We start from the raw sequence: 72089 nt of genomic DNA on the forward strand, positions 1-72089 counted from the left end.
GGCTTCCATCTTGCTTCACCTTGTGGGCGGTGGGAGTCCTGTCGCGACAGTCTTTTCCTAAATAAAGACCGGGCCTACTGGCTGCTGTTTTGCTCTGACTTGCTCTGGCTGGTGTCTTTGCTTTTGTCCAAGGGAGCCCTCAGATTTTCCGTTAACAGTTGGCGACCACGAAGGGACACTTGGTTCTCCTGCAAAGGTGAGAGGGGAGATAGAGGGGATCAGGCGCCACTGGGCAACCTTAGCCCAGGGATCTTTTTTCCTCTCCCTGCCTCCTCTTTGCGGGCGGTAATCAACCGTCACCAAAAGCCCAACCAGAGAGAGCAAAGGCGAGGTGAAAGCCGGCTAAAGAAAAGGATCCCGGGATCCGCGGGGGACATCACCGAACGTGAGTATGGTTTGAAGTAAATACATTGGGAGGGGGTTGGAAACGGAATATCTCCACGACAGCCGGGCTTTTCTCTCCTCTATCTCTAACGTTACCCCTCGGAGTCGGCCGGGTGCGTTCTAAACTCTCTCCTTTTCTTCCCCGATTCTCCCCCTCGGAGGGTGGCCAGGGAGATCGCGGGGCCCTACTATTTTCCGACGTTGTCTCTCGGAGTCGTCCAGAAACGTCTGAAAGCATCTCTCCCTCTCCTTTTTCTCCCCCGCTTTCCGTCTTGGAGTTGAGTCCGGAAAAGCGTGGCTCTTTACTATCTTTCTCTGACGTCTCTCTCGGAAGTCGCCCGGAGGCGTTTTTTTTTTTTCTAATACCCTCTTGCTCTCTCCCCTTACCCCGACTATGCAAACGAAGCCGCCCCTCCTGCCTGGCGACCTTTGTTAGGGATGACCCGGGTATGTGAGAACGCAAGGTCGTTTGCTTCCTTTCTAACTTTGAATTTTCTCGGACCCCGATCTGGCATTGCACTGCGCAAGCGTTCAGTAGGGAATTCCGAACTTAGTCTCAGGCTAGGCAGGAGGCTGTCGTGGAAAAGAAAGCGGGTGGTTCACAACTTGGGGCCCCACACTAGGGTTTAGTTCTGTGAAGCAACACGAAAGGGAAATTTTCTCGAGGTAAAGGTTTTCGGGCCAGGCGTCCCGAGGTAAAGGTTTTCGGGCCAGGCGTCCCGAGGAAAAGGTTTTCGGGCCAGGCGTCCCGAGGTAAAGGTTTTCGGGCCAGGCGTCCCGAGGTAAAGGTTTTCGGGCCAGGCGTCCCGAGGTAAAGGTTTTCGGGCCAGGCGTCCCGAGGAAAAGGTTTTCGGGCCAGGCGTCCCGAGGTAAAGGTTTTCGGGCCAGACGTCCCGAGGAAAAGGTTTTCGGGCCAGGCGTCCCGTCAGTGTAGTTTGTGCTCATGTATAGAGTTTCTTAAAATGAAATTGCAACTTGAAGATAGGTGAAAGTTGCGATAGTCTAAGATATTCCAAACACTGAGGATATTTTCTACCCCCTCCTTTTTCTTTCCCCCGTCACTTTTCCCTTGTGTGTGTCCCTATCCCCCTACCCCTACATAGGAAGAATGGGAGCCCAGGCTTCCAAACACTCCGACTGGACTCCTCCAGGCGATAAGGCTTTCGCGAAGCCTTCCCGCCGGATGGAGGACTCTGACACTCCCCTCCAATTTGTCCTCTTAAACTGGAAGGAATTGAGAGGGAGGAAAGGACTTTCGAAGTCAAAGTTGAGGGACCTTTGCAACACCTCGTGGGTTGCCTTCACCCACCATCTAGAACCAGCTTCCAGGTGGCCGCCCCATGGTTCCTTTAACCTCCTGAAGATGCAAGCACTTAAAACTTACCTGGCTGACGAAAAGCCCCGGCAATTGTACTACCTAAATGCCTTCGCTGAAGCCCGCGAGCTATTTCAACGGCAGCAAGCACAAATTGTCCGACAAATGGCTGTTTTGAAAACAACCGGACCCCCCCCATATGATGAGATTAGAGCCCAGGAGGAACAACTGGATAGGACCCTCGTCCCCTTTTACTACCCCGAACCTCAAGCACCTCGACCACCAGGATCCGGGGCGGCAGACAGAACAGGAACCGGTGGGGGGGGCACAGGACCAAGGGAGAATACACCTCGCCCTGCAGCTGCTGCACCTTCCCAAAGTACTCCAAATACACAACCACTTCCCGACCCCTCCTCAAGCTCATCCAGCTTAACAAGAGACCAATTAGATCTAAATCTCGGACCCCTGCTCAATGGGCAACTTTTGACCGAAGGAGGAGAGGGACCCGTCTCCAGTAGAACTAGGAATCGGGATAATCTGCAAAACGGAGAGGTAGAGGGTGCCTTTCCACTGCGGGCCTTACCAATACCCCCCGCCAGGGCAGGAGATCCTCCCCGCATGGTTTTTACTCACCAGCCCTTTCTTACCTCGGACTTAATGAACTGGTCCGATAAGATGCCCTCCCTACGAGACGACCCCGACAAATGCCACCGCCAGGTAGCTACCATCTTCTCCACTCATAACCCCACCTGGGCAGATGTGCATATGCTGCTTGGGGCCCTCTTTAACGAGGCAGAGAAAAGAGAGATATTAGCGAAGGCGGGAGAAGCTCTCGCCCGGGAAGGGTACCAACCAAATCGCCCCGCCTCGATGACCCCACTGACCGCCCAGTCTCTACTTAACGACCCAGACTGGGACTATAACACCGAACATGGAATATGGGGTTTAAAAATTTTTAAGAAGGCCATCCTAGACGGCATTAAAGCTGCGGGACAGCGAACAGTAAACTGGACCAAGGTCCAAGCTATCCTTCAAGGACCGGATGAGCACCCCTCTGATTACTACTCTAGGCTAGTCTCCGCTATTAAGACCTGGGGTGGAATAGATCCGGAGAGCCCACAACATGAGGTAATAGTCAAAGGATTTTTTAAAGACCAAGCTACAGCCGACATTCGAAAAGCTCTAAATTCCCACTTAGGATATGATGGAAAAACCGTAAATGAAATCCTCTCCATCGCAAAGTCCGTTTTCAACTCGAGGGATGAACGGAAAAGAAAAGACCAAAAACCTGACTCCCCACGGGTGTTGGCCTACGCAGCCGCAATGTCTACCTCGAAAGAAAGGTTTAAACCAGGGGGGTCCGAACTCTTTGAAGACCGCATTTGCTACCACTGTGAAGAAGTAGGGCACATAAAGAGAAATTGCCCCCTTCGGACAGGAGCCAGAAAGGTCGAATATAAGAACCCCAAACCATACTACCCAGAAAATGCCCACCCTAGGTACAAAGAGCCTACTCTTCCATACGGACCTATCCAATCCTCAAATCTAACGCAATCCCGCGCTGAACCCTCGCTACCTCAGCCGCGACCACGAAACCAACTTCATGACACTGCCAACCCATTTAAGCAGGGAGGGCGCCCCGCAAACCCAACTCACGAAATGATGGTTGAAGAGTATCAGACACATTGACAATTAGAAGCAGATCCCGCCTCTTTCCCTTTCCTCTGCCCGGTTTTGCAATTATCCTCCTCTGACCCCATGTGCACCATGCAAATTGATGGGCAGTCTTACGATTGCCTCCTGGACACTGGGGCCACCTACTCAACTCTAACGAATAGTCATTTGCCCACGGGTGAAGAAACTAGAACCGTCATGGGGCTTGATGGAATTCCCCGGAATTGCCCCCTTTCCAAACCTGTGAACGTCTCCGTTGGGCCTTTATCAGTTAAACACACCTTTCTACTCACCTCCAGTCCGGTTAACCTTTTGGGGAGGGATCTGCTCTGCAAACTAAATGCCACCATACAGTGCGGCCAAGAAGGGATTTTCCTGCACATGCCGGATGACTCCCTTTTCAATTTCCAAGGCATCCTTCAAGAAGCTAACCACAATACCATTGACCTACCTCCAGAGCTCCTTAACAATGTCCCTTCCTGGCTGTGGGGAACTGAGTCAACATCAGTCGGACTTCTAAAATCTGCAACCCCAGTCAAAGTTAACTACAGAAAAGATCTACCATTCCCCTGCACCAAGCAATACCCCCTCCCCCCCGAAGCAATCGAAGGACTTACGCCAATGATAGACGAATTTCTAAAAATGGGTGTCTTAGTTCCTTGCGCCTCCCCATGTAATACCCCCCTTCTCCCCGTCAAAAAACCCAATACAAATCCCGTCAAATGGCGCCTAGTACAGGACCTTCGACTGATCAATTCCTTTGTTATTCCGAGACATGCTGTTGTCGCCAACCCCCACCACCTTCTGAGCACAATCCCGGAGGGAACTGTAGTTTACTCCGTTATAGACTTATGCTCCGCGTTTTTCAGCATCCCCGTAGATCCGGAGAGCCAATTTCTTTTTGCCTTTACATGGCAGACCGGTCAACTAACGTGGACCCGGCTGCCCCAAGGATATGTGGAATCTCCGGCAATTTTTTCTTCCATATTACACCAAGACTTGTTAGACGTCAATCTCCCCGGAGGTTCCGTTCTCCGGCTTTATGTAGATGACATTTTACTCTGTGGAAGGGATTTAGAATCCTGCAAATCCGACACTATAGCCCTGCTTACGATACTTGCGCACAAGGGACACAAGGTATCTCCAAAAAAGATACAATACTGCAAAAAGGAAGTTAAATATCTTGGACATATCCTCGGAGAGGGCACCCGTGCCCTCACGACCGATAGGATCGATGCTATAGCAAAACTACCCCTCCCAAAGACCAAGAGGCAGCTCAGAGGTTTCATTGGAATGAGCGGATTTTGCCGAGCATGGATTCCCCGTTATGGAGAGTTCACCCGACCCCTCACTGCAATGACGCATGATAGTGCCCCAGATCAATTGCAATGGACTGCAGAGGCACTCGAAGCCTTCGAATCTATCAAACGCGAATTAAGGTCCTCGCCCGCCCTTGGACTCCCAGATTATAGACTACCCTTCTCTTTATTCGTCCACGAAAACAAAGGAGTAGCTTCAGGCGTCCTTACACAACCCTTTCAGGGAAGGAATAGACCTGTAGCATACTACAGCCTTCAACTAGACACCACCATAATGGGAACCGTTGGATGCCTTAGAGCAGTGGCAGCTGCAGCACTACTCCTAGAAAAAGCCCAAGAAACTGTCCTTGGACATGAACTAACCGTAAACGTCCCCCACGCTGTCGCTACCCTTCTCAGCCTGCAAGGGTGCCAACGTTTTACGATACAAAGGCTCAACAGATATGAAGCCATCCTCCTCAGTCCGTCTAATGTTACCATAAAGAGAGTGAATTCCCTCAATCCCGCAACCCTCCTACCTCTCCCTGACGACGGCACCCCACACCACGACTGTAGCCAAGTAGTACGACATGCCGAGAAACCACGGGAGGACCTTGACTATCTCCCTTTAGATAACCCCCACCTAGTACTGTACACTGACGGGAGTTCGAAAATAGTAGGGGGAGAGCGGAAAAGCGGATATGCAGTTGTTAGTGACACAGATATCCTGGAAGCGCGCCCTGTCCATGCCAAGTATAGCGCACAGGCGGCCGAACTCATCGCTTTAATCCGAGCATGTGAGTTAGCAGCAGGGAAAAGGGTCACAATTTATACAGACTCCAAATATTGCTTCGGTCTAGTTCACGCTACCGGACAAATCTGGCTGCAGAGAGGCTTCCTAACTTCTGCGGGCACTAAGATCGCCCACGCACCCCTAGTACAGCGCCTTATGGACTCCATACACCTTCCCGAGGAAATAGCAGTAGTCCACTGTAAAGCTCACACAAAGGGGAAAGACCCCGTATCTATAGGGAACAGCTGCGCAGATCACATGGCACAAGAAGCAGCCCTCCAACCACTTTCTTCAGATAATGAATTCCAGGGACCCCAAGTTCCATCAGACGTAGACTTTGACTTAATGTATAAAACCGCCACCCTTGAGGAAAAAAAGGGGTGGGCAGAACACGGAGCCATCCTTGAGAATGGCATCTGGTATCTTCCAGACAAGAGACTTATAATGCCCAGACTATGGGTACCCAAGCATGTGAGAATTCTGCATCAGTGTACCCACTGGGGAAGGGACAAGCTTATAGACTCAGTCCAACGCTGCTGGTATGCCCCCGGACTAGCCCTTGCCGCGAAGACAGCAGTAAAGAACTGTCACACTTGTCAAACCTTTAATCCAAAGCATACCGCCAGAAGCCCACCTGGAGCCAGACCATGGGCCTTTGTTCCTTTTGAAAGTCTTCAAGTTGACTTTATAGATTTGCCCCCCTGTCAAGGCTATAAGCATGCCCTCGTCATCATTGATCAGTTGAGCGGATGGGTGGAATGCCTCCCAGCTCGCCGAGCCAATGCCCAAATGGTTGCAAAAACTCTACTACATGAGATAATACCACGCTTCGGGGTCCCGAGACATATAGACAGCGACAGGGGCTCCCACTTCACCTCAGAGATAGTTCAGCAAGTCGCCAAAGCTCTAGGGATCAAATGGAAACTACACACCCCATACCATCCCCCATCCTCAGGCCAGGTTGAAAGAATGAATCAACAGCTGAAGTCACAACTAGGAAAGCTCTGTAAAGACTCTGGAATTAAGTGGATCAACGCTCTCCCCTTGGTTTTACATAATCTCAGAGCTTGTCCCCGAGGGAACCTAAACCTATCTCCCTATGAATTACTCTTTGGGAGACCCTCCCCGGTATATAATACCCAGTTTCCAACATCCGAGTTAGAGGTTGGAGAGTCTGAATTAACTCAATATGTGATACAGCTCCAGAGACAACTAATCCACCTCCACAGATATGCTGCCTCAAGTCAAAACATCCCCCTAGACGAAAACATCCACTCATACCGCCCAGGGGACTGGATACTAGCAAAAACACACCACAAGGTACCCCTACAACCCACCTGGGAGGGCCCCTACCAAGTACTTTTAACCACTCCAACTTCTGTTAAGGTAGCAGAAAAGACAGCCTGGCTGCATCATACCCGCTGTAAGCCGGCTCCACCACCCGAGCCCACATCGGACGAGTCGCCCTACCACATCCCACGCCGACCAGCAGAAGACGACATCAACACCGAACACGACCTACAGACCGGACCAGATCGGGGCACGCATCGAGCCCAACAGACCGGACCAGATCGGGGCACGCATCGAGCCCAACAGACCGGACCAGATCGGGGCACGCATCGAGCCCAACAGACCGGACCAGATCGGGGCACGCATCGAGCCCAACAGACCGGACCAGATCGGGGCACGAACCGGGCCCAACAGACCGGACCTGACCCAGCTCACACGTCAACACTTTGGTCTTCCGAACTCATCACCACAGCTAGCCAAAACGACCAACCCCCCATCCGCCTAAAACTCCGCAAAGCTCCACCTCTCCCCATCTGACAGCTCTGCAGTTTGACAGCTCCACCGCTCCACCGCTCCCCATCTGACAGCTCTGCAGTTTGACAGCTCCACCGCTCCACCGCTCCCCATCTGACAGCTCTGCAGTTTGACAGCTCCACCGCTCCACCGCTCCCCATCTGACAGCTCTGCAGTTTGACAGCTCCACCGCTCCACCGCTCCCCATCTGACAGCTCTGCAGTTTGACAGCTCCACCGCTCCACCGCTCCCCATCTGACAGCTCTGCAGTTTGACAGCTCCACCGCTCCACCGCTCCCCATCTGACAGCTCTGCAGTTTGACAGCTCCACCGCTCCACCGCTCCCCATCTGACAGCTCTGCAGTTTGACAGCTCCACCGCTCCACCGCTCCCCATCTGACAGCTCTGCAGTTTGACAGCTCCACCGCTCCACCGCTCCCCATCTGACAGCTCTGCAGTTTGACAGCTCCACCGCTCCACCGCTCCCCATCTGACAGCTCTGCCGTTTGACAGCTTTACTCCCTCCGCTATGATGACCACCACCATACCCACCCTTCTCCTCCTTCATCTGACCACCACCTTCTCTCAAAACACCATGATCACACATGCCTCTTGCCCTGGATTACAAACTGAATACAAATTCCTAGACTTTGGAATTGTTGATATGGTGAAACGAGGAACATTAGACCGCCTTGGAGATTTCGAATTCTGCTTGCCAGAGACCCGCGTCCTCCTTCGACACTCCATTTCACCGATCCTAGCTACACACCAAGCCTGGGAACTTTTTATTCGCTCACCATCTTTCAAGCCACTCGGCAAACTCATCCTCACCAGAGACGGCCCTTGCTTCACCTTGTGGGCGGTGGGAGTCCTGTCGCGACAGTCTTTTCCTAAATAAAGACCGGGCCTACTGGCTGCTGTTTTGCTCTGACTTGCTCTGGCTGGTGTCTTTGCTTTTGTCCAAGGGAGCCCTCAGATTTTCCGTTAACAATACACAAACATTTACAGTGGCACCTCAGGTTACGTACACTTCAGGTTACAGACTCCACTAACCCAGAAATAGTACCTCGGGTTAAGAACTTTGCTTCAGGATGAGAACAGAAATCGCGTGCTGGCAGTGGGAGGCCCCATTAGCTAAAGTGGTGCTTCAGGTTAAGAACAGTTTCAGGTTAAGAACGGACCTCCGGAACGAATTAAGTACGTAACCCGAGGTACCACTGTACTGCGGCTCCACCACACCAAACTCAGTGTATGCATGAAGGTAGCCCCATCCACACAAATTGTGTACATCCTTGAGAAATACTGCTATTTGATGAGTTTTCCCTCAAAGCAGCTTCCATCCTGCGGTGAAGCTGCACTGGGGACATTTGAGGAGGGAACAGCACATGTGCAAATGACACCTTTACAGAATAAGCATTGTGAGGGGGAGGTTTCAGGCACAGAATGAGGAATCAGGGAGTGCACATTAAGCAAATGCATCCCTGCCCGCTCTCTGGCGTGTACAGCAGTGTAAAAATGCAAGGTCCAACCACCTATGGGACCACTGGGTTCACCTCTGCAGAAAGCCATTTTGCTCCCTAAGTTGCACCCCTGGGCCTCCCTTTGCTGCGATTCAGAAGCTGTGACTTGGCTTTGGTGAGCCCCTCAGTTCTAGCCTTTGCCCCTCTCTTGTATTTTCATCAGGCCCACCAAAAGCAGTTTGTTCAAAAACGCAGGGTCGCATTTTGTAGCTGCTGCCTCCTCCAGACCCAGCTCCCTCCTCCAGCCACAAAAGGCCTCTGCTTGTCCTGGGGCGCTAACAAAACATTGCTGTGTGTTTGGGTTAGGCAGCAGGGGGTTAATGAAAAAAGCCCCACCAAGAAGGAGGAGGGCTGCAGGGTAGGGCCGTCCAACTCCCTGCAGCCTTGCACTTATTGAAGAATGTGGTAATGTGCTGGATTTTATTCAGTGGGGGGGCAGGGGCTAGAGCTCCTCTCTGTCCCCAGAAAATTCTCACAATGCGGTTAAACAAAGAGCTCTTCACAAAGAGCAAATTTACACAGCAAAGTTTTCTTGCAGGCTAGAAGAATCCCAGCATTATAATGGGAAAGGTGGGGGTGGGGTGGGGGTGCATTTTGCAGAGGATAAAAGGGCATGGAGAGCAGCTGCCCCCCCCCCAACCTCAGAGCAGAAGATTCTGTGTCAGTTAACCTCAGCCTATTAAATCCCCACAGGCTCCTCACCAAAGCACAGCCTCTCTGGGAATACGGGACTTTTTGTTCAGAAGGTAGGATTCCGTGGCAGGGGTCGTGCACTGGGAAACCGGGGTTGTTTGCAAAAAGGCAGGCAGTGAAATTATCATCCCATCAGCAAACAGGAGGCACAATTACACCAGGGCCCTTAACGGACCCTCAGGAGACCCACATTAGATACACACCAATATGTACCTGACTGTGCATAAACAACATGGAGGCACCAGCCGCCCAATAGACCAATGGTGGTGTGAAGGCCAGCTGCCTGCCCCGACCCCCGCTCTGCAGAAGGAAGGCAGTCCCACTCAAAGAAGAGATAGTTGGTAGGGAGGAGGCGTGGGTGTAGCAGGGGGGTGGGGCAGCTGCCCCCCTAAATAAATAAAAACACTTAACTATCCAATTGCATTGTAGATAACTCAGTTCTGCCCCCTCCACACAAAGCCTGCCCCCTAAAATAAATCCTGGTGGCGCTGTGGGTTAAGCCACAGAGCCTAGGACTTGCCGATCAGAAGGTCAGCGGTTCAAATCCCCACAACGGGGTGAGCTCCTGTTGCTCAGTCCCTGCTCCTGCCAACCTAGCAGTTCGAAAGCACGTCAAAGTGCAAGTAGATAAATAGGTACCGCTCCGGCAGGAAGGTAAACGGCGTTTCCGTGCGCTGCTCTGGTTTGCCATGCTTAGTCATGCTGGCCACATGACCTGGAAGCTGTACGCCAGCTCCCTCAGCCAATAAAGCAAGATGAGCGCCGCAACCCCAGAGTTGGCCACAACTGAACCTAATGGTCAGGGGTCCCTTTACCTATGCCCCTGGGAGGAAGGAGACTAGATGCCCATCCTGAGTTAGCAGCACGTGAAACAGGGGACCAAACAGGCACAGAGCAAACCTGCTCTTCACAACTATTAGGGGGAGATTTCCATGGGGCATTTCTTTTTAAAATGTTTCAATCCAGGCCCCCTCACACCAGCTGGCTCACTCGCTGGCAGGTGTTCACACAGAGACAGAGGGCCTTCTCCTCCGCTGATCCGTGCAGATCATGACCTGCATGCCTATCAAGCCACTGGACCCCATCCATCCCACTGACATGCCTGCCTGGATTGCCTCCAAAACTGGTTGGGACTTGGAGGGATGTGAGGAAAATTGTAGACAGACTCAGGGCTCAGCCACACTTCTGCTTGTCCCATTGCTAGAAAGCACCTGTCTGAGCAGTTTCCCCTTTGCCGTGCCACTGTCCATGGAAAACCTGCTCTCTAGTGCTAAATTGGCACAAACGTCAATCCGCGGAAATCCCACAGGTTTTTCAGGAGGAAAACAAAAGGATTAGCCCTTAGCCCCCAAATTTACACAATGTCTGCATTTTGCTAGTTACTGCATATTAAAAGGAGTTCCACCCTTTATCAAACACACTGTACTAAAGAGGTTCTAGGTCTTCTAATAAAGGCTAAAGAGGCCAAATAGCCCAGACAAAAGGGCCTCTTTTGTCCTCCTCTCCTCCAGAGAGGAGCCTGTCCAACTGAATCAGGCATTTTGGAGATCGTCCTGGTCCAAGACAGCAGCAAACGCAACAACCTTTTTTAGTTTTTTGTTTCTTTCCTCAAAGGCAACGAAGGGGGCACAAGATAGAGGTCCATAAAGCAATGCATAGTGTGGAGAAGGTGGATGGAGACATTTTGGGTTTCTCCATCCCAATACTAGAAGCTGAGGTCATCCCATGAAAGTATGTGGAGGGATATTCAAGACTGAGAGGAAGTATGATGGAACCTGCTTGCTTTGTAATGGTGGCTACCAACTTAAGTTGGCTTTTCAAAGGGCAATTAGACAACTTCATGGGCAATAAGCCTCTCCAAGGCTACAGTTGTGACTGCTGTGCGCTACTTCCAGAACGGAAGAAAGGCCTGCTGGATCAGGCCCAAGGGGGCGATAGTGCTCATGTCTTGTCTGTAGGTTTGCTGGCAGCATGTGCTTGACCACTGTAGGGAAGGGGAGGCTGGACACGCCTTTAGTCTGATCTAGGAGGGATGCGGGTGCTGCTGCAAGAGAAACCATCAGAGACACGTCTTATCTCTACTTTCCTGCTCCCACTCTGCCTCACCACTTTGATCTCAATGGATCCCAGTATCTGCAAACACCTGCCCTGCAGATTTTACTTTATTTGGCCCGCCTGCTATGCTAACAGCAATGGCATCGCTATAACTCTTGGAGATCTGCGGAAAGAAAAGGTTAAAATCATCAAAATGGCATTCCTTGATTGGCACAGATGTGGGTGGCAGTGAAAAAGAGAGGGGATGCCCCCTTTAGAGAGGAGAAGCTGGAAACATTTGGTCTCAAACAAGCACATTATGAAAGGGTGTTGACATGTTACAGCTGGGAGGGAGGAGGGCCCCACCCCCCTTGTGGGCCACAAGAGGCAGAGATGAGCTTTGGCCAGACCACCGCAGCCCTTCTGGATAAGCGAGCGCATGTTGCCCTTGCCCCTCTCTTTTGGCAAAGCTAGCCAACAAGCAGAGAATAGGACAAAGAAACACGCTCCCTGCAGCACTCCAAAACATCGGAGGAGGAGGAGAGAAGATATACACAATTTAAGGCAAAAATATCCAATAGTCACCATTAACATCATATTTATTGTTATTTAGTTGCTCAGTAAAACATATACAGATATATACAATATGCATGAATACAGAAGACTGCACTTTACATATTTAAAAAAAGAAAAAATAACACTCACTTTTCATGAGCTTTTGTCACAGTCTTCCAACCAAGCATTGAGAAATGAATTTAAACAAAAATTCCAGAAAGGGGAGGGGGGCGAGAGGAGGGAGGGGAAAGGGTAGATTACAGATTGCCCTCCACATTCATATCTTACATGTGCAATAATGTTTGTCAGGCTGAATTTGCTATGCAGTAAGGATTTGTCAGGGATTGGGGAAGGGATTTCTTTTTAAGGAAGTCGATTCAATACAAAGTAATAGCATCATTTTGTCTTTAAAAACCGTTTTTAAAGCTGCAGTTGTTTTAGGGGTGGTGAACACAGACAAAGCAGCAAAGTGGGAGTCCCCTGAAATTTCATCTTAGAATCTCTCTGCAGAAATGAGTTGTCCAATGTTTCTGGTTTATTGTAGGTCAGTTTTCATCGTAAGAGAAATAATTCTGCTGAACAGTTCCGGACTTCCTACTGAAGTGAGGTGAAATCTAAGAATTCAAGGAAAGAGGGTTCTGCGTGTGCAGAGACTCAGACCAATGTCAGAGCAAATTAACCTGATTACGGTTCTGACAGAAGCCCTGCTTTTCAGAAGGAATAGCCAGGCTGGTCGGTGGAGCATCCAGCTTTGGAGAGGATTTTCTGGCTGCCATGAAAGCAGACTATCCTCCCTGCCCAAGTGCCAATTAGGGCAAGCAACCTATCAGCCATCTCTCCCCAATACGAGGGTCTACAGCCAGTTTCTTGTGATTTCCAACTTGCATGGGGTGGGTACCAAACAGGAAGCTGTCAGCAGGGGTTTGCTGAGATCCATTTACTTAGCTGCAAAAGTACTTTCTGGCAATGAAAAAGATTTCAATTTGGAAACTTTCTCCCCCCCACCAAATTGCCTGAATGAGAGTTTAATCTACTGGATGGTTTTTAAAGTTCCTGTTTTGTTATCATTATTAATTTCTTATTCTTTAATAATTTTCGTATTCTTTAAACACTTAAAATTTCAGTTGTGTTGATTGTTCAAGAAAGCATAATTTTAAAAAGAAAACAAATTAATGTTGTTTAAAATAATCTTTTGTGGTTTGATGGGAATGTCCCCAGGCCAACAGTGCTCCTAGACTGGGACTCCAGGCAGCAGCTCATCTGCATGGTCTCGGGGGGGGGGGGCTCCTCCAGCTCTGCTCCCCAGGCCCATCGCCCAGAGGTGGCAGGCACCAAAGGGTGGAAACCCAAGCCCTTCTGAGTAGCAGATCTCCTGCCCAGCAGGCCTTGCTTCCTTCTCTTCAATGTGCCTGCAGCAAGGAGGGACAAGGTCATTCCTGTAGGCAGTGTTTTGATCTGCCTCCTGCAACAGAGGGGGAGGGGGATTCAGTCACAAACAAATTCCCACAAATTCCCTTAAAACCAGACTTTTCAGGAGAAGGAGCATAATGGCCAAGACACAGGAGAGCATGGGATGATTGCTGGATGACACCATGTCCATTACCCATCCTGGACACAAGTCAGAACGAATGCTCAGTGAACAGGTCATGTGGAAGGGACCAAAGACTCTCTGGCTGGCCTGGAGTTGCAAATCTCGCAGGGAGAAAAGAAGAAAATGTAAAATCTAGCTTTAGCTACATGAAAATAATTTCACACAAATCTGAGTAGACATTTAAAATGCCTTCATTTGAATTTCTTGGGTTTAAGAAAGAGGAGGCGGCCTCCTCCAGTTAAAGGAAACTAACCAGAAGAAGAACAGAAAGTTAGGAAAATGCAGTCAGTGAGGCCAAGGTTGAAAGAACTGCCTTGCCCAGAGCCCAAAACGGCCTTTCCTTCATCCCAGGAAAGGCCAACAGCAAAGAACATAGACTTGCTGGGGACTGCTGCTTCCTAGATGCAATACACCCTGCCCAAAAGCAGGCAGAGGAGGTGCCTTCCCACTCCACAACTTTCCATCCCCATTACCTCACCATTTACACGGCTTTACAGTATTATGGTTGGGGGCCCCCCAAGGGCTTGGGAGGAGATCAAGCTGCAGCAACAGCCTGTGCCTGAAAAGCAATGGCCGAGACAGGTGGAAGCTAACAGGCTCTTTCTGGGGACGGCTGATCTGAAGACCAACAAGTCCTTGACACCTTAGGGTTTCCCTTTGCTGTGATCCTCCCTTCAGAGAATCAAGGCAATGCCAGCCAGTGACCACTTGCCCATACAGCTTCAAGTAGCTAAAACAACAGGCACCCTGCTTTAAAGCTGGCTATGGAATTAACCCTTCTGAATCCAAAATGTGTTCAGCCTGCGAATCATGCTCAGCCTGCCTCTTCTGGCCCATGGAGTATTAGTGCCATGGGAGGGGAGAAGGGGTCTCATGTGGGCATGAGAGAGAGAGAGGAGGGTGGGAGGCACAGACAGACAGGAGAGCCCTTGAAGTGCACAGATGGAAGCAGCAGGAACTGGATCACAAAAGGAACTGCAGACTGTGGCAGACACCCACATCACTCAAGCAGCTTTCTAAATCTCATGTGGCCTTACCAACACATTTTTGGCATTTTCTAAGGGCCTTTCCAAATTCTCTCTCACACACACTTGCCCAAATAAGGCCAGTCCATTTGTTAACCACCCAGCAACTGTTGCCTCAGGCAGTGGACTGGGAGGGGTGGCAAATGTGCACACCCTATGGCAGTCTGCTCTGCACATGCCCACCACCTAGTGCCCCAGGAGCAAATGGACCAGCAGTGCTCCCACAGGACTTGCTGGTGGCACTGGACCACCCAGGACTTGCTCTGAGCAAGGTCCTTCTGCAGTGACATATTCTAGTGAGGTGGCCCCAGAGAGCGCTTGTGCTACTCTTAAAATTTAAGAGCTATTTTTGGACACTGGAAAATGGCAGAGGCACAGAAAATATTTGGATCCCCTGGTCCCAAATGCCCCAGTCTGCCAAATTACCTAGGTTCCCCAGGATTCTTCACCAGACCAAGGCATGGTCAGCCGGGAGGTTCTGCAGAACCTCAGACTACCTTCTTCTTTCAAAAGCCCCTTTGCCTCAGGGGGCAGAATGTCTTGCGCTGGCGTTGCTCAAACCCTAGAGGCAGAGGGACTGGAAAAAGCCACTCAGTAGTGCCAATGCTACTTAAAAGTGATGGGAGGGAAACGACTTGCGTGACATCTCTTTTTAGGGTTCCCTGGGTTAATGGCACAGGATGCGCTGCTCTGAAACACTCCTTGAAAAACCGGGGGCTCCATTAGACTCCAGCCAATGGTTGGTTGGCCTGTGCTAAATCTGCCCCAAATGATGATGGCCAGTGGATTCCAGCAAATGCTAGTTTCATTGGACAGAGACGTGGGGGGGGGGACCACCAATGAAACTAGCACTTTCCAGCAGCACGGTAGAGAGTGGGGCCTGCCCAGCTTTTCGGCTCTGCCACAGGGTCACAGCTTAGCCCTGCCCTAAAAGAGCCCGAAGGATTCAGCAGCCACTCCTGCCCTCAGCTGCCTCAGCCCAGTTCCACAGGATGACAATAGGTTTTTAAAATGAATTTTAATAAATCCCTGTTTCAATTGCTTTAGCAATGCAAGCCTGTAAGGAAGCATACACTTGTCACACAACCAGGAACAACACTGAGCCCAGCCGAGACAAACTCTGTCCCTCCCCAAGGTGGCCGGCAGCATCAGGAGCGAGGAAGAAGGAAAAGCACCCTCTGCTTGCTCACAGGCCTTGGGTGAGAATCGGTGCCCTTGGAGGGAAGCTGCCACGGAGAGACACAGCTCTGTCCCCTGCTTGGGCAAGTGGCTCTGCCTGGCCCTCTGGCTGCTCCAAGAAGAATGGGGATGAGACTCTGTGACAAAAAAGCAGACAGGCAGCAGGAATGGGGGGGGGGGGAGCAGCTTGCATCCCCCCTTCCCCCTCTCCTCCTAGTTTCGCTCTCCGGAAAGAAACAGCACAGGCCGAATCCTGGACTGAGCATTACAGATTTGGCTTGCAGGAGATACACAAAAGCTCATCATCCATTCGGTGGCTTTAGGGTGGCAATTTCACTTTGAGGAGCATTTTAATCAGGACAGAACAAAGCATGGCGGGGGAATGTGTACAAAGTAAAACCGTCTTGCCTCATCACAACATACCGAGAGACAAGGAAGGCCTCAGCTAGCCAGGCAGCCAAGATCAGTCCTCCTGTGGGTGGGCACCCATCTTTCAGGCAGACGCATCTTACAGATGGGTTAAGCAGTAGGAACATACCATGGTGAGAGATGTTTTTTAAAAAATCAAGGTGAGCTTTATTTTAAATTAACCCTTTCCAGTCTCTATGCCGCTAAGCAGGTACCAACCTAGAAAAAGAGTCCGACTCGCAGGAGTGGCCCTTTAAACAAAAAAAGAAAGAAAAGAAAAGATAAGATCCTCCCCCCCCCCCCACTTCTTCTTCAAGTCAGGGCAGCCACAAAAGTCCCAAATCTGTTAGAGATGTCCGAGTGCAGGGATCTCCACGTTGGCACCGCAGTCCGGCCCTTCGCTTCGCCCATGTCGTCCGTGCAGTGGACAGAAAGGCACTGCAAATGGCTGCCACTCTGTGCCGCGGCCGAGGACTTGCTTGAGGGGAGGTCGTGGGCTGCAGAGGGTAGACAGAGAGGTTATGGTCAGCTCAGTGTAGCAGCAGCAGCAGCAGCAACAACAGAAATAACTCAATGCACAATGTTCTCAGGCTTCTGATGGCAGCCTCAAGCAGTTGGGATGTTCTCGGAAGAAGAAGGGAAAGGAATGTGGGAGGAGGAGGAGGGGAGTCAATGACATCTGTCAGGAAGGAAGGGTGGAAGGGGAATGTGGCAGGAGTGGGAGGGAGGGAGCCAAAGGGTCCACAGGAGTTGTTCTGTCGCCCCAAGCTGTGCATCATTTGGTACAGTGCTATAGAAATTTATAGAAATCAAATAAATCAGAAGCTGCATTTATGCAGCAAGGTTCTGCTTAGCCTTTTGTCCCTAAAACTAAAGAAATCTGAATCACTTGCACTGTATCTTTAATCTCTTTATTAAAGGAAGTTTAATAAAGAGATTAAAGATACAGTGCAAGTGATTCAGATTTCTTTAGTTTTAGGGACAAAAGGCTAAGCAGAACCTTGCTGCATAAATGCAGGAAGTTACACACTTGACAATAATACCCATATCTCAAGGCAGCAAACCCTGAAGGTATCAAAGTAAAAAGCAAACATTTCACAACCTGGCATTATTATGCAAAAGGCTATGCTAGCAGTGATGAATTACGGCACTTTCTGGGTGAGAGAGAAGCAGAAACACGGGTGCCCATCCGCTCCCCACCCAGCCTAATCCACCACCACCCCTGCCCTGAAGACCAAACTCAGACGGTACTGGAAATGAGGGATGGGCAAATCTGCCAATTTCACTTTCTAATTTGTCCATTTCTCCATATTTTCTCATTAGTTTGCTTTTTAAAAAAAAGTCCTCATGAAAATTCATCAGTGGATTTCTGCTAATGTTTGTATGGAATTTTACCATATGTACATTTCTGCAAAGCCATTTTCACTAATACATGCATTCCTACGCAGGCTAGCATTACTCATTTTTGTTCACATTACTTGACCAGAGAACTGCATTGCAAAATTTGGAGAAGTGTGGATGTAAAAGGATGGCTGTTTCATGTGAATTTGGTAGGTAGGTTCACCTTTATTTTAACAACATAATTTATATGCCGCTTGATTGTGCAGGGGAAGCCCCTTTAAGCAGTTTATTATAATATAAATAAAATATTAAAATTCTCAGTAAAAAGAGAAGAAGTTTTAAACAAGCATGTATGAAAGCGTTTAAAATCTGCAATAGGTAAAGAAAGACAAAATGCATTTAACTACATGTCTGGATAGGCTTGACTAAACAAAAAGGTTTTAAGCAGGGTCTGAAAGAATGCAGCAAAGACACATGCCTATAAGCAGGCAGGGAGTTCTAAAGTGTAGGTGCTGCCACAGTAAAAGACTGATTTATTGCAAGTGGAGAATGAGCATTATGTTGCATCTGTAACAGTCGCAGTTCCACAGATCAAACTTTAAATGCAAACCAATCAGATTTCTCCCTTATCCCTACCTGGAGCACATGGTCACGAGAAAGAAGCTGCCTGCATCCCAGGTTGCCTTTGAAAGCAACTGCAGGTCCTGCCCTGCCTCTATTCTCCCCTCAAGATGGGAAATCCAAAGTCTCTTGGGGTTCCAAATAATGAATGTCACCCTAAGCCACAGGCTGCACACTCACCACACAAACAATGGCAACTGCCACACCCAGAAAAACCAAACTCTGTGCCAAGGAAAGAGTAAATTTCTCTTACTCTGCATAACTTATTTTGTTTTCTCTCTACATAATTTATTCTTGCTTTATTGTCTTGCGGCGGGGTGTGTGTGTGTGTGTGTGTGTGTGTGTCTTTGCCTCTATCCCCAAACTACTGGAAATCTTATGCAGCTGCCATCTTGGGCCGAATGGGACTTTCCCTGGTGCAGATGGCCAGTCTGCATTGGCCCCTACCTCTCCTGGGAACTTCCAACAGCTGAATCAGACTCATGACATGATGTCGTAGAGTTCAGCATTCAGCATCCCCCCCCCCAATCCAAATACATAGGCAGCAGTAGCCAATTAAGTGGTGCAAGGGCAGGGAAAAGCTGAACACAATGGCATCACGCTGCATGTCAGCTTCAACTAGACATTCCCAGGGGAGATGGCGAACGGATGTGAATGGTGACAGTTGCACAATATAGGTAACATCAGGTTTGGGCTTCTGGCTTCTAGAATTCCCCCAAGGACTGTGCACACAATTTCAAGCATACATTTTTAGCCATAAGGGATAGAAACTTGGAAAGGAAAAGCTGAGATTCCCAAGAAGCTATTTTTTCTATTGCTGTTTTCCCCCCATAATCCAGCCTCTAAAATAACAAACCTGGTTCCTGTGGAGCTTAGGAACTGCCTCCCTTTATCAAAACTAAGGGCGCATCCACACACCTTCTTTGTCCACTTTTTTTTTTGCCCCACTGGTTTCCCCAGGAAAACCCAATATTTATTGCTGAATCAATCAATTCAGGTTTTCCGTGGAATTGTTTTCACCACTAAAGAGTGGGCTTTTGCAGGGAAAGCACTAGGGCAAAAATAAAAGTTCCTGGACCCAGACCTGGAAAGCCTGGACTCAGGCCTAGAAATGCAGACTCTTTTGCGCGCGCGCGCACACACACGCGCGCACACACACACACACACACACACAGCAGTTCACACTGTCATCAGATTTAAAAAGCAGGAAAGCACCCCCTTGAAGGCCGCTTTGCAGTTCCAGAGCTCCCTACAGCCTTGAAGAGATTAGCCTGAGCACAATGCAAGAGTTTTCTAAGCAGACACTTCTGTCTTGGTGACAAAGTTAAATAAATACAGGTCATTTTTCATTATTATATATTGTACCTTTTAAAATACCATACCACCCTGCCCGAGTCTCATGAGTGAGAGATGAGTTCAAATCAGCACAAGTTGTACAGCCAAGGAACACACGTGGGCCCCAACTGATCTAGTCCATTCTTCCTTTCCTTCATGGTCCTAATTGGAGCTCAGGAGATCACAAGAACATCAGACTGTGCCAAATTTGACGGCACAATCCTGTCTTGGGTTTTAAGTGAATTGGCTTGGTGGATATTTGTATGAGGGTTTCCCAGAGAATGGGAGATAGGGAGGTTAAGCCTTGGAGTCTGCTCAACACTGGCAGCTATTATTTACTATTTTCTTTTAATATTTCCATCCCACCACTCCACCAAATCTAGGCCTCTCCCCTCCTTGATAGAGAAATCCACAAACTAGGGGTGCCTATTCAGACTCACTAACCAGATGGCTGAAAACAGCGGCAGCAGCAAGTTTTGCTATTAAAAAACCTTATGCCCTGATCTCACTGGGGATTGTGCAAACCTCCCATCTGATCCTCCCATGGAGCTTTTGGTCCCACATAAACACAAAACTGCCTCCATCAGTGCTGGCAGACTATAGCGACAGGATCCATACTGATTGTGCCGCTCAAGCCAAAGATCCCACCAAAAATGTGGCCTCATGAAAGTCTGGCCACATCAATGGCAAAGGGGAAGGAGGTCCATCTGTCGGCCTTCTCAGTATCCTCTCTGCCTTCTTCTCCACCACAGCAAGCAGCTCTGTGGCATTTCTAAACAGCACCTGCACTCTCCTTTCCCTGCCACCTCGTTTAGTGCACTGAAGGGTTCTGTGGCAGGAATGCCTGTAGTAGCAAGGAGCTGAGCAGCTGCGATGTCACACAAGGTATATCAGAGGCAAAGACGACCGGTCACGATTACCTTCCCACAGGCCCTGAATATTAGCTGCTGGGGACTGAACCTGGGAGATGCCTAGTGCACTCATATCCTGCTTGTGGGAGGGGCAGGGCCCCCCCCCAAGAGACATCAGGGGGGCTGAGTGGGAAGCAGGACATTGGAATACATGGGCCCCCTTTGGCCTGATCCAAACAGGATTCTTCCTGCGTTCTTAGGGATATTTTGACATGCTCAGTGAAGATTTCTAAAAACATGAGACTGCCAACAGCCAGCTTCTGTAAGAGAATGAAAGGTCAGCTGGGCTGGAGAAAACTCTCACAGAGGCTTAGGCAGGTGAAGACAAGCAGCATCAGCAGAGGAGGCTGAAAGGGAGGTGAGAAGACGTTCCAGGAAGCCAGAAGGCAGCCACAGAGGGGGAGCAAGGGGGAGCTCCAGGGAGGGGCCAGAACGCTGGCTGAGGATCAGGGAGTCCAAAGGAAGCGGGACAATGAGGCAGGGGGCGGGAAAGCAAGGAGCCAAGGAAATGCTGGGGCCACGGGGCTGCAAAGAAGAACGTGGGGCCAAAGACAAGCCCACAAACCCTTTCTTCTCAGGGTGGGGTCTGCCAAGGCAGAGCGGCACAGAGAAGGACGTGGGGACAAAGAGTCCAGGCACACCCTGGGCCAGGATGCTCAGTGGGGAGGGGGACGGGGGCTCTGCTTTAGCACTCTTTGTGGCAGCAGTCAAGAGGCAGTGCTGCCGCTACCAGGAGGGAAACTGGACAGGGTGCAGGAGAGAGCCAGGCCTTGCCTCTCTCTTCAGAGCACCTGCCCTCAGAAGGAGCCTCAGGCACAGCACACAAGGCCACGAGTCCTCAGAAATATCACCTGCCAGCAAAGAAGGCATCTCACACATCACCACCTGCAAGGAATGTTGAATTATGAGCCTACCAGCAGCTTAATGAAGGCAACAGGAGACATGGCAGGAAGGCCAGAAGCCGTCTCTTTCTTCCGAAGTGATGGGGGGGGGGGAGGCGGCAGAAGCACAGGCGCATGCACACACACACAACCAAGGAGCAACTGTGAGCCTGGTCAAGGTCTGGCCATCCAGCGCTGTCAATTTGCTCTCGCAGGAGGAAGAGACCTGCCTCAAGGCTCATCCCTTGCACCTCTCAGAAGGCTCTGACAAAGCCCTGCAGCTACACGCAGTCGTCGGCTGAGCCAGAGTTGCATCCTCCCAGCCCAGCGTGGGGCTGGCCGATGGCACTCGGCCCTCTGTGGCCAGCCAACCGTGAAGCTCCTTGATTAAGGTTAAGGCTGAAGGCTCAAGCCCCATCTTCTGGGAGACTCCCTCCTCCTCCTCCTCCCCCCCCCCGTCATGCGCTTTGGTGCACAAGGCCAAGCGCTCCCCAGTGGGAGTGGCTTCCAGGGCTGCTGCTGCTGTTGCTGCTGCTGCTGCATCTCGCTATTAAAATTACTGCCTTAGGACAAGATCTTTTTCACTAAGTCTCCCCCGTGACAGTTTGACATATTGGTTTGGACACCTAACTGTGCATCTGTGCACACCACAGAATACTCAGAGGACAGAACACCGACACAAGCTACACGCTGCCTTTCACACCAATGGAGCAATCTGCTCTTGCAACTGAACAGAAAGGCTCATCCGCAAAGGGGTCACGGTCAATGCCAGGCAAAGGAGATGCGCCATGCTCACCCACCACTGTCCCACACAGCACTTTCTGAAATGACCACACCATTTTTAAAACTGGAAGCAGAAGCTTACACTCCTCTCCATTTACAACAGCAGCAGAAACTACATTCCTTCCCACAAGCTCCTTCCAAGAGGCTCTCCTCCCTCCCTCCCTGAAGGAATGGACTCAAGGCCCGAGGAGCCCAACCTTCTGCTCCTACAGCAGCCACCCAGAGGCCTCTGAGAAGCCCACAAGCAGGACAGCAGTGCAACAGCCCAGCCCCCCGCATGTTCCTCAGCGACTGGTCTTCAGAGGCAGACCATGACTCTTGGAGGTGGCATACAGTCAGCGTGACTTGTAGCCATTCAAAACCATTTTGCATGGGTCATTTCCCCCCTCCAGTTGTTCAGCCTCCCGCTGCTGGATGGAGATGCTTTTGCTGCACCTCTGGCCAGTGCTCAAGGAGGCACACACAGCTCCTAAGTAAGTGCATGCTTCAAAATCTGGGTTTCTGATCCTCCCGTATGCTCAGCATGTCTTAAGCCCACAACGAGAGACACATCTGAAACAGTAGCATCATGGCATGAGACACTTGGCTTGCCTAGGAACTGGCTGCACTCCAAAGGCCAGGAAGAAGCATTTTTATAGCCATGCCACTCACTCTGCAAAAACCACTTTTTCTAGAGAAAGCAAAAGGCTCTTTAGCAGATGCTGTGGTGATGCATAGTGGGACATTCTCCCCTGCTCCAGTCATTGAAGTATTAGCAGTCATCATCACTCACTATGGAGACGGGAGAGGGAGGGAAACCTGGGTGGGATCCCCCCCCCACATGAATGCACACACTTGCATTGGGAAGGAGCCCATTTATCCTTAATGCCGCCTCCTCTGTGCCTGGCCCTTCCTGCAGCAGCTCTTGTCAGCCCTGGCAAGTGTCCTCTAATCTTCAAAGGCTCTTCCTTCACCGACAGGATGATTAATGGAGGTGCTGCCTGAGATTCTAAAGAGAGCATGTATCAGGCCATGTTGCAAGGATGTTTGTTTTGCTTCTCAGGCTCCAAAAGCTGGAAAGGAGCTGCTGACCCTTGGCTTTTGCCGAGAAAACCAGATACCAGCAGATAGCAGGGACCTGCTGGAAACTAAGACACCTTGGGAGTATGTTCCTACTAAGTCGTTTTGGTTTGTATTTCCACCCAGAGTGGAAGGCTGGCCTAACAGCGGTGGAAGGGCGAACAGCGAATTTCTCCTGCTGGAGACACTGCATGGAGGAGGCAAAGGAAGGAGCAAAGGTGGGAGGCAACCTCACTGACTCCACCGAGGAGGACTGACAAGGTCTGGAAAGGAAGAGCCTGTGACGCTGAAGAAAGGGAGGGTGCCATGAAGACAGGCTACATTTGCACCCAAACCAGCAGTGGCTGACCTCATCCCCATCACACATACAGGCACCCAGGGCCAAAAAGGCACAGCTGCTGCTCTTCCATTTACCAGCCAAAAGGAAAAAGAAGAAAACCCGATACTTCCCACAGGCTTACAATGCAGAGAAGGGCACAGAGGAAGGAGCTCTTTACTGGCTCTCGCACGTCCACCTTCAGGCATCAGTGGAAAAGCAGAGGCTGTCCCTCCAGGCAGAGGCCAACATCTGCACACACAAAAGGAGGCCACAGTTCTTTCGTGCTCAACAGGCAAAGCTAAAGGAGAAGCTGTGTGTGATGATTTGTCACATTGTATGTATAGGCTTTTGGTGGCTGTATTGGGGCCATGGCCATGGAGGAAGGGAGTTTTAGTCCTTTGCTCCCATCAGAAATGTCCCCCCAGAGAAGCTTTCTACCCAGTGCAAACAGAAGGTGCGGCGAAAGCAGTTCTGAATAGGATGACCAAGAGGGCAAAAGATGAACACAACCACCCAGCCTCCCTCGCAATCTGGATCAGGACCTCCCCCCCCCCAATGGTTTCTTGGTCAGAGCACACACACCAGCAACCCAAGGCTCATGAATCAACGCCATGGAAAGATGCCTGGAGCCTCTATTGTGATGGGGCAACATTTGTCTTTCAGGCTCTGTGGCCACGTTCAGCATTTCAGAAGCAGCCACCACCCAGAGTGCACTGGGTGCCCCCAGCAGACCACACCCATTTCCTCACATTCTGGCCAATCAGCTACTCTCACACCCCATAGCAGAAACTGAAAGGAGGCACTCCAGTGGCCTGCAAGTATTTTGTCTAAACCAAAAACTATTCAGCACTGGTTACCTAAACGACCTCCAATTCTCAACTTTGTATCTACTGGTTTGGGACAGCATTTGCGTCTGTTTAAATATCCAGCCCACCTGAAATAAACTGCCATCTTCTTGACATTGAAGTCTTGTCCACATTTCTGCTTCTTCCGCCACTTTCCCTCAGGGGAACCTGCTGTTTACTGCTGAATCGGAACAAACGCCCATTGATTTTTCTGCAGATTGAGGTTTGTTCAGATTTAGCAGTAAACAGCGGGTTTTCCCAGGGAAAGTGGCAGGCCAAACAAAAAGCACACATGGCCCTGTACTTTCTAGGCAGGGGAGAGGCAGAAGTGTGGGTGAGCCATAAGAAGGGAAGCCCATCAAAGAGGATGGACAGCAGCAACCTCCATTCTCATGCTTGACTTTTTGCTGCCCCAACATCCCCCCATCCCAGCCACTGGAGAGCTAGTCATTGAAAACCTTCAGCAACTTTTAAGAACATCATCTTGCAGGTGGGACATTGCCCTAGCCACAGATTCGTGTACTGCAAAAGAAGAGGCTGGATGTTGCTTGAAAAGCAGGGTGTGGCTAACATCTGGTCACCACAACAGCCCAAAGACGTTTTCCCATAGAAAGCTCTCCCATGGTGCCTTTTAGGTGAAAGAGACAATTCCCTGCAGAGTAACGTGGAGTTCAAAGGCAGCTTTCAATTCAAACATGAAAAAGGCCCCTCACATGGGACTCCCTTCATAAACAGAGAGTGGAGCTTGCCAACCGGGCTTGCCTAAAGCAAAGAGACAGCCACATGCTCAAGAAGAGCAGAATGGACACAGACTCCTCCAGGGGCTCCCAGTGTACTTAGCCAGTGAGATTAGCACATGCCAACTTAACAAGAGGCTACGCGGTGCAACCTGAGAAGTGTGAGGATGTTGGAGCCACCCTACTCCTTTGCTATCAGTATCTCCTCCTAATTAAAGATGGTTTCATATCTCACCAACTTATATCAGTTTGAAATTGTATTCCACCAATTTAAAAAATATTTAACCATAACCACCGCATTCCAAAACAAAGCCGGAGCCTCTGAACTGCACTGCCATAGGGCAACATTTTCCCTGTCATGTTTCTGTCCTATTTACTCTTTCCAATGCTTCCCCTTACCTAAATAGTGAATAGGGTACACTACTCAAGTATATCACCGACTGCTCCCGACAGCCTCTCACACTGAGAAGCAGAATATTATGGACCTTGGAGGGAAAATGAAAGTCCAGAAAACTGAATACATGAGGAGAAAGCCAGGTAATGGCAGCCATTAGGAAGCACTCTGAACAAGTGACTTCCGTTGCTTATGCCTTGGCAACCTTTAGGATGGATTACAACAATGCGTTGTATGAGGGGCTGCCTCTGAAGATTATTCAGGGACTACAGCTGGTGCAGAATTCAGTGAGAAGATTCCTAACAGGCCACATGATTTGAGTACATAACATCCGATTCTAGTTCAATTGCATCAGCTGCCAATTCATTTGTGGGTCCAACTCAAACTTCTGATTTGTACAGCTAAGGACCAAGATCTTGTGGAACATCTGAGGTCATCCTCTGTGTAAAGTGACTAAGTTGACTAAATTGTCATTTTCAGAAGCCCTTCATTTTGGTAGCAATTCAGAAACTGGCTACAAGAGGACAGGCCTTGTCCTCCACCTATGAAATGCCTTCTGTAGGAATCCTGATGAAGTGGTGCCAACACAGACATCTTTTTGGCATCAAGCAAAAGACCTTTCTCCCAGACCTAGAAGTGTTCATTTTCATCATCACCACCATCATCTTTTAATTTGTATACTGCCTTTCTATCTTACAATACTCAAGGCGGTTTACAAGCTGAAGAAACAAAAAATGTACAACTTATGACAATCTAATGCAATACAAAAATGTGATAATAAAACTTTAAAATAGGCAACCTACATCAAAAAAGTAACATTCAACAATCATTAGAAAAGTATTAAATAATAATAACATATAAAAGCTAAACAGAAATCCACTCCACAGTTACAATAAATAATTTCTAAAATATAATCAATAAAACAACGGCAAGCCACAGTGCATAAAATGATACAATACAAATTGAGAAGCAGAGACTAGAGGGTAAGGCAAGGCAGGCGGAAGGAGGCCTTGCCTGATGGAGACTCTCCCCTCACCCTTCTGAAGCAGTTGAAGGTATTGGGGGGCATTTGTTTGGTGACTGAGTCTATGGGGGTTTAGAGAGATTTGTTTTATGATTTTGAAAACCTTCTCATCTGTCTGTATGATATCACGGCTCATCCACACTGTCTGTCTCGTCATTTTCCCCTGGAAAAACCTGCAGTTTAGCCCTGAATCTGAGCAAATAGCAATGAGGTTTTCTGCAGATTGCTGTTTGTTCCAGTTTATCACTGAAGAGCGGGTTTTCCTGGGGAAAGTGGCAGGGCAAAGGCAAAACTGCTCAGACCTGTGCCTAGAAAGCATGAGACAAGTGGAAAACCTCTCGGACTCATGCGTTCGAGGCTCAGGACTCGCATTGGCGAGACAGGATGGACAGATCTTCCGTATTCGAAGCTGGCTCTTTGTTAGCCAGCGATCCACATTTTATAGCACATACCTCATTAATATTCCCACAGCCACAGATAGAACCAACAATCCTCGAATCAACCCAGGAGGGAGAGGGGGGTTGACAGTTAACGAAACACCATGAGACTGTCCTCCCCGCTTGGGGTGCGGTTGGTTGGGTTTTATCTTCTAGGGATACTTACCCTATCAAACCTCCACCTCTTCCCCATACCATTTTGACCCAGGAGTCCTGGCCCAAGGGTGATTTGTTATTGAGGGGATGTTACCCCGCTATTGGGGAGGCTAGTATGGGGTCTGGGATTTCCACTATTGAAGGGCTAGGGAGGAATGGCAGTGGGGCTAGAAATCTCTATCGGCGAAGGGTTTCGAGATGCAGTGATCCTCGAACCCCTTCCAATCTACGCCCCATCCAAAGGGATGAGGGTAGGGAGAGCAAGGATTACCCACCTCCGTCATTAGTGCTGTGCAATGCCAGGTCCATAGGCAACAAAACCGCCACCATGCGTGACTCTTTTGTCTCGCAGGGAATTGACCTGGCTTGCATGACGGAGACCTGGGTACGGGAAGGCGAAGTAGTCTCCCTACATGAGATAACACCCCCAGGTTTCTCTGTCCTCCATCAATCACGGTCTGTGGGTCGGGGGGGAGGAGTAGCGTTGTTAATCCGGGAGGATTGCTCTTTCAGAGCTCTGCCATCACCGGCGATCTCCGGCATTGAATGTGTTGGTCTCGTGTGGGGCACCAAGGAGAGCTTGGCTGTCTGGCTGGTGTACTGACCACCCAGCACACCGGCAGCCACCCTGTCAGACCTGCTGGAGGTGGTGGCCGGCTGGGCCTTGGAGTTCCCAGGCCTACTGGTTTTGGGAGACTTCAACGTCCATGCCGATGCTGCTCCCTCCTCACAGGCTCTGGACCTAGTGACTTCCATGGCAACACTAGGGCTCTCCAAGTTTGTTTTAGGCCCCACTCATCAAGCAGGCCACACGCTGGATCTGATCTTTGGGGCTGGCATAGATGTGATCATGCTCCCTGCTGTGGAAGTGCCATGGTCTGATCACTACGCTCTGAAAGCCAAGATTGACTTCCCCCTCCTCCCCGGCTCGGGTGGCGAACCTATTTGGGCTCGTCCGCGAAAACTGATGGATCCTGATAGATTCCGACAAGCCTTGCGGAACCCTGCTCCTCCTGGCGACTCATTAGATGACCTTGTTGAGGACTGGAATAACCGGCTCTTGGCAGCCATTGATGAGATCGTGCCTAAGCGCCCTCTGCGACCCCGTCGAAACTGGGCCCCTTGGTTTACTGAGGAGCTCCGGAAAATGAAGCGGGATCTCAGACGGCTAGAGCGAGTATGGCGACGGACTCATGACAGAGCCTCAAGAACATCTTATAGGACGCTTATGAAAGCTTATGAGATGGCTATGAAAGCTGCTAAGAAATCTTACTTTGCAGCTTCCATTGTATCTGCTAGCTCTCACCCGACACAACTTTTTAGAATAATTAGGTCGATAACGTCCTTAGGAGGACAACCAAATTTAAGCACAAATTCGACCCACAGCTGTGAGGCATTCGTGAGCTTTTTTGCCGAGAAAGTCCTGTTGCTCCGCCGTGACCTCCCTGCCAATTTAGATACAGTGACTGAACTGGAGGCCCCTCAACTGACTTCAGGTCCAGTGTTGGACCATTTCGATCGAATACTCCCTGCTGATGTGGATAGATTCCTCCAAGTTAGTAGGCCCACCACCTGCCTCCTTGATCCGTGCCCGTCTTGGCTGATTAGGGAGTGTCCAGATGTTGCGCGGACCCCCCTGGTTGAAATTATCAATTTGTCCCTTGACACGGGGACATTCCCAGGGGAACTGAAGGAAGCACTCTTAAAGAAAACTTCATAAGATCCCTTAGACCTATCCAATTACCGCCCAGTTTCAAATCTTCCATATCTGGGTAAGGTAATTGAGAGAGCGGTTGCTGAACAGCTTGGTAGGTTTCTGGAGGAAACATCGGCTTTAGATCCATTTCAGTCCGGTTTCCGTCCTGGTTTTGGGACCGAGACGGCTCTGGTTGCCCTAACAGACGATCTCCGTAGACAGCTGGATCGAGGCGGGTCTGGACTGGTGATCCTTTTAGATTTGTCAGCAGCCTTTGACATGGTTGATCATGATCTTCTGGACCACCGCCTCGCAGACGTGGGGATACAGGGCATAGCCCGTAACTGGCTGTGCTCTTTTATCTCTGGTCGGGGACAGAGGGTGGCACTAGGGAGGGAAATGTCATCGCGCCACTCCTTGGTGTGTGGAGTGCCGCAGGGCACAATCCTCTCCCCAATGCTTTTTAACATCTTTATGCACCCCCTTGCCCAGATTATCCGGAGCTTTGGGCTGGGCTGTCACCAATATGCTGATGACACTCAGCTCTATCTGCTGATGGATGGCCACACCGACTCGGCCCCGAACACACTGACCAGATGCTTGGAAGCTGTGGCTAGATGGTTTCGTGGGAGCCGATTGAAACTAAATCCTTCAAAGACAGAGGTCCTATGGCTGGGTCGGGATGGCATGGGGATGAGGGACCAACTCCATTCTCTTGCAGGGGCCCAATTAGTGCCATTGCCTTCCGTTAAGAGTTTGGGTGTAATCCTTGACGCTTCCCTTTCCATGGAGGTGCAGGTTACAGCAACAGCCAAGGCGACATTTTTCCACCTTCGCCGCATCAAGCAGTTGGTCCCTTACCTTTCCCGCCCCGACCTGGCCACAGTGATCCATGCAACGGTCATCTCCAGGCTTGACTACTGTAATTCGCTCTACGCGGGGCTGCCCTTGAAGCTGTCCCAGAAGCTCCAGCGGGTGCAGAATACTGCAGCGAGGCTCCTCATGGGGTCTCTGCCATGGGAGCATATTCACCCAGTGCTTTTCCAGCTGCACTGGCTCCCGGTGGAGTACAGGGTCAGATTTAAGGTGCTGCTTTTGACCTTTAAAGCCCTTCACGGCCTGGGACCCTCGTACCTACAGGACCGCCTCTCCCGGTCTGCCCCACGGAGAGCCTCAAGGTCCATAAATAGCAACACCCTAGTGGTCCCGGGCCCTAAGGAAGTCAGATTGGCTTCAACCAGAGCCAGGGCCTTTTCAACCCTGGCTCCGGCCTGGTGGAACGCTCTGCCTCATGAGACCAGGGCCCTGCAGGATCTGATTTCTTTCCACAGGGCCTGTAAGACAGAGTTGTTCCGCCTGGCCTTTGGCTTGGAGCCAATTTGATTCCCTCCCTCTCTTTCTATTTTCTTTTCCTTCTCCCTCTGCGATGAGGCTACATTTTAATATTTTAATGTTTCAATATTTTAATGTTGTATTTTTTAATTTTGTTTTTAAGTTGTAATCATTTAACTTGTTTTTATTATTGCTTGTAAGCCGCTCTGAGCCCGGCCTTGGCTGGGGAGGGCGGGGTATAAATAAAAAAATTATTATTATTATTATTATTATTATTCATTGCGGATGAGCCCTCGGAAGTGAAGCCCATCAGAGGACAAACAGCATGTCAGATTTTAACGCTGTATTTTGTACTCTACTTCCAATTTTTTGTTAAGTCACTTTGAGACGTTTATGGGAAGAGATGCCTAGATTGAAACAAATGAACAAGAAGAACTACAACTATGTAGGAAACGTCAATTTCCTGAAGCAACACGTAAGAATCAGCCCTCCACTCTGGCTGGCGCCATCCAGGCAGGGAATCTTTGCTAAGAAGAGGTTTAGAGTTGCAAGGTATCAGCCTGTGAAACTACCCTCCATGCCCCAATCCTACCCTAAGAACCTGGAACAGGGATCAAGGGGGGTGGGATGGAGAGGGCGAAGGAAAAGGAACACTCCCCACTTCCAGTGGTGCAGCTTCTAAATACAGTCAATTTATAAAAGGTTTCATTTTATTACAAAATGAATTATTTACCAGCATTTTCTGGGTAAGTGGACAGAGGTATCAGGGGTACTATCCAGTAGATGCCCATGACACTCATGCACCTTTCAAATGCAACTGTAGCTGCAGCATCAGACATCGCCCCCACAAGGGACTGCTGCTGCATGAGGGCTTTAAAAAGAAACAGGCAATACGGATTCAGCCAAAGTATTATTATTTTTTGAGTAAGGTATTTGTGTTTCCAGTTACACAAGACCATTGTGCATTTCCTACAGAAAGCATCTTTAAAATCCCCAAGTCAGTCAGGATGGTTCAAGTGAGGCTTTGCCCATCTTGTGAAAGCCATATGGTCTCATAGCATGCTTTAAGATCCCCCAAACAGCAAGGTAAAAACCATATGAAGAGAGAGAGCTGTCCCCACTTTTCTCCTCTCCTCCAAAAGTGCATTCAACGTGAGGACCAAAGGACTCCTATAGATTATTTGCCATTAGCATTTGCAACATGCTTTAGAATCTTTATTGCAACTGCTGTGACAACTCTTAGAAAAACTGGAAGGAGGCAACTTCGCAAGGACATAGCAAAGGCAGGACTTGCATCCAGGCCTCCGAATAAATTCCTCTAAATGGGCTGTACAAAGAGGGTCAATGGAGATTTATCCCAGCATCTGCTAACACCCCTGGGACAAAGGTGCAACATCAGCTCCTGTGTCTCGGGATCCACTAAGGGCTTGTCCACACTTACGCTTTTGCTCTGCTCTTTCCAGGCACAGGTCCGTGCTTTAAAGCTCCATGTCCAAGTGGTGGGCTTTTTTCACTCTGGAGCTTTCCCCATGAAAACCTGCTCTTAGCGCTCAGTTAGAGCAAACGTCAATTTCGGTTTTCCACAGAATGCTGTTTGCTCCGACTGAGCTTTAAAGTGCATAGGAAAGGTGCATAAGCCCAAAGCTACAAGGCTCCCTAGATGGTCACACCCTGGGGTCTTTCAAGTCCAATGTGGAGATGCAGCAAAACTTTGATCCCAGTTACTGTGCAAACCAAGAGAGTGCAGCGCAAGGCGAAGCCTGTCCTTCACTCACACTCAAGCAGCTTGCCATTCTTTAGTAAGCAGCAGTGCTGGAAAGAGTTAATCTTCCCCAGAGAGAACTCCCTGTTTCTGCACTATGCAAGGCTGTGGCTGAAGCTGACCTGCCTGTCTGCAGCTTGACCCCTGACATTTCCACTCGTCTCTCATTGGCACACACAAGCTGCCCAAGGCCACGCGAACAGGCTGGGCAGACAGGAGGAGGCGGGCACAGTCAGGGCTCCATTTGCTAACAGCTCAGATGCAAAAGCCGGGTCTGGCTGCTGCAGCTGGGTGAGGTCTATCTGTTAACCGCAAAACCTGTAACTGGAGGCCCAAATTTCCATACTCTTGGAAGGCCAACCACATCTTCCTCTGCACAATTATCAGTGCGAAAAGATCTGCTCGGAAATGTCTCTATAGGCGACAGACAAATTTACAAAGAGATACCAAACGCTCAAATTATTTTCTGATTTAATGACATAAATCTACACAGCAACATTAAGACGCAGCCCCCTCAGAAAAATATGCGGAACTGACATTATCCTTCCTCAGTCACATTTTGCTATTTTAAAACAGAAATGCCCCAAACACGGCTCCAAGGTTCCTGTTCCAGCCTGGCTGAAGCCCTGGACTGGACCCATGGTCTGAAGGGCTAGGGATTGTTGTTTAGTCGTGTCCGACTCTTCGTGACCCCATGGACCAGAGCACGCCAGGCACTCCTGTCTTCCACTGCCTCCCGCAGTTTGGTCAGGGCTAGGGATAGACTAGGGATAGGCTAGGGATAGTATTTACTTTTACTATCTTGCATACGTTACCCAGCAGTCTCTCCATCCACGGTGCTCCTGCCGCTTTCCCGAGGACCCATTCTCTGTGGCTCTAAAGCAAAGCTCGGGCCTGTCTTCCTTCCCACGGCCAGAGGACATTTAAGACAGATCAACCAAGTCACAAACAGGTGTGTGGCCTGAACGCTTCACCCCTTCCCAGCAGCTCACTCAACTATGCCCTGCAAAGTCCTTGCCCTCTATGCAGAGGCGCCTGCCAAAAATAGCTAGACGAAGACAGATGCACGTGGGTCAATGTGATATACCAGGAAGAAGCAAGCAGGGAGCTCAAAGGTTTGGAGACTGTCACTAAACACGTATGTGATGTTGCATCCTTAGACTTTTCACAAAGGCCCTAAAAAAACCAGGAGGTTGCTGTGTCACAAGAACATCCTCTTTTGAGAGCCTAACAGGGTAGAAACAGGTGTGTGCCACTGAATGTCCCAGGCACCTGAACTGTGGCCCCTGCTCCTCTATTAGCTAAGCAACACAGAGATGAAACTGGGCTGTGGAGCGGCATAAATTGCGTAGCAGCAAATGAGTTGAGCTGCTGCTGGCTGCATACACAAGATACATTTAAATAAAACACATCTAATGCACATGGCTTTCCTCAAAGAATCCCAGGAACAGTAGTTTATTAAGGATGCTGGGAAGTGAAGATCTGTGAGAGGAAACTACAGTTTCCAGGATTCTCTGGGAGCGGTGTGCTTTTTATCCATTTTAAAATTATGGTGTGTATACAGCTTCAGTCAAAAGCAAATTGTAAGAAACCAATCCAAAAGGAGGGACCTGAGAGAACAGACGCAACACTGAACAAATCAGTGTCTGTGAGGAACCTTTTGTGCCAACATCAACTACACCTGCATCCAGCACTAGTGGGTTGGCTACTTCTTAACTATCCTGCCACAATTCACAATATCAACGGCTGAAAAAGAGGAGAAGTCGTCCCTGGATTTTATTGGTTCTTTCAATGCATCTGCATGGGTGGAATGAAAATTTAATTTGTGCAAATACAGATTGAGGGAGTGGTACCTATTCCAGATCAATGTAGAGCAGAAGGATGTGTGGGGAATGGAATAGAATAGAAACCGTTTGTGAGGTGCCACCACCCAGTGCCCAGCACTGACCCCTCACTTCCTGCAGCTGCCACCAGAGCAGCTTCTAAAGAACATCGTGCCACAGAGGGGAGCTACTCCAATGACAAAGAGTTGCTCGTCTTCTCTGTTTTATTGCTTTGTATTCTGATGCTTATTGTTTTAATAATTTTATATAAACTGTTCTCCGAGGTCTGGCTGGAAAGTGGAATATGAACACCTTATCAATAAATATTGCCTATTTCTCACTAGTCAGCTTGAATCCTTGGAAGCCCTTGTTTGTTACTGTGCCATCGCACAATGAAATCAAGGACGTATCTAAACTAAGAAAGCTAAAAGAAAGAAGCTAGACTTCAACAATATAAGGTGCATAAGGTGCTGTAGGATCTGGAACTACTGTAACAGGAAGGAGGATTCTTAGAAAAAAGCTACCCTCAGTGCAACAGCACAACCTGGGAAGAGAACTGGTGACTGGTGAGAAACAGGCAATATTTATTGATAAGGTGTTCATATTCCACTTTCCAGCCAGACTTCAGAGAACAGTTTATATAAAATTATTAATGCCATGAGAGTTTTGAGAACGGTTTGTGGCTTGACGTACCATTGCCGGTAGAAACCTCCCTCTTCAGGCATGCACATCCATCAATAGGCACGCCTAAAGTTGCTCTTTTGGATCCCAGCCACAGTGTGTACGTCAGTCTATATTATATAAGTTGCAAGAAAGATTATTTTATTTTATTTTTGCACCTTATTACTGGGATGCCTTGTGTAAGACGTCAACAGTATGAACTCTATCCAGAAAACAGGAAGGTTAAAAACTGAGTTGGCTAGGTATGCAAATTATGTGGATATGCAATAAATAAATGAAGCATATTCAGCTATGCGATGAAGATATTCATTATAAATCATTAAAATCACAAATAAAATAGGCAAAACTGCAGAACCAAAATTCCTGCTTTCATTATTAATACTTTCATATGTAAATTTTATTTTTATTTTTAAGATTACCTGATCTGCAGTTTTCAATTAATAAAAACAAGTCCTTATTGGGTGTGGAACAAAATACATTTCACTGGCTACAAGACAAGACTTAAGAATGTTCCTCCACTCTGACAAGCTCTGTAGTTGGAAAAGGGCTAGTTTCTGAGTTAGTCTATGTCAAAAAGCATTTGCCACTGGGCATAAAAGCAAACAGAAGACACTGAGGAAAGTATTAATTAATTAAATTATATCCCTACTTCCCAGGTTCAGCTGCTCATCTACTGTTTGGCCAACTTTTGTCAATTATTTTTGTAAATGGCTCCTCTGTCGTCAGGGCAACATCTTTTGTTCTCTAAACCAAGCAAAATCAGGGACTTTACGGATAAACTGTTGTCCATTGAAATAATTTAAAGCTTAATGAAGTAGCCCTCAACCCCACTATGAACATACTTAAGTTTCTGGGAACTGACCTGTTTTTTGTTCAAGCTTGAACAAAATGTGTGCCCATCTCTGCTTGAGGGTAAAACACAGTGGAGAACTCACACAATGGGAGTTAGAAATGCTGAAGAACATCTCTGCACAAGAGCACATTCAAATGAGCACACAATGATGTGACTAGCGAGCACTATCAGAAACATAAACGACGTTTGCCATTTAAATGGAGTAAGATGGAAATATCTGCAAAACCAAGGGGGATTTTGCAAGAGAAATCATTCGTAATAAGGAAACGTCAGGAGAAGATAGCCTACCCTCAACACATCTGCTCTCAGCACTGAAGAACTTTTGTTTCAGTAGCTTAGCTACTTAAGAAAAAACAATTTATTGCATCTCTCTCTCTCTCTCTCTCTCTCTGGCAAACTGTGAGACAGTCAATACAGGTTTTCCCCATAAATTGAAGCAAATAAATATCTACTTAAAAGCAGGGGCTTTTCCTAAGTCTTCTTTCCCCTATGACAAGGCTAGGGAGGTTTATTTATTAATGATAAACACAGACACATTAAAGTCAAAAGTTGATTTTTGTTTTGTGCCAGGAGGTGCTTGTTTGAGTCCTTTGCATTTGCTTACTGTAAGCCAAATAGGTTTCTTTATCTTACAAACACGGACGTCAGTAGAAGAAGGGCCAGCAGAGAACTGTTCCCTTACAGGAAAAATCTATATTCATCTCTACAAAAGCCAGCTAATAACCCAGGATGGCATGACACCAGAGTCAACAACACTGGTGCACTATGCTGAGGTGTCCGAAAATACCCACACCCACTCACTGGTGAGAGTGAGCCATAACCAAACACCAGGGGGGTTTAGGGGAGAAGAACTTGGGACACGGACCTGATGTTTTCAAACCTCAGCCACCTACTGGCTCCCTGACCTATCTCAAGTGAATCAAGCACTCTCGGCCTCTGCATCTGGAACATTCAGTCTTATGAATGGATGTCTTGTAGTTAAGCCCAGGAACAGGCAACATAAAGCACTCCGCGTAAAAATTCTATATAAACCAACTACCACCAGCATCCACCAGCCAACGCTCACCTGCTAAGCAGATTTTTAGTGCTGAGCCTCCTTGCAGAAATACTGTGTCCAAATTCTGCACTAAAAGCCTTGAAACAAAACAAATCTTTTCAGCCTGAGGAACACGACACAACAAAAGCACTTCTCCAGGGTCAGATAAGCCTCTTGGCAAAAGGACCCAGCAGTAGAAGAGTCTCCTTATGATATTTGGCAGGATTTGTAGAGTAAAAAGCTCCAGGCATGGATTAATTTATTCATTCAGCAATGGCAAATTCAAAAGTGAATTTTAAATTCAATGTTATACAGACATGCTCCCAGCAAAAGGGGCCTGGTGTTTATGGCACTCTCATATGTATGTTTAAAAACAACAATATATCAACTCAAGCAAAGAGCTGTGAATCTGGGCCAATTTATCTATACTGTGCAATCAATAAAGTGTCATCTTCATCATGTACTTACAAAATCTCTTGTATTCAGCTATAGCTTTAACTTGGTTGGTATAAGAGATTTGCTGTGAATCCCCCAAGAGGTGGGATGCTCAAGTACAGTACTCTAGATTAACCAGATGTTGGGCTATTCCCCACATTTTGCTGAGCAGGTTAGGAGAGAATATAAAACAGTCAACTCACTGATAACCTTTTCTACTAATTCTCACACAAGTGACTGCATGCCACTTCAGACCTGCCTGCTCTACAAATGTGACTAGAGATAGCAATAATACAACTTGAAAGCATATTTATTTAGGAAGAATGTGAAATTACCGTATTTTTCGCCCTATAGGACGCACTTTTTCCCCTCCAAAAATGAAGGGGAAATCTGTGTGCGTCCTATGGGGCGAATGCAGGCTTTCGCTGAAGCTTGGAGAGCGAGAGGGGTCGGTGCGCACCGACCCCTCTCGCTCTCCAGGCTTCAGGAAGACATCCGCAGCCTAGGCAGCCCTGCGGGAGTTCCCCGCAGGGCTCCCCATGCTGCGGATAGCAGCCTGCCGCCCGGCACGAGGGGCACCCTGAAGCAGAGCGCCCCTCGCGCCGGACAGACATCCGCAGCGTGGGCAGCCCTGCAGGAGTTCCCCGCAGGGCTCCCCACGCTGCGGATAGCAGCCTGCCGCCCGGCGCAATGGGCGCCCTGAAGCAGAGCGCCCCTTGCGCCAGGCAGACATCGGCCAGCCCCACAAGCTCGGGGGACAGCAGGGAGGCGCAGCGCCGCCATCCCGCTGTTCCTTGACCTGGTTCGGTATCCCCGACCTGGTTGGGGGGGGGAAATAAAGGGGGAAAAATTTCCCTTTATTTCCCCCCAAAAAAACTAGGTGCGTCCTATGGGACGGAGCGTCCTATGGGACGAAAAATACGGTAGTTCCTAGAGCCAGGAAGCAAGAGTTACGTTTCCCCTATTTATACTTCTAAAAATAAGGCTGTAACAGGTGGTTTGTGGACCACGCCTGACAGCAGAAACAGTGTTAAATATTTGGGAAAATAGCCCATGACATCTATTCCAGCAGAAGCATCACATAAAGTGTATATAAGCAAAGCATTGGAAGCTGGTGCAAAGGGAGATGAGGACAAATCAAAGGCCAACTATATGTTGCATTTCAGCCGCGACTCACATTAAGGAAGTAGGAAAATGGGCATTTTGAACTTTGCAAAAGAGCTTTCCCCCAAAGACTGTTTAGGAACAAGTAAATGGCAGGAAAGCCAATAGCCATGCACTCCCCCATCCCCGCAGTCACTTACAAAATAAGAAATAACAAGCACACAGAAACAAAGGCTCATACTTCTGCACATAACACAGTGTTTGCCCATAACCACCTCACACAAAAGAAAGGCTTTCCAAAACAATCTGTTTATAGACAGTGATCATACATTTGCTACTAAAGTTCCAAATATGCATTTCCAGGATTCAGGAAACGCTTCTGTCTGGAGGATATAAAGATTTCCAGGGTTCAAAACTGCAATATAACTGCTGCAGGGAAAATGCAGCTCTTTGAACACATACAAAGCGGTCTTATACTGAAATGGACCATAGTCCATTCTATTGCAGCACCCTATAGATTCTGACTGGCAGCAGCTCTGCAGAGTCTCAGGCTAAGAGGCTTCCTGGTCCTTTTCAAAGATGCTGGTGACTGGATCTGCAGCTGGCTCCGGCCTTTCCCCACATAAGAGGGGAATCTTGCAATCTGAAAAGCTGCATTGACTATGGGTGGTTGGGCAAATGTCACAAGGAGTCCCTGTTGGGTTGAGTCAAAATCATCAGCATTTAGTGCAATTTTTTTCTAATTCATTTTTGTATGTTATTTTCACTAATATAGGCATTTTATGCCCACTTTACCCTAGCATATGCATTTTTGTACACATCACTTGGAGTACTGCACCACAAAATCTGAAGAAGTGTGGAATTTTGAAGGGTGGCTAATGTTTCTGTTTGTGTCTTGTTTGGGAAAGTGCCAATTACATAGAAGCACCTTGAAATGTGAAGTGGTTCAAATTTCTCCCCTGTTTCTACCTCCCACTCTTGGAAATAACGGACTCCTGAGACTAAGCTCCCTTACAAGGATTTAAAAACACACCCATGTAATCAGGGCCATAGCATTTCAGGAGCCAGTCTGAAATTTGGAACATATTCAAACATTGCAAATTTTGGACAAAATGGATTGCTTCAAGAAGTGGCAGAGAGATATCTCTAGATTTGTCTGGCAGGGCAAGAAGCCTAGAATAAAATTTAAAATACTAACGGATGTAAAGGAAAGAGGTGGATTTGCCCTGCCAGACCTTAAACTTTATTATGAATCAGCAGCTTTTTGCTGGCTGAAAGAATGGCTGCTTCTTGAAAACACAGACATTTTGGATTTAGAAGGTTTTAATAATGTATTTGGATGGCATGCATATTTGTGGTATGATAAGGTCAAAGCACATAAAGCATTTAAAAATCATATTGTCAGGAAAGCATTGTTTAATGTCTGGATAAGATATAAGAACCTACTGGAAAACAAAACCCCAAGGTGGCTGTCACCGATGGAAGCGAAAGCTCAGAAAAAGCTCAATATGGAGGCCAAATGGCCGAAATATTGGGAAATTCTGGAACAAGAGAGAGACAGATTGAAACTGCAGAGTTTTGAGAAACTAAAAATCAAAGTGCGAGATTGGCTTCATTATTATCAGATAATGGAGGCATACAATTTGGACAAGAAAATTGGCTTCCAGGTGGAAAAATCAAAATTAGAAACAGAACTGTTAGAACCCAAAACTAAGATTTTGTCAAAGATGTATAACTTGCTGTTGAAATGGAATACTCAGGATGAAATGGTGAAATCTGCTATGATTAAATGGGCACAAGATGTTGGACATAACATAATGATGGCTGACTGGGAACAGTTATGGACCACAGGTATGAAGTTTACGGCATGTAATGCCTTAAGAGAGAATATTATGAAAATGATATACAGGTGGTACATGACACCAGTCAAGCTTGCAAAAATCTATCACTTGCCCGATAATAAATGTTGGAAATGTAAGGAAACTGAAGGTACATTCTTTCACCTTTGGTGGACGTGCCCAAGGATCAAGGCTTTCTGGGAGATGATCTATAATGAAATGAAAAAGGTATATAAATATACCTTCTTGAAGAAACCAGAGGCCTTTCTCCTGGGCATGGTCGGCCAATTGGTGTCAAAGAAGGACAGAACTTTCTTTATGTATGCCACAACAGCAGCAAGAATACTTATTGCAAAGTATTGGAAGACACAAGATTTACCCACTCTGGAAGAAAGGCAGATGAAGGTGATGGACTATATGGAACTGGCGGAAATGACTGGCAGAATCCAAGACCAGGGAGAAGAGTCGGTGGAAGAAGATTGGAAGAAATTTAAAGACTATTTACAGAAATACTGCAAAATTAATGAATGTTAGAATGATGTCAGAATGAAGTTAAGTGGTTTTAGCAGCAATGTTATAAAGGTGTATGTAAAAATGGACTGTTAACAGGTGAAAATCCAAAGTTATAATATATTAAATTAAAGGATTAAGACAAAAACAAAGAGGCAAAGGAATTGCTGAATTAACTAATAGAACTGGAATACAAAAAAGGGAGGTGTGAGGAGGTCAGGGAAGCAAGGAAATGAAAAGTAAGGCATGGAAAGATTGATGTGTTTTTTAAGTGTTTTTTTTTTTAATAATATTTATTAAAATTTCACACACAAAAAACCACATTAATGAAGAAAAAATTAACAGTAAAAAGAAAAAATACAAAGTAAAAAAAGAAAAAACAATTAAAAACAATTTCATCCTTTCCTCGCTTCTTTTACATTTACTTGTTTCTCGGACCTCCTCTTACCTCCCTCTTTTGTATTCTAATTAGATATGTTAGTCCAACAGTTCCTTTCCCTCCTTTTTAATCCTAATCTTTAATCTTGATATAATATAGCTTTAAATTTTAGATTTTACATATTAAAACCAATTTTTCCATATTCTTTTAGCCTGTACAGCTAGAAACCCCTTAACTTCAATCCAACATCATTCTAACATTCATCAATTTTGCAGTATTTCTGTAAATAGTCTTTGAATTTCTTCCAATCTTCTTCCACCGACTCTTCTCCCTGGTCACAGATTCTGCCAGTCATTTCCGCCAGTTCCATGTATTCCATCATTTTCATCTGCCATTCCTCCAGTGTGGGTAGATCTTGTATCTTCCAATACTTTGCAATGAGTATTCTTGCTGCTGTTGTAGCATACATAAAGAAAGTTCTGTCCTTTTTTAACACCGATTGGCCGACTATGTGTTTAAGTGTTTTTTTATCTTTTTTCTGTATTTTGTATTTTTTTCTTTTTTATTTCTTTCTTTTTTTCTCTTTTTATTTATGTAATCTTTTCTTTGAAACTTTAATAAATATCATTTTTTTAAAAATGAAATTTGGAAGATATGTAGTTCAAGAGACACTGGGGAGAAGCAGGGAGTTTTTGCAGCTTTCCTCTCCCTCACCACAGTCCTCCTGTGAGGCCTTCTCATTTCTCATTTCACCATACCAACAAAAAACAAGCCCTCAATAATAGCAATGGCAACAAGGCTCTTTTTTCCTTCTTCCTTCCCTTGGAGAAGCAGGACTACAGGCTCCCATGCAAAAATGCCCGAACAGGAATGCTACCTTCTGAGGGCTTGGCCTGGGCGCCTCCACCTTCAGAGGTTAGGTGGGTAGCAGACAGAGAAAGGTCCTTTTCCAGGCTGAGGAGACCTCCTTGGTGGAAGGCTCTGAGCAGGGGGACTGGCAGGTGCTGCTGTATATTAGGCCCTCCTGCTGAAGACTTTGGTTTTTTGTTTAATTATCCAGCACTTTTATTATTTGTATGGGATTGTCCTTGCTGCTTTTGCTCCGGTGTTCTGCTCTTTCACTGTATTCAATGCATTTTATTTATTTTTTAAATCAAATGTGTGTTTTTCGGGGGGGGGAGGTATTTGCTTTTAAATGCCAGCTGCAAATTGCTGTGCAAGTTGTCAAACTGAAGGGCAGAGTATTAAAGATTTTAAATAAATGAATAATGCTCTCCTCCCCATGACCCATCCTCTGGAAAAGGGCTAAACAGAGGCCAGGCAAGTTAGTGCCAGAAGCAAATTCTTGTTTTCACACACGGGCCGCTTCCGCCAAGATCAAAGACTGCAGAGATGCTCTACTGTGGCAATCCTACAGAGCGATTGACAGTGGGATGTCCAGTTAAACATCAGGTCCAAGAGGCAGAATGAGAAGCAGCAAGATTAACAGAAACTTCACAAAAGCTCAGCAAAGCGCCCCCCCCCCCTTTTCTGGCTGAGCCTGGATTTCTGCCTCCACATGATGGAGCCACCTGTACAGGCACTTTGCCCTGCAGATGCTGCTCTCCGGGAGCAAGATCGCAGCCTGGATGGGCGGCAAGTGCCTTCAGCAATGCCACTTAAATTCATAATCACAGTTTGGGTATTCCACATGTCGTATTTAGCTGAAAGTAACTGTAGCAATTAATCTTTCTGAAATAACACTATCATCCCAGAACTGTGGGTTAAACCACAGAGCCTAGGGCTTGCCGATTAGAAGGTCGACGGTTCGAATCCCTCCAACGGGGTGAGCTGTCATAGCTCTGTCCCTGCTCCTGCCCACCTAGCAGTTCGAAAGCACGTCAAAGTGCAAGTAGATAAATAGGTACTGCTCCGGCGGGAAGGTAAACGGCGTTTCCATGTGCTGCTCTGGTTCGCCAGAAGTGGCTTAGTCATGCTGGCCACATGACCCAGAAGCTGTATGCCGGCTCCCTTGGCCAATAAAGCGAGGTGAGCGCCGCAACCCCAGAGTTGGCCACGACTAGACCTAATGGTCAGGGGTCCCTTTACCTAACTGTGGCAATTAATCTTTCTGAAATAACACTATCATCCCAGAGCTGAATTAAGGACTACAGCCTTTCCCATATCATTTAAAATCAATAATGCTATTGTCCAGATTTTTAAATTCAACCGTCTTTCAAATTCTCTCTCTCTCTCTCTCTCGCTCTCTCTCTCTCTCTCTCTCTCTCTCTCGTTTCCTAAATGCACACCCCACAGCTCCATAAAAATGTCTCCGGAGCCTTGTAAAACATTAAAACCAAATAAATCAGATTCAGAAATAGAGAACACAACAGCAGAACACAGAGCGCAAAAGCCCCACTAAGAAAACAACAGCACTGTAAATACAAAGTTAAAAGCTCAGGTGAACAGAAATGCATTCCCCTAACCCTGGCACAAGAAAGACACCAGCACAGTCCCCAGGCATACCAAGAAATGGTGAGGAACAGGACTTTTTTTCAGCTGGAACTCACCAAAACTCAGTTCCGCCACCTCTCAGGCAGGCGCCATTGCCGTTATGAGAGAACAAGGGAGGCGTTCATGGTGAGTTCCGCATCTCCTTCTAGAAAAACAGCGCTGGTTAGGAGCTCACCTCAACCAGGTGCCACCATAGAAGAGTCCTGGTGGTGGTGGAGGAAACCTGTAACTAAAGCATGGTAATAAGCTCTGTAACCACAAGTACCAGTCTCGCACCACTGCTGCATCAGACAGGCAGCCATCTTCTATTTGCTGTTCCCTAGCTGGGCTATTGTGTACAATCCCAGGATGAGACAAAGCAGCAACTTCCACTTGGAAGCCCTTTGAAGTTTAAGGCCCTTCAGCCGCCAAACCCTTCCGCACAGGCAAACATAAAAATTAAACTGCAGGATCCATCCAAACCAACCTCAAGTGACACTCCCCACCCTCGCCGGCCACTCTCTTCCGAGTTCTGCCAATTTGCAACCAAAAAATTTGAGTCATTTACACAAATGGATTTCAAAGAAACAATCAAAGGACGACAGGTCAGGATAAATTTAGACTTGGCAAACTCAGATATATTTACGTGTGTACAGACAACCTTCAACCAAGAGACTCTTCCTGAAGAAGGCTGCCGCTCCAGATTATATCCAAATAAGGATGTTTTAATTATGATGTGCACACAGTTATTGTTTATTCATTTGTTCTTGCTTTATTGTTTTATTTCTGCCTAAGGACCAGTTAGTAAAGGGCTAGAATTACCCAGAAACAAACAAACAAACAAATAAATAGATAGATAGATAAAATAAATAAATAGAGATAGAAAAGCAAAGAAGCATCCTTCAGACAATTCATCTAGATATATCAGTTGCAACCCTAAAAGTGCATATGCGTGAAGGTGAGTGGGTCAAGAAAGCTTCATTTCCAAACTTTAGAAATGCCAACTGCCATCATCTCATAATCTGGCCTGACGCTGTTCATTCTGCAAACAGCTGAAATGAATTAAATATTGCCCCCACCGCCAGAACTGAAGGCAGGCTGGAAGAAAAGAATGAAGGAGCACAGTGGCATTTATTTGAGTTTTCAAGCATCACCTTTTCAGAACAGCTATGATCAAACTTGGGTTGAATGAGTTACCATTCTTGCTGGCACACCACCCCATGCATGGAATATCAGAATGTCTCATATTTCCTGAAATTCCACCGTTTGGAAAAGTTATGACATAAGCAGCACTGGTTCAGTGGCTGTGGCTGGAATCTGAAAGAACAGTCAGACGGAGCACATCTATGGGGAAGTGCGGGTAATGGATTGGGTTTTCTTTCATTGATCAAACATGAGGCCAGCATTCAAGAGTTGGCGACTAGCAGTAATTAGATTCCCTCTGCTGCTTTCATGAAGGGAGAGTCATGGAGCTCCCAGTGTTTTCAAAGTCATTCTCTGGCTTATATATTTGTCTTAGTTGGATGGAAATAGCCTAACTCCCTGCCTTCCCCAAGCACACATACAGAAATCTTCACTAAGAACCAGTTAATGTAAATTGGAACTGCCCAGTTTAGATACCCGCTGTTACACTTCTGCATTATTTACACTTCCAGCATACCGTATCACCAATACGTACAACCGTGCGTTAGCTGTGATCAAGCAAACAAAGAATTGCTAGTTTCAGAAATAAAGGAGTGAGAACCTGTCTGAAGGAGATACTGGGAATTTGAACTTTGCCTTTCAGCTACTCCAGAAAGAAGTGAAAGAGTCCATTTTGGATCCATTTTTGCAACCAGAATTCTGAGTTCAAAACATTGCCTAGCTGATTCTGTTCCCCGCTCCCTTGCTTAGGTTCAGATTGCTGGTCTAGTACACTTTTCTCTTTTACATAGAGGGAGAAAGATGGGATGGCACCTCCAAGAGGGAAATGTCACCCCATGAAAACTTACTCAAGTGCCTTTCATGGTGGCATGATCAATCTGCAACTGTCAAAGTAGAGGCAGGGCAGTGCTTTAGTCTGAAGCACTGCATGGTGTGAACATCAATACCAAAAGTATGCAGATTGCTCTGGTGCCCAACAGTCTCTCTCTTTCCTGTTGGGACATAATTGCATCTCTCTCTGATTTGCAGTTCACCTCACAATGCCAACATCAGCTGCAGAACAACTAGTTGGTGTTAAAAGACTGACTGATCACTGGGAAAATATACGGGGCGGCTGAGGGACTGACTTGGGCTAAAACAATCTCTCTTGAGCCACCTTGTCCATAAAATTCAACACAGATATCACTGTTATGGGACCAAAATAGCTTACAGCCCAGTCCTCTGCCTTGAGATATAACCCTGGATGTCAAAAGTGCCAGAGAAAAAATTAAAAAAGGAGGCTGCTTTAACTGAGCTGTGGGTCATCTTTAAAGTCACAAAGAAATGTTAAAGACTAACATGTCAAGAGGCTCTAGGTAGCCATTCTGCCCCCCACCCGTCCACCGCATGCTCCGGATTCTGTGCGATGAAGGAGATTATCTGTTCTCCTCTTCATTCCAGTGTGAAAATGTAAATTGCATTGGGGCGGGGGGGGGGGTCATATCATAGAACACACTGGGAAAAATGGAGAGGGGAGAATCGCCAGAGCCTCAGGCACTCCAAAACTTAATTTAGTTCTCCTCTACATGTGTTAATAGTTCATGTTCCTTTCAATATATTCACATTAGCAAAGGGGCTGACACCACCCCCATCTTTTATTTAAACATTAAATGAGAACAAATTCTCCCAAATCGAAGGTACCGGTATATCTCCATTGTTTTGTTTGCTTAGCCTTAGATGAAGCTGTTACAAGATTTTTATTATTATTATTATTTAGAAAGGTAGCTGGTTGACATTTTACTCCAAGCCATTTTTCTTCAGCAATTAAAATTTACCTAAAATTGGCCTGAAACTTCTAAAGATGCTTTGCCATTGACTGGAGTGCAAGAAAGTATTTCAATTATCAAATCCCCATTCTTTTAAAAGAAAAACCAGATTTTGCATCAGTTTCCCAACAGCTCTCTTTTCAGGCAATTGAGCCCAGGCAAGTAGAAGAAACAGGTGCCAAGAGGTCTGTGCCTGCATATTTTCCCCTCCATTGCTACTAGCAACTCTAGGAAGGGATGAAATTTGAAAACTGAGGCAAGGGAAGGATTTAAAAGCTCCTTGCTGTGGACCCCAATCCAAATTGGGGTCAACGTGACTGCATCTGGCAAAGAAAAAGAGGTCAGGAAATCACTTAATAAATATCCTATCATGTCATATCTAGTTGGGCCCTGTGAGGTCTGGAGCTCTGATGTTGTGCACTGGGGCTCAAGGGCTACCGAGAATCCCACACAAGGGCCACAAATCCAGCACAAGGAGCGCAACGCAGAAGAGCTACGTTCTGAATGAAAGTGATCTTCTGGTGAGAACCTCTGCAGTTATCCAGAGCCTTGAGGTTTGTTGCTTTTGCATATAACCTCAAATGAACTGTTGCACTTTGAGAGGGGAAAGCGTTGTGACACTCAGAGCAGGAGCAATTTTCTGTGCTGAACTGGATTTTATTTTTTTTAATTAAAAAAAGCCACAATACCAAATAAATCTGATTACTGTGTTTTTAAGCTATGTTTTTAAATGGATTTCTAGTGGGAAGATACCCTTAAAATTTCTACTCTTGCAAAACTTAATGTGTCCAAGGCACAAAGAAGCTATTTACATTAAAAAAACAAGCTAAAACAGCATATGAGCTCTCCTTGAGCAATAATTACTCTAACCACTACATCTTCAACCTATTGGAACTATACTCAACCAGTTAAAATATTAGGGTCTCAATGTCGGCAACATTTGATGCTATTTAAGGAGTGTTCTCAGCTTTTTGAGACAAACAATGGTCCCACATAAAAATAAATTATTCAGACAAAGTCTTCTTTGTGCAAAAGTCTTCAGCACTTAATATTTCAGGTTAGTCCAATACCTAACGGAAGTTGTTATAATTTATTTATTAAAAACCAATAAATCTACAGATTATTCCAAGTAGTGCTTTTGTCCCTAAACAAAGCTGAGAGAACCCACATTGCAAATTTATCTTAGGTGCAATTATTGCCGGCTACAAACAGGTTTAAAAGGCTCCCAAATCAACACAAGATACACACCCACCAGCCACACATGACCTCTAGAACCCACACAGACCCAAAAGCTCTAAAAAGAAAATGAAGGGAACAAATCCTTCTCAACATCAAACTCTGAGCATTAACTTACACAATCCCTTGTAACATCCAACTGGCGCCTCCACATAGTAAATTCCACTGAGGAGGTCCAGGCGACTCAGTTCCGCATAAAAACTAAACATCACTTCCATCATTTGAAAGCCAAGGAGCTAACAATTAGAGGCTTTTGGCTAATAATTTTTGCAGTGCAGTATCATCTAAGTTGCTCCCTTTGAAGCATTAAGAAAATCAGCTAGTTAAAATTAATGGATTATCCCTCCAGCTAGTAAAATTCACACAGCCCAGTATTTAAGAGGAATCTGACGATCTCTGCCACGTAATCTTGAAATGTATGTCGTGCTGAAAGAAATGTGACTGCCACATTGGAGCAGAAAGGGCCCGAGGGGGAGAGAGGGACCAGTGGAAGGGAGCACCTCATCCCAGTTGTCCCATTCATGCGCAAACTGGATATTGCAACGGGCTTTTCTCCCACATGCTTTATACCACTAAAAACAACTGAGGTTGTCCACCCATTTTTAATGAAAACTAGAGGCCATAATACAACAATAGACCAATGCCTAGAACTTTACTAGGCAGCATAATTACATCACATTTCTAAACTGCCTGTGCCCCAATTAATACTTAATTTTAAAATACAGACTATAAATAGCAGGTAATCAAGTCAGGTTCCAAATGTATTGCTAATCAAAGAAAAATATTCTTAGAATATCACTGAAGAAGCTTTTGCCCACCTTCCAATTTTAAGCAGGATTTTTTTTTTAAGTTAACACTCTTCCAAAGATTCCTGTAATGTGCAAAAATAACTAGAGAAGGCTAGTGGAAGGCTTGCTCCTGCTCACCAAAATAAACTATAGATTGTCATAGTCAACACACATTTACACCGTTAGGCAAATAGTGCTTTCCTGCTTTAAGATGAGCTACAGGAGGAGCACTACAAAGGGTGCAAGAAAGCCACGTTTCCCACATAAGATATTCTAAATGTCCAATGCAGTTTCAAAAATCTACAGTGGGAACTCAAATAAATTATTCTGTAGAAAGGGGGGGGGGAGGCAAGGCTCATTTTATGAAATGTGATTTGGGTTATGTGGAAACACAGGCTGCACTCCAGTAAGATAGTGGTTGCTCAGTATTTGTACCTTTAATATATTTTTAACCTGTTGGAAGCAGCCCAGAGTGGCTGGGGAGACCCAGCTGGGTAGGTGGGGTAGAAATAATTGTATTATTATTATTATTATTATTAGTGGTGTGTAAATTTATATGTCTACGAATACTTCTGTACGTACGGGAGAAGCACTAAAGTGTCATTGGGTTGTATTAAAACGTGACCCACATCCTCATTATCCTCCTCCTCCTCCTCCTCTGCAGTTCATGCAAACCATTTTTATTGTAACATTCTTACAAAATCGTACTGTATAAGTAAATAGTAAATCAGTACATTTAAATGACACCTAGTATTTGCATTTCAGAAAAACTCAATTCTAAACATAATCCATTTCTCCTAAACCTGATTTCACTATGCAACACATTCCCTGTGTTAATCTGGAATATGCTACTCAAATTTAACGCCCAACAATTCAAGGCAACAGAACATACTTTCACACAGCATGTTGAGAACACGGGGGAAATTCTCCTGCTTGCTCCAATTTTAATTTGACGTGCAAATTAAAATTCCAGTTTACATGTAGCACCACAAATGTGCCACAAACTGAGATTTAAGGTTTTTTAAAAAATGGGGGGGGGGCCCTAAACTCAATGCAAAGCTATTTGTGCTTATGTCAGTCAGCAGATGTAAGCTACCTCGAGTTATTCTCACAGATAAACATGGAGAAAGGTTTTAACCGTTCTATACTTACAGCCCCAATTCTTCAGCACCAGCTGTTTTATAAAACTATGCACATTTTCTCCTGAGAAGCGTCCAGAAATGCAGAAAACAGAAGACAGGAAAGACAAATGCAAAGACTGACCAGAAGTATTTTCCCCATCAAATGACTGTGAAATACTTCACTGTTGAGAGACAAAAGTATGATGCTGGCTAACAAATGAATTAAATCAAATCACGTAAAAGAAGTTTGGTTTATTTCATTTTTTAAAAAAAAACTGCACAAATGATTTTTTTTAAGCTTGTTAAATGTGAAACTCGAACTACATGACTATCTTAATCTCTTTCCACAGGTGAGTTTTTATCATAAATCACACTACTAAACCGGATCATTTATTAATGATGCATATTTCATATCAATGGTCTGTATCATGTAACAACTTGGTGATGGAAGCTACATTGTCAATGCTATTAAAATACCTCACATAAGTTTAAATACTGCTTTGAAACCAAATAATTGGGATTCACAGTTTTATGACAATGGCAGTATTTAGTCAGGTTACCTGTTTATAATAGCTCTTACGTCGTAAATCAATTTCAACCTAAATACGGTACTGTTTTTTGAGGGTGCTTGGAATTTTCTGCAAGTTATAAACAAGTCTCAACAAGCGAAGCTATTCCCTCATGCAGATCAGAAACTTTAAAAATAAAGACTACCCAAGACTACACTAGGAGATGAAAGAGGCCACAGACTCATCCAGCCCGTCATTCAGGGCACAAATAAACGTTTCATGCTAAGCAGGTTGTCCCGTTCAGAGTTCTGTCCGCTCCATGTGCTGGCTAGTTACAAGGACAGGTTTATGAGAGCTATGACATGCTTCCAGACCAACAAACAGGAGCTAAATGCACTGCAAAGGCCTGTGAATAAAAATGCAACGGCTGCAGAGCGTAACCACATCTATTTACATTTTGCCTGACAGCCACCTAAGTTGTTTAAGGTTGCCTGTTCCTATGGGACGGCGTCAGGGGTGTGTGTCCAACTGAGATGGATCTTAAGAAGTTATAATGAAGAAATCGAGGACAGAAGAAATTGAACAGAAAGAATGGGCTTTGTAGCACTTTTCTTGCTTATTCATGAAAGAAATAGCGTGTGAAACAAACGTGACTCTATATACCCAAACAAGGAAAAATGTCACCTTGATTTAAGTTGGCAATATACTCCCAAGTAAGTAAGAGGAAACTTCCTTCTCAGGAAGGTGTCTAGGATCCGAATGCAGGGGAGCTTATTTCTAGACAGAATCTAGCATCACTCCATACTGGTATTTTTATACTCAAAGATAAATTCCACTTAGAAATAAAATGTGTACACCGCCATGCATATAAATGGCACAAAGGTCTCATTCTGCTCTACGATACTTTCTAAATGTGAGTAGTAGGAGCAAAATATACAGAATTCTCCCTGCTGCCACATGGGAAACAGCCCTGAGACTGTAACCCAGAATACCTCCTCACTCCATTCATCTCAGAAACACTCCCATTGAGTTTTGTGGAACTGTTCCAGAGCAAAGGACAGATAGATAAACTGATACTGCCTTTCCAAGTTTGTTTTAACTGTAAATGGCCCTAGCAGATGTTTGCTACTGAAATGTCATCCTTTGCTGCTAGGAGTCACTATGGAAGATTCTAGTCCAGTCTTTAAAAAAAGGTATGGGTTTTCCTTATTTTGGCTTCCTAGAGTTTTAAACCTGTATCAGATCTGTATTAAATTTCTGACATACACAAATTCAACAAGGTTATTCATAAATATAGATCCATGTGTTATATCTACACAAACTAATTTTAAACTATAATAATAATAATAATAATAATTTATTTATACCGCGCCCATGAGGCTGAGTTTCCCCAGCCACTCTGGGCGGCTCCCAATCAAGTGTTAAAAACAGTATAGCGTTAAATATTAAAAACTTCCCTGAACAGGGATGCCTTCAGAAATATAACATTATTTATATTTACTAAGCACTTTTCTCACAAAACTGACCCAAAACTACTTACATAAAGAGCATAAACATTAAAGCCAATTATAACAAAACCAATAGAAACCTAAAAACACATCTATACAAATAAAATAAACAAAAATGAGATCTGGTAGTTGATTTCAACAGTGCATTTCTCCAGTAAGAAAAGGTCTTCACAGATTGTTAACTGCTATAATTAGAATAGCTATGGGATATATGACACGCACAGAGAGGGGGGGGGTGGGGATGAATTCTTACACTGCAGTCGATGTTAAACTGCAGCTAAGCTTGGAAAAAAGGTTATGTCTGAAGTTCTTAATGACCAAGTGTTTCCAAGAAATCCTCAGGAACAAGGCACAGCCTAACTTCCAAAGTCCAGTAGCTTCCAATCCCATTATTCTTCACTCACAAACTCACAGAATAGCAGCAGTGCACTGCATGAACACTTCAAAATAAATGTTTAGCTTTGTTTCATTTTATGTATCATTTTTTTAAAAAAATGATGCAGCAGCAAAGTGTGAATAGGCTCTGTTTTAAAGGTCCTGGTTGACTTCTAATATATATTTGTCCTCTCGGAAGTAGTAAGAAATAGAAACCTACATGCTCTGGATAAAGCAGAGTGACTGCCTTGGAATCCTTTCCCTGATTTTCTGTTTTATTTTGCTTTTGAAAATGTTTTTGCGGGTCTTTGGACCAAAATAAATATATTATATTTGGCAGATTTAAAAAAAAAAAATATGTAAAGAGTGCCCCTTTTCCTCCTGTAGATGGTTCATTTGTTCAGCTGCATAAATCCTGAAATATTTGGTAACCTTTGGCAAGAACACCTACTGTAATTCTCTACATGCCTCTGTTAGCCTTCTTAAGGACAAATTTTCAGAAATTGGCTACGTTTTTCTACTCATACCATTGGCAAAGTTAGATCAGTATATTACGTTTAACTTTAGACCCAGTAGTACGATGGTAGCTTTCTGCTCAGAAAGCTGGCAGATTAAGTGACAGTGCCTTTTTTTAGCATGGTATGAACAATAAGGGCTGCTGCCTTTAAAGTTGTTATAAATCACATAACAATGGCAGGAATCATTGGAAATGAAAATCATGCAAATATCAGGCTTAAACCCGCCTAACTCTTTTGCTGGATTGTGGCCAATGTGTGACCTCAAAACATCACTGATATGAAGCAAAGCATAGCTCAGAAGTTTTTCACCTGTGTGTTTCTTAGAAACAAATTAAGATGGTCAAGTTATTTCTCTCCTTTCCAATCTGATTGTACTTATAGGGAACAAGTGTGTGCATGTCTGCACTTAGGTGTGCGTCTGGCAAGGTAGAGGTGACGGGAGCTGTGATTTGTGCTAACTAGCTATTGATCCAGTCAGATCTAGATGTTGTGTACAAGAAACAATAAAAGAAGGAGCCAGGAAGGATGCTGTGTGAAACTCCATTTAAAAATGGAAAAGGCAGCCCCCCTAAACAAACCAATTTATGTCCTTGCCTGGATGAAGCCTGAAGAATGCTGATGGGCTTCCCGGCATCTGCCGCGCATGCTAAGCACTCTCTGCCTCAGAAAAAGAAGCTCCCTGCACTGGCATTGCCAGGGAACAAAGAGACAAACAGCAAAGGCAGCATTCAGATTCGACAAAGCCAGCGGAGCGGGGAGTTTCTCAAACAGCCTCCTAGAAACCTTTCCACATACCCTAAAAACACAAGGCTCAAAACAAAGCAAAACAAAACAAAAACTTTTTCTGAGCAGATGCTGGAAAAACAACCACAAAAAAGGAAGACCGATGGCTAGTATTCCCCAGTAGTCAGCTCCTTATCATGTTTCACAGGGATCCTACCCATCTACTGAATTCCACATACTAATGAGCGAATGAAGAAGTGCCTGGTCACAGTTCACCGAGTCCTGCTGCCCTGCCTTTCCACTCACTAACCTAGAGTCTCACCAAATGAAGAAGAGCATTGTAACTGCCTAGCTTAGCCCTCAACACATTTTAAGTCTGACCTAAAAATGAAAAACTAAGCAATGTCTGCTCCTCTAACTTTTTTATTTATTACTATATTTAATTACTTCAATGCAACACCTGAATTGGAATAAATCAAATGCACCTTAGGAACAAGAAGGAAACCAGAGATTCCTAAGATGAATGAAGAAATTTAACCAGGCACTCAGTTCCTTTCCTCTCTTACTTAAATGCTACTGAAGTGCATTTGTGTATGCAATGCACTGCGCTTATTTGAAAGAGTCAGGAAAATATGCTGGAAGAGCTTGCTCTACGTGATGTCGCCATGAGTACCTTTTGATAATTCTGCAGGGGCGGAGGGAGCAAAACCCCAGCACAGCAAAGGGCACATGTGGGACACCTCAAAGGGATCATTCACACATGAGCCTCCAAGAAGCTGGCTTTTCCTAAAGCAGCTATCCTGGCAAGAACATACATCCCATTGTTGGAAACTTACCCTGCACATCACACAAGCAGTGCGGCAGAGACACAAAAATACTAGCTCGGCCTTCTGCCGCTCCTCCCCCATTTCTCAAGCACAAGGAAAGGCATGGGGGGGGGGTCGGAGGGAACGGGGCAGACATTAGTTGGCGCAGGTTTTTGCGGCTGATCCTCCCGCAGCCTGCTTCCTCCTCCACCTGCCCGGGACCCAGGAAGGCCACGGCCGCCAAGGGGCTGGAGTCCACTTCCCACCTGCCTTCGGGTTGTGCTGGCCTAGCCTTGCAAGGGGGTTCCTGCCGCCCCCTTTCTGCACAGCATCTGCCTGGAAGGGGCGCCCCAGAAGCCCCCCCCCCTCCGCGCGCCCCGTACCTTCTTTGCTGGGGTTGGGCGGCTTGGCCTTCTCCCAGGGCGCCAGGGCCTTGTCGTCGTCGTCCTGCCCCTCCAGGAGGGCCTTGTCGCTGGGCAGGTACCAGGCGGCCGAGTGCTCGGCCATCAGCGAGTCCAGGTCGATGGTGCTCATGGCGCCCTTGCCGCTCTCGACGGCGGCGCTGGCGGCGGCGCAGCAGCTGCTCAGCTCGGCGCTGTCGCCGCTCTGGCTGCCGCCGCCCGCGGCTCCGACGGGGCCGTCGGGGGGCTTCTTGGCGCTCTTGAGGCCCAGCGGCTGGTCCTCGGAGATGCTGAACTGCTGCCGCTGCAGCTGGATCTGCGCCTGCAGGATCTCCAGCGGGTGGATCTCGTCCTGCACCGGGGCGCCGGCGGGGGGGCCGCCGCCGTAGCTGTCGGGGCTGGAGGTAGAGTTGCTGCCTGCGCCGGCGTGGAGGCTGAGCTGGGCCAGGGAGGCCTTCTGTCCGTTCAGTAGTGCGTGGTCCCCCGGACGGGGCTGCACCGGGCTGCGCCCCGCCGGGCAGCCCTTGGCCAGCTGGTTGTCGGAACTCGACGACACCTCGTCCTCGTTGCCGGCCTCGTCGGGGAAGTCGCCTGCGCCGCGGGGCGAGCAGGAGTCCGCCTTCTCCAGGGAGGGCAGCAGCTCGGGCTGCTCGGAAAGAGGCGGCGGCGGCGGAGGCAGGAGGAGGTCGCCGCCGCCGCCGCCTCCCTTGGCCCAAGCCGACGGGGGCGAGCTCAGCGCCTTGTGGGGCTCGTGGAGATGCGGAGTGCCGCCCCCTCTTTCTGCCCCCTGCCCGGGACTCCCGCCTTCCACCCCGGCCGTGGGGCCGTACTTGTCAAAGAAGCTGCTGCCGCCGCCCCCTCCGGCGGCCGGGCTGACGTGCCCGCTGTCCCGTTTCCTGCGCCCCCGACCGCGCCCGCCTCCTGCCTTGGCGTCGGGGCCCGGGCCGGGCGAGTAATTGGGGGACAGGCCGCTCTCGCCCGGGGCCGGCGGGGCCGGCGCCGGCGGCTGAGGTCCGCCGCTGCCCGGCTCGGGAGGCTCGGCCGGGCCGAGCTTGCTCCGCTTGGGGCCTTCGCTCCCCGCCCCGACGCCTCCGCTTCCCGCGGCCGGAGCGCCCTTCTTGCCGAAGGTGACGTTGAGGTTGGGCGCGCCCAGGCTGGCGATCATGTTCTGGCACGCCGTCGAGAGGGCCGCCAGGCAGCTCTGCCCGAAGAGGCCGCTGCTCTCCTTGGGGCCCGGGGCCCCGCCGCCGCCGGGAGGCCCCGCCACCCCGCCCGCCACGCTCCCTTTCGAGAAGGAGCCGAGAGAGAGCGCGCCCAGCTTGCTGCTGGACTGCGGCGGCCGGGGCGGCGGCGGCGGCGGCCCAGAGGGCTGGAAGTCCGTCGGGGGCCCGTAGGAGGCGGGCGAGGCGCTGTGCGGGGTGGCCTGGCGGCTGGAGGCGCCGAAGGGGAAGCCCTGCTGGGCCGCGAAGTCCGGCGGGCCCGGCCTGCTGCGCTCCGAGGGCGGGCTCAGGCCGAACTGGCCGTGCAGGCTGCCCGGCGAGGGCACGTGTCCTTCGCCCCCCGACGGAATCCGCAGCGGCGGCGGCGGCGGCTCCTGCAAGCCCGGCATGCCGCCCACGCCTGGCCGGAAGAGCAAGTCCCCTGCGCCCGGCGCAGCCGAGGGAGGATGCGGCGCCGGGAACCAGGCGCCCTCCTGCGCCTCGAAGGCGGGCTCGCCGTGGTGGTGGCCCGCGTGGTGGTGGTGGTGGCCCGCGTGGTGGTGGCTCAGCTGCTGCAGGCTGGGCTGGCGGAGGCGCTGCTGCTGGCTGCGAGAGGCCGCCATCTGCTTGATCATCAGGGCGGCGTTCTGGCGCTGCTGCTGCTGCTGCTGCTGCTGGAGAGCCGCCTGGTGGTCGGCGCCCGGCGGCGGCGGGAAGCTCTCGGGCCCCGGCGGCGTGAAGTCTCCCGGCAGACCCGGGTAGGCGGCCGAGGGCGAGAGGTGGCTGTCCAGGCTGGCGCTGTGCATGCCCGCGCCACTGCCGCCGCCGCTCCAGGAGTCGAAGCGGGGCCGCTTGGCCACGTTCATGTAGGGGGGGGCGTCGAAGTGTTGCAGCCGCTGGCTGGGAGGCTGCTGAGCCGGCGGGTGGTGGTGAACGCTGAAGACCGGCTCGCCCGGCCCGTAAGGATGCTGCAGGCTCCTGTTCTCCAGCCGGTGGATGGGGTACTCGAACTGCGCGTGCTGGCCTTGCAGGAGGGGGCCGCCGTCCTGAAGGCCGGGGTTGGCCGCGTTGCCCTCGGGGCACGGCTGCTGCCGGGGCAGCGCCGGCGGGCACGAGTTCTGTCTGGCCAGCAGGGCCCCCGGCGGCGGGGGCTGCTGCATTAAAGGGTGCCTGCCTGCGCCCAGGCTCGGCTCCACGCCCACCGACATCTTGCGAGCGCCCCCAAATCTCTCGAAAAACACGCCGCCGCCGTGCTGCTGCTGCTGCTGGGGGTGCACCTTGCCGAGGCCGCCGGGCCCTCGGGGCAAAGCCGAGGAGGGCCCGGGGAAGTTCCCCCCGCCTGGCGGCACTTGCTGCCTGCTGGCCCCGTAGTGGGGCAGCTGCCCGTCGGCCTCCGACGGCGAGAAGACGGGCAGGTCGAAATGACTCTCGCCGCTCGGGTAACTGTACTCCAGGGACTCCACGGCGGCCGCTGCTTGGCTGGGGAGGCGCCTCTGCGAGTCGAGGCCGTGCGGCTCCGAGGTGGCGGCTCCTGGCAGGCCGTGGAAGGAGGCCGCGCGGTTGGGCGACTGATCCAGCGGCAGGCAGGGCGCCGGCACGCCGGGGTTGTGGTGCTGCTGCGGCGGCTGGAAGTCCTGGAGGGGCCCTGCCCTCTGCTGCCCGAAGCCGTCCGCGCCTGCCTGGCCCTCCGCCAGATGCTGCTCGTAGCCGTCGGCAGCGAAGCTTTGCTGGCCGCCTGGGTAGCTGAGGAGCCGTCCGCCGTGAAGGCAGGAGGCGCTGGGCTCGGCCCCGAAGCCGCCGCTTCCGAAGTGCGACGGCGGCGGCTGCTGGTGGGCGCCGTGCGAAGGCTGCTGGCCGCCGAAGAAGCCGTGCACCGGCTGGGCCTGCTGCAGGTCCGCGTGGCCCCCGCGGGAGGAGGCGTGGAAGCCGTACGCCTCCCCGGGCAAGTTCAAGTTCATGGCCAGCATGGCCGAGGCGGGCTCGCTCAGGGCGCCCAGGGTCCCCGCCTCGCCTCCGGGGGTCCCGCCGTGGAAGGGGGGCGGCTTGAAGTGCGAGCCCATGCCCGGCCCGAAGCCCCCGCCGCCGCCGCCGCCGCCGCGCTCGCCGCTCCGCCCGCTGCCCTGCGGCTCGAACTGCTCCAGCCCGAACATCCCGCCGCTGCTGCCTCGGTCCCTGGCCGGCCGGGTCGGTCCGTCACTGGGGGGCCATGACGGGCGGCCGGCCGGCCAGCCAGCCGGGGGCTGCTGCTGCTGCTGCAGCGACGCGAGGAGGGGGGACGCCCGCGCGCCCGGCTCACATCTTGCGGGAAAGTTGCTGCCCGGCGCCGGAGCTCACGGACTCGGCTGGCCGGGAGGCGCGCTCCGCCTCATGGCCCGCGGAGGCTGAGCCGGGCGGGCTCGTCGTCCTCGTCGCGTTGCCGCTGCCAGGCGCCCGCCCGCCCGCCCGCCCGCTCGCTCGCCCGCCTGCCTCTTTTGCGCTCGCTCGCTCTCCGCCCGCGCCCAAGAAACAGCAACAAGTTTTGCATTTCAGCAGCCGCGTCCAGCCATCCGGGCTGCGCCAATGAGCGCCCGGCGGGGCGGGGCTCCTCCTTAAGGTGGCTCTCCCGGCCGCGCGCTCGCACGGCGTCGCCCCCCCGCAAAGGGAGCCGCCGCCGAGTATCTCCAGCGCCTGCTGCCGGCGGGCTTGTCGGCCGGGCTGCGCCCAGCGGCGCCTCCTTAAGAGAGCAATTAGTGGGCCGGCGGGGGGCGAAGGGGCCGGCAGCCCCGAATCAATCGGGTGTCATTTAATAGCCGCGCGGCTCTTTCTGAAATATTTATCCCCGTCGCCTGGGTGCGAGCGCGCCTCGCCCGCTGACCTCCGCGGGGCTGAACTCCACCCGCCCAGCACAGATTTCTCTCCCGCCCGCCCCGCGCCGGAGCCCCGAGCAAGCAGCTTGTTTACGCGCGCCCCCCCCCCCAGCAGAGACCAGCGCGCGGCCTGTTCCTTCGGGGCCACTCGGGGTCCCCGGGAAGAAGGGGAGCACCTCCCCGCCGGCGCTTCCCCGCCTCCCCCAGGAGATCTATAAAGAAGCGGCCCCGAAGAAGTCTTTGTATATGGCAGGAGAGGTTTTAAAGGATTTTTCTGCAGGATCAGGATGCTGGGCTGTGATTAAATATTGATTTTGTGTAATTAGTTTTCATGTGAACTATCCTCCTTGCTGATGGCTTCGAGATTTCAGAACTAGAAAAGGAATGGAATTGGACAGGGAAATTATTACTTAGCAAGTGACGGGCGCTGGAGAGAGCGGCGGCGGCGGGAGGGGCTCCTGCAGCAGCTCGCCGGTCGCCCACCGCCGGGCTCCGGGTCCGAGCCCACCCTGCCTGGCCGCCGAGCCCGCGCGCTCCCCGCTCCCCGCTCAAGCCGGCCACGCGCCTCCGACGGGGCACCCGCAGCACCGCCTCCTCTCGCCAGCCCGAGGGCGCTCTGGCGAACCCCGCCGAGGCTTTCTCCGCCCTCTGTACGTGCGCCGGCGCGTGTAAGTTAGGCGCTCTGCACACGCTCTCTTTCCAAAGCCGCACCTTGGAAGCCTAGTCAGTGCCAAAGCTGGGAAATGGGCGTCAATGGAAGGCCCTCCGGGATCCTGGAACAGTAATAACCCACCTTCCACGGGCGCATCGCAAGTCAGTGCTCCCCTGCCGTGCCAGTATAAGGAGACTTTCTTCTGCATCTCTTTCTGCCCCATGCCACATATAAGGAAGACAACATATTATTAAATCATTGGATGCCATTCTTTTAAATGAAATTTAAGTTAAAGAGCAAAATGTTTTGCGGAAAGGAAAACACTCAGAGAGAGAGACCAGCTTTACATTTTCACGTGAGATACAATCCTGACGTGTGGTGGAGCAGTGACAGCCCAGCCTGATCATCAATCCTGTGGATTAATACATGTGCATAAGTCTCTAGTTTATGCCCAGGCGTTGTTTGCCTTTTCTCGTTGTTTTTTAATATCCCAACCCTAATCAGTTCAATCTGAAGGGACACAGTGAAAGGAACTGATTTTTTTATTTATATTTTTTTAAAAAAAATATTGGTTTTCACAACATTATAAACAAACAAACAAACACATAAGACAAACAAACATAAATCATGGCCTTATTGAAAATTACACTTGTTCACATTGTTAAGTGACTTCCTCGCTTCCCCTTGGTTGAATTTCATTGCATGTCCTTATAACGGTTTTCCAAAAGGAACTGATTGACTCTTTATTTGCCTCTTCTTTTTGTTTTGTTTGGTCAAACCATTCTTGGAAGTCATTGCTTCTCAAAAGACTGTGCCGTCTCTCCATTTCAAATATCCTTCTGAGTAGTATCTCTTTCCCCTTGACTGGGGCTTGGGGATAATAGTAGTAATAATAATAATAATAATAATAATAATAATAATAATAATAATTTAATATTTGTAACCCGCCTATCTGGCTGGGTTTCCCCAGCCACTCTGGGCGGCTTCCATAGAAACCAAAAATACACTAAAATATCACAGATTAAAAACTTCCCTGAACAGGGCTGCCTTAAGATGTCTTCTGAATGTCAGGTAGTTATTTATCGCTTTGACATCTGATAGGAGGGCGTTCCACAGGGTGGGCGCCACTACCGAGAAGGCCCTCTGCCTGGTTCCCTGTAGCTTTGCTTCTCGCAATGAGGGAACCGCCAGAAGGCCCTCGGCGCTGGACCTCAGCATCCGGGCAGAACGATGGGGGCGGAGACGCTCCTTCAGGTATACTGGGCCGAGGCCGTTTAGGGCTTTAAAGGTCAACACCAGCACTTTGACTTGTGCTCGGAAACGTACTGGGAGCCAATGTAGGTCTTTCAAGACCGGTGTTATGTGGTCTCGGCGGCCACCCCCAGTCACCAGTCTAGCTGCCGCATTCTGGATTAGTTGTAGTTTCCGGGTCACCTTCAAAGGTAGCCCCACGTAGAGCGCATTGCAGTAGTCCAAGCGGGAGATAACTAGAGCATGCACCACTCTGGTGAGACAGTCCGCGGGCAGGTAGGGTCTTAGCTTGCGTACCAGGTGGAGTTGGTAGACAGCTGCCCTGGATACAGAATTGACCTGCACCTCCATGGACAGCTGTGAGTCCAAAATGACTCCCAGGCTGCGCACCTGGTCCTTCGGGGGCAAAGTTACCCTATTCAGGACCAGGGAGTCCTCCACACCAGCCTGCCCCCTGTCCCCCAAAAACAGTACTTCTGTCTTGTCAGGATTCAACCTCAATCCATTAGCCGCCATCCATCCTCCAACCGCCTCCAGGCACTCACACAGGACCTTCACTGGTTCTGATTTGAAAGAGAGAGCTGGGTATCATCCGCATACTGATGAACACCCAGCCCAAATCCCCTGGTCATCTCTCCCAGCGGCTTCATATAGATGTTAAAAGGCATGGGGGAGAGGACTGAACCCTGAGGCACCCCACAAGTGAGGGCCCAGGGGTCTGAACACTCATCCCCCACCACCACATTTTGAACACGGCCCAGGAGGAAGGAGCGGAACCACTGTATAACAGTGCCCCCAGCTCCCAGCCCCTCTAGACGGTCCAGAAGGATGTTATGGTTGATTGTATCAAAGGCCGCTGAGAGATCCAGCAGAACTAGGAAACAACTCTCACCTTTGTCCCTAGCCTGCCAGAGATCATCAACCAGCGCGACCAAGGCAGTTTCAGTCTGTTCACCCAGCCTCCCAGTGGGCCGCCCGTGAAGCAGAAGCCAGCAGCACTGTATCAGGAGACCGGATACATACCAAAGTGAATTGGGCACCCAGCTCTAGCCCAGGAGGAGACTCTCCAGGATGCCGTTCCTCACATACGGGAATACAGTTTCCTCTTCCGCTACCACACCTTTAACATCTAGCACTGATTCCAGAGGTGGCTGCTGTAAATGTGAAGACAGCCATTTGTAACCTCAGCCCCCCACCCCCCAAAAAACATTTCAGAAGACACTTGGATTTTATAGGAAGGTGAGATTAACATTTGTTCACTGCCCTACCAGATGAGTTCAATTGATTGCAGGGAGGAAGGGAAATACCAAGAAGCATTCAAATAAAGATCTGTGTAAAGTTTTAAGAGGTGATAAGAGGTAGTCACCTCCAGAGACTGCGCAGCTGTCTTGCACTCCATACTAGTCACCAAGCCTGTTGGCGGAACAATGCGGTATGGACACATTTGTATACCAGACAGCTCCCAAAGAAACATGCAGGAAACACCTTGGCTGAAATGTGTACCTGCTGCTTCTCTGTGTCCTCCTCCTCCTCTCAGCGGTCCTCCCTCTTTCCTCTGTGCTGTCTCCTAGCACTTTTTTCATGCAAGCTAAAGCAGCACAATCCCTTTTCGCTTTCCCTACATAAAATGTGCTCCAAAGCTTTCCTCACTCAGGCTGTGGACACACACTACCCTAAAAAGCACCTTCAAAGCACACACACCGCCAAAAAAAGAATTCTGCACACTGTCATTTGTAGGGGTAGAATGCAGGGAACTGTAGCTACAGTGCCTACAATTTCTGAGGCAGAGGTTTTCAGCCTTTCTGAGTCCATGGCTCCCTTGACCAACCTCATTCTTTCTGCAGCTCCCCTGTGGGAGCCACTTACCCTGGGGTTCCCTTACAGGAATTTCCCTCTACTGTCCCCACCCCACCCCATTCCACCCTTTTTGACGCACGTATAAGTGGAAGCGCATGTGTCGATGGGATCCCAAGCAACACCACTGCTTTACAGGGCCAAGCTGACACACTCCACATGGCAGCCCCAGCCTGCCTTTCCCAAAATTAGTGTGCACATGGGTGGGGGGTGGAGAGAGCAAAACAAGATGAAGATCAGAAGCAGACATATTTTGTTACTGTGGGGAAGGAAAGCGAGACACACAGCACAAGACACACAGGCAGACGTGGTCCTTTCTTACAACATTCTCCCTGTCTCCACAAAGCTGGGTGACCATTAAGGAGGAGGGGGATGCCTGCAGGGGGAGGGATGTTGGGGGTAGAAGAGAAACTTTCAGGGTTATTTTTAAATCCCTCCTTATAGAGAACACACACACCCTCAAGCTAGTTTACTATTTTCTTGCATTTCTCAAGCCCTCTGTGTAAAACTGAGGAACTGTTAGTTACTGAAGCTGGGGAGGATTTTTGTTTGTGGGAGGGGGAGAAAAGATTTTAAGAAGATACAGTAAGCAATAGTGCAAAAGGGTTTTCCCACTTTTCTTCCCAGTATTTTATTTCGGGAAGATAATGAGCTGCAAGTTATAGCTGCCAGCTCCCTTGAATGTTCCTCAGAGAGAGAGAGAGAGAGAGAATGCAGGAAGATATGGGCCGCAAGTTAATGAAAGGATGCCCCCCTCCAGGGCTCTCCTGAACATTTTGAGGAACGGTCACCCCAGATGCCACAGCACACTGGTTGAAAACCAGTGCTTTGAGGGGAAAGGTGTGCTTCCATTTGTGAGTTTCCATCATGCAACTGTGATCACCAATTGGTTTGCAGCTGTGTTTTGCTTTTGAGTCTCAAATAACATGGAAGACTAACTAGGCTCAGTCAGGTAGAAGGCGAAATCAGGAAAAGGGTACGTGTGTTAAACTGGGCTCTTGCAAGTTGTAATTTAAGCCCCCAGGTCACTAATAATAATAATAATAATAATAATAATTTATTATTTGTACCCCGCCCATCTGGCTGGGTTTCCCCAGCCACTCTGGGCAGCTTTCAACAAAGACTAAAAATACACTAAGATCTTACACATTAAAAACTTCCCTGAACAGGGCTGCCTTCAGATGGCTTCTGAATGTCAGGTAGTTGTTTATCTCTTTGACATTTGATGGGAGGGCGTTCCACAGGGCAGGTGCCACTACTGAGAAGGCCCTCTGCCTGGTTCCCTGTAGCTTTGCTTCTCGCAATGAGGGAACCACCAGAAGGCCCTCGGGCTGGACCTCAGTGTCTGGGCAGAATGATGGGAGTGGAGACGCTCCCTCAGGTATACTGGGCTGAGGTCATTTAGGGCTTTAAAGGTCAACACCAGCACTTTGAATTGTGCTCAGAAACGTACTGGGAGCCAATGTAGGTCTTTCAAGACCGGTGTTATGTGGTCTCGGCGGTCGCCCCCAGTCACCAGTCTAGCTGCCGCATTCTGGATTAGTTGTAGTTTCCGGGTCACCTTCAAAGGTAGCCCCACGTAGAGCGCATTGCAGTAGTCCAAGTGGAAGATAACTAGAGCATGCACCACTCTGGTGAGACAGTCCGCGGGCAGGTAGGGTCTCAGCCTGCGTACCAGGTGGAGCTGGTAGACAGCTGCCCTGGATACAGAATTGACCTGCGCCTCCATGGACAGCTGTGAGTCCAAAATGACTCCCAGGCTGCGCACCTGGTCCTTCAGGGGCAAAGTTACCCAATTCAGGATCAGGGAGTTTTCCACACCCGCCCGCCCCCTGTCCCCCAAAAACAGTACTTCTGTCTTATCAGGATTCAACCTCAGTCCATTAGCCACCATCCATCCTCCAACTGCCTCCAGACACTCACACAGGACCTTCATCACCTTCACTGGTTCTGATTTGAAAGAGAGGTAGAGCTGGGTATCATCTGCATATTGATGGACACCCAGCCCAAACACCCTGGTGATCTCTCCCAGCAGCTTCATGTAGATGTTAAAAAGCATGGGGGAGAGGACGGAACCCTGAGGCACCCCACAAGTGAAGGCCCAGGGGTCTGAACACTCATCCCCCACCACCACATTTTGAACACGGCCCAGGAGGAAGGAGCGAAACCACTGTATAACAGTGCCCCCAGCTCCCAGCCCCTCTAGATGATCCAGAAGGATGTTATGGTCGATTGCATCAAACACCACTGACAGATCCAGCAGAACTAGGAAACAGCTCTCACCTTTGTCCCTAGCCTGCCAGAGATCATCAACCAGCGCAACCAAGGCAGTTTCAGTCCCATGGTGAGGCCTGAATCCCAATTGGAAGGGATCCAAATGGTCTGCATCCTCCAGGCATGCCTGGAGTTGTTCAGCAACCACCCACTCAATCACCTTGCCCAAGAATGGAAGATTTGAGACTGGGCGATAGTTGGCCATACTGGCCGGGTCTAAAAATGTTTTTTTAAGAAGCGGTTTAATGACCGCCTCTTTCAGCAGATCTGGGAATGTTCCCTCACAGAGGGAAGCATTCACCACCCTACAGAGCCCATTGCCCATCCCTTCCCAGCTTGCTTTTATTAGCCAGGATGGGCAAGGATCAAGGAGACAGGTGGTTGGTTTCACGCGTCCAAGCAGCCTGTCCACATCCTTGGAGGTAACAGATTGGAATTGATCCCATGCAATTTGACTAGACAGGGCTCTAGCACTCTCCCGCCCCGGCAATGCTCCCACGGTGGTGTCTACCTCCTTCCGAATATGAGCGACTTTATCTGCAAAAAACTTTGCAAAATCGTTGCAGGAGATCTTGGGGTCTTTACAAGGCCCCAGTGGTAAAGGTGGTTCCGTTAAATTGCGAACCACCTGAAAGAGTCTCCTGCTACTATTTTCTGCAGATGCAATAGAGGCGATGAAGAAAAGTCTTCTTCACCGTCGCTATCGCCACTTGGTAGGTTTGACGTTGAGCTCTAACCCGTGTCCAGTCCGATTCAGAAAGAGTTTTCTGCCACCGACGCTCTAGCTGTCTCAGCGATTGTTTCCTCACCCTCAGCTCCGAAGAAAACTATGGGGCTGTCTGGGCTCCATGCAATCGGAGAGGGCACTACGGAGCCAGACAGTCAATAGCCCTGGTTAGCTCTGCATTCCAGCGGGCCACCAGGGAATCAGCTGAAAGGCCATCAACATGGGATAAAGAATCCCCTACCACTCTCTGGAAACCATTTGGATCCATTAAGTGGTGGGGGCAGACCATCCGAATTGGTCCCACCTCCCTGCAGAGGGGAAGGGTCGCGGAGAAGTCCAGTTGCACCAGGAAGTGATCTGACCAACCTATGACAAAGAAGCATTCTGGGGTAGGAATGGACTGGTGTGGGGCTATGTAGACATTAGCAGCTTGAAAGACAGCAGGCTCGTTTTCCACTGCTGCATTTCAAGTCACAGTTTCACATTGCTGTGCATGCTAAAGAGGGGTGGAGATGTCTTCACCCAATGCACATTGCCTGGCTTGTTTTTTCCCCAGCCCCCAGAACTCCTATTCCACGGAGCCATCATCTGCACATATACAGCGGCTGCCGCAGATGTAGGCACCTCAGCTTAACTGAGTCTTAAGTCTTCAAATCAGATGGAAAATGGTTTCAGGGAAAACGCATCAAACAGCAGTGTTTCTCAAGAAACTACAGGATGCAGATGGATTGTGGCTAACGTCATGTGTATTCAAGCTTTAAACAACAGTAGTGGGAGCACACTGGAGCTGGAGTAAGCAGTATGCAAGAAATGCATGTGCAAGTATCTTTTTATTAAAGTTAAAATTTAGAAACCTGAAAAATATTATTCTAAATATTTCTCCCCCTGCCCCCTTAAAATTTTAAAAGTGGTTAAATATCAAGGTCCCTAAGGGGAAAAATAACTAGACAGCCTGAACCCACCATTTATAATTCTCTTTTCACGTGCTTATGCCAGCTGAACTCCATCATGAAGTAGAATCATTCTGGCCATGATCCAGAGAACTCCTTTAGTAAGAGCATGTAACCAGAAGGAACTTTGTCCTTTTTAAGTAAATGCCCCTCTTACACCATATGCCAAACTGCTGTTGAAGCTCTCCATGATCTACTGCAGCCCCTTACTCTTCCCAGATGTGCAGTTCTTGGCAGTTTCCACCATTCTGAATTTGTTTACATCTCTGTGTGGAGTCCTTTAAATTGTTTAATTTTGCTGTTTGCAGCTCAGTGCTCCAGTGCATCAAGGTTATACATGGCAGAAAGCAGCAATTTGAAAAACAAAAGCTGAGATAATTTGCTATCTCTCCCTTTCAGCACCTGCAACATCACAAAATTGCATCCTGGAAGGGTGCAATTAATTGCATCACAGGACCAAACAGTCCTATACATGGAAAAATTGGCTGCTTCCCACAAGCCACTTAAACTGGCTTGGAGCTGCTGAAGTTGATGGGTTTGAAAACAATTTAAGTGCAACGTGGGCACTTTAAAAGGCTTGTGGTTTGTAATGATTAGACCCTGTAACAGTTAAGAGTCTGTTAATTAATTAAGGACCAGCGTGTGAACCCAGAAATACGCAGCTATGACATGTGTCTCCCTAGTTTAAGATGAGATCACAAACATGGAAGGAGTAGCTTAAGCACTCTCTCCTTGTGCTATTTTTCTATTTGTAGGATTGTTTTGCAGGGGACCATTAAAAAGTGGCCTGTCTTGTTCCTTCTACGGGCATTGGTATCAGAGACCAATGTTGTCTAGAAGACTCACTTCTTTTCAAGTAATTATGTTTAGGATGGTGGTATGAAGTCTGCAAAACTCAGGAGAACTGTTACTAGCACAAAAGTACTTAGGATAACATTTCCCAAGTGCTACACCAGTACAACATCTCTGCAATTGTTCTGTGCTGTCTGCCAGAAGAGCCCAGTAAAGTCAATAATTGTTATTCCTGTTTTCCAGATATGCAATGAAATCTGAGAGCTAGCAACTACAGGACTCTGAAAATCCAAGCAAGCTAATAAGTGCTTCCCACAGCTGTCTTCAAACTGGATGAATGGGCAAGAAAATAACTAATTAGATTTTCAGTTAGTGTAAAATTATTCAACCTCCCCCCACCCAACTTCACATATATACTGATGAGGCATGAACTGGTAGTGAGAAGACTAATCAGGAAGAAGATAACTTTTGTTTTGTTTTGTTTTGTTTTATTTATATACAGTGGTACCTCTGGTTAAGAACTTAATTTGTTCTGGAGGTCTGTTCTTAACCTGAAACTGTTCTTAACCTGAAGCACCACTTTAGCTAATGGGGCCTCCCATTGCTGCCGTGCCGCCGCCGCACAATTTCTGTTCTCATTCTGAAGCAAAGTTCTTAACCCAAGGTAATATTTCTGGGTTAGCGGAGTCTGTAACCTGAAGCGTATGTAACCTGAAGTGTATGTAACCCAAGGTACAACTGTATACCCAGAGGTCTCAGGGCGGTTCACATAAAAGGTTCACAGTATATAAAATAAAAATAAAAGCAATAACCCAATAATATCCCCCCCCCCAAAAGAGCCACATTTTAAAAGGGTATGGGATGTTGATCAGGTCAACCAAAGGCCTAGTTAAAAAGGAATATTGAGCTTGTGTGGATGGCTCAGTGAAAATGTCAGCTCCCTGTGTAGTGCAATGAATGAAAAAGGCACCACAGAGGATTAGGAAATTGAAAGTATTAGGGATTGAAAGTATCTTTATATGCTTGGTAATCTATAATACAACCATACTGGCATATTGGGTACTCTCCTGATCGCCTCATTTCAAGGTGGGAGCTAGAAAAGGTGCAGAAAAGAGCAACCAATTTTTCAAGGGACTGGGGCAACTTTTTTTATGAGTAACGGCTAAATTGTCTCAGCCTGAGGCTTTTTAGCTCAGAAACGTGTCAACTACAGACCAGGCCTGACAAGAGACCTCTAATGTTAAGTGTTACATAATGTTAAAGTGTGAAGAAAGTAGATCTATGGGTCCCCCGCCTCCTTTCCTCTTGGAAAACAGCAAAACTCAAGGTCTTCTAATGAAACCAAATGCCAGTAGACTAAGGGCAGACAAAACAATGAGCTTCTAAACAAATCACATAACTATTTTATGGAATTGGTTGCAACAAGATGTGATGATGATAAATAGCTCAAATGGATATTAAAGATGCTTATAGTGCAATCCCATACATTTACTTGGAAGTTAGGTTTAGTATGTGCAATTTACTTACTCCCAGGTTGCAGTAAAGGGTTGCAGCTGGGAGGCAACGTAACAGGTATGTTAGTAGATACGTAACATCAACTGCTGTGGGCCATGATAACTAAACAAGCTTCCATGTTCAGAGGTAGTATACCTATGAATACCAATTGCTAGAGAGAGCCATTGTTTTCATGCTATGCTTGTGGCCTTCCTAAAAACCTCTGGTAACCTACCGTTAGAAACAGGGTGCTGGATTTGACCTCATTCCATACAGGCTGCTCTTATATAGATTTGTTCAAGGCCGTACAATAAATCCATGTCACTTGCCAAGCCTAACCCAAACTTGCTATTCACAGATCCAGAAATACTATTCAATATTATCCTGTCACTGGAAATAGCAACTGCTCCAACAAGAATGTTTCAGATCACAGTGCCAGGTTTGGAAATAAATTCCACTGGAATTCATGAGACTTGCACCTCACTTTGAGACCACCAGTGCCAGGACCATTCAGTGGCAGCCAAACTGAAAATTCTCAAACTCAATTTTATAGTGCAGAAAAGAATACAACAGAGTTATTGCTGCCGTATCCATGTGGAACCGGGAAGGGTGGGGGGCTTCTGACACGTGAGGTCTGGCTGCTGTTTCAAACATGCCAAGGCTGAGCCACATGATTGGATGTTATACAGGCACTGTACAAATGAAGGCCAATTCAACTTGCTGAGAAAAGTTGCGGCACAGCAAAATACATGTCCTTTAAAACAAAATGAATGCACCATACATAAAACATCACGAACCACACACAATTAGCAAGGAAATGCAAGAGTTTAGCTTAGTCCATAATTATTCAGCAAAGCTATTGAGAATGATACTCTCTCCCCTGCAGCAATCAACTTTGTGGGCTCATTACCACTGAGAATCTAACTAGAAATACTGACATGTAAACTGCACAAAAAAAGCACGTACGTGGGAGAAACTTGAGCTCAGTCAGTCAGCAGCAAGAAAGACTCTTTTAAATTACTTCATCCAGCAAAAATGTATCTTACCTTTGCTTGCTATAAAGAAGCCATTTCAGTAAAATGCAAGTCAGAGCTGCATATATAGCCTTTGAGAAGCAAAGGTTCCACTCCAAAATTTGATTTGTGCTTCCTCCTGTCTGAAATGGGGGGGCAGCAGGGGGATTGATTAGCGTATTCCTGTGGCAAATAGAATTAGTTTCTGTCACTGAGCATGGAGCTTCAAAAAGGGCCTGTGTAAATTGACAATCTGAGTGCCCACCTATTGTCCATGTAATCCAGCACTGTTGTTCATTCCAACAGTCACCAGCAAGAAGTTTCTAGGAAACTCATAAGCAGGGACTTGTGGTGGCTGCCCCCAGATTTTGGTAGTTACAGGACTACTCCCTCTACACAGAGAATGAAATACTATTTGTAGCCATCATGCTTAAAAGCCAGAGGGTTGTTTCTCACACACTATAAAACAGCATGCATGAAACTGTAATGAGGAGCAGCCCTAATAAAGGTGAATGGGTGCACAGTTTAATGTATTTTTTAATTCTTCTGTATCAATGGCCATCTTAACATCTTGTAGCAATGAATTCCACAGGCTACTTCTGTACTGCATGAAAAAAATATTTCATTTTTATTTGAACAAATTAAATTCATTGAGAGGTTCTAAATTCTAGTGTTTCTGACACACAGAGAGAAAATTATTTCAGACTGTTTGCAGTCTCCATATAATTAACAATTGTACAGATCTCAAACATAAAATGATTGGCCCATTTTTAAATGCATTGTGCAGAATTTTGGGGCTCAGCAGCTGATATCAATGGTAGAAGAAGTTAAAACATCTAATTTATTTATTTAACAACATTTTACCGCTAGATTGTAACAAAACATTTAAGTGTTGTTGTTTTAAGAAATATGAAAATTATCAGTAAAAATAGTTAAAAGCAAGGAATAAAAAACCATTAAAATTAGCAGTAAACTAAAAAGAAATTAAAATACATCAGCATTTTTGTGTCTGGATAGGCTTGTCTAAACAAAATGTTTCAAGAAGGCCCTAAAGAGAACACACCAAAGGCACCTACCAGGTGACAATAGGCACGGAGTGATAGTGCTGCCACACTAAAAAAAAGATTCTACACATATTCACAGGGGGTTTCCATAATTTAGCTCACCTAGTGAGAGAATTGGCCCATTTACCTTTGTAGGAAAGCTGCTGAGGGAAAGGGCTTGCTTCTTCCCATAAAAGAGGGCTGGAGCATCACCAGCGTAGGCACATGACACTTGGCCGAGTGTTGGCAGAGCAACAAATGGCGTCAGATCAAGATGCAGAGTATCCAAGGCCAGCCGTAGTATTTTGGAGGGGTGGGGGGAACTCACAAGTGCTTCTCTCTCTTCCTAGCAGTAAAAATGCATGAAGGAACAGATCAAATCGTTAACAATCTGCTGCCCTTTCATAACACTCAAAATGAGCTGCCTAAAGCAGCTGCCTCCCTCTGCCTAACTGCAGGGCTGGCCCTGAAAACTTATGCAGAAGAAAATAGAAACCCAATGAGTGAGAGGACTTCTTTTGACACATTGACCTGAGAAGCCTTGAGAAACAAAAGTTCCACAAATATGCTTTCACAGAGGGCCTGTAAGGGCTGGGGGAAGATGGCGCAACGCTTCCTTCATTTTGTAATATACACCATAACAACAAGGGGAAATGAGACAGATTTGGAGGAGCCCTTCTCCCCCTTGCACAGCATCGTTCTGGCAGAACTCCCCCTCCCACCAGCCCCCTGCAAGATTCAGGGTGCTGCAAAGGACAGCCAAAGGAGGGGCTGAGCAGACCCTCTCCCTACACCCCTTCTCTTAGATCCCTCTCCAGGCCTGCTCTGGTGAACTGACTCCTGCCTTTAGGGCTCCATCTTCCCCCAGCCCCCCCATTTAATCCCCAAAAGGGGGGGACTGGCTGCTCTTCCTGGGAGGGGGTGTTGCAATGGGCTCTCTCTCCCTCCGTTTCTTTTCCAGCTCAGCCTTGCCAGCTCAGGGAATGACCAGCAATGCTCCTGCAGATGATCTCAATGACTGAGCTGGAGTGCAAGGGTTGAGGCGATTCCTCTGTTAATACTTAGCATTTCTAGAACATATTTTGCATATTTTTATTACAGCTGTCATCTAATTAAAAATAAACACTGTAATCCTAAAAAGGTAAGGCTATCCTAAACTGACTGATTTTGGGAATTCAGTGAATTCAATGGGATTACTTCTCAGTACACATATATGATCACATTGTTGAATCAATTATTTCATTAAATACAGGTTTGAAGGGGAAACAGCAACATACTTTGTTCTCAGGCAATGTCCCAGGAGACACCATCCTGGATAAGGGATTCCCTCTTGTAGCAGGAGAGCCTTGCAGCAGCTGGATGAGGCCAAAGGGGCTCATCTTGTTCAGCATCCTGTTTTCACAGATGCCCCATGGGAGGAAGCTCACTCGCAGGACCTGAGCACAACAGCCACCTTTTCTGTAGCACTAACCCCCACACACACTTCAGCCCCCTAGATGGGAAGAATGCCATCTATGTGTTTTATAGGTAAGAAGGCTCTTTTAAAAATGTTCCACCCAATTAGTCAGAAGCACCTTTTCCTCAAGCAAAAGGCTTTTCTAATCGGTTCAGTGTTGCAGCCTTGCTATCATCTTTAGTTTTCACTTAAGTGTTCAAATGCACCATCCCAGTGATCCTTGCAGCAACCATGTAATGCAGGCCAGGAGGCTTCCCTAAGGGCACCCTGAGAAGGCTCAGTTTGAGCCACGGACATCCTGGCTCAGGAAGACTTTTTTATACAAGCATTTCAGTTCTTGTGAGATTAAAACTTCTTTATTCAGACGACTTGCCTTTTAATACAGAATACAGAAAAGAAAGCAAAAGGGTGATTTGTTGCACAAATGAGAATCCTGGCCAGCTTTGGCTTCTAGTGCCAGCAGGAAATGTATCCGAGGAGCAACCAAGGGGTCCTCAAATGAAGGGATGGGGACCCTGTGGGCTTCCAGATGCCATTGGATCCCACCAGCTCCAGCCAGTGTGGGCGAC

The 72089-nt window shown here is 48.1% G+C and overlaps 1 protein-coding gene across 1 annotated transcript; it reads right to left on the reverse strand.

Annotated features, from left to right (window-relative positions):
* Positions 1–12095: 12095 nt before the first annotated feature.
* MN1 (MN1 proto-oncogene, transcriptional regulator) lies at positions 12096–57649 on the reverse strand. Its single transcript, XM_080986586.1, has 2 exons — positions 53952–57649; positions 12096–16769 (listed from the first exon to the last, which is right to left on the reverse strand). Exons 1-2 carry the CDS (start codon positions 57316–57318, stop codon positions 16585–16587), a joined length of 3552 nt encoding a protein of 1183 aa, XP_080842712.1. The 5' UTR covers positions 57319–57649; the 3' UTR covers positions 12096–16584.
* Positions 57650–72089: the final 14440 nt, after the last annotated feature.

The sequence above is a fragment of the Podarcis pityusensis genome, assembly GCF_964106645.2.
Source record: "Podarcis pityusensis genome assembly, chromosome: 16".
Classification (NCBI taxonomy): domain Eukaryota; kingdom Metazoa; phylum Chordata; class Lepidosauria; order Squamata; family Lacertidae; genus Podarcis; species Podarcis pityusensis.

What these genes read in the sequence shown, in the direction of transcription:
- MN1 (XM_080986586.1), bottom strand. Translation starts at nt 57,318, where the DNA reads ATGTTCGGGCTGGAGCAGTTCGAGCCGCAGGGCAGCGGGCGGAGCGGC. An exon ending in GCCCAACCCCAGCAAAGAAG is followed by an intron (nt 16,770 to 53,951) that starts GTACGGGGCGCG and finishes TACCCTCTGCAG; the next exon opens with CCCACGACCTCCCCTCAAGC.